Source organism: Rattus norvegicus, chromosome 3 (genome assembly GCF_021556685.1).
Source record: "Rattus norvegicus strain SHRSP/BbbUtx chromosome 3, alternate assembly SHRSP_T2T, whole genome shotgun sequence".
NCBI classification, from domain to species: Eukaryota; Metazoa; Chordata; class Mammalia; order Rodentia; family Muridae; genus Rattus; species Rattus norvegicus.
The window spans coordinates 12,271,657-12,342,224 of record NC_141536.1 but is presented as its reverse complement, the minus strand read 5'-3'; the positions used below and the strand labels follow the sequence as shown (position 1 = coordinate 12,342,224).

The 70,568-nt window shown below is 49.1% G+C and overlaps 2 protein-coding genes across 21 annotated transcripts; one reads left to right on the top strand and one right to left on the bottom strand.

The window, feature by feature from the left end:
- Positions 1 to 16,543: 16,543 nt before the first annotated feature.
- Positions 16,544 to 33,056, bottom strand: Tbc1d13 (TBC1 domain family, member 13). 2 transcript variants are annotated; one of them, NM_001399454.1, is given in 12 exon segments: positions 16,544 to 18,823; positions 19,537 to 19,594; positions 19,760 to 19,920; positions 21,116 to 21,279; positions 21,740 to 21,950; positions 25,649 to 25,808; positions 27,524 to 27,606; positions 29,613 to 29,712; positions 29,827 to 29,888; positions 30,298 to 30,338; positions 31,981 to 32,054; positions 32,908 to 33,056. In NM_001399454.1, coding segments are annotated over 12 exon segments (1,203 nt in total). In that variant the 5' UTR covers positions 32,931 to 33,056; the 3' UTR covers positions 16,544 to 18,757.
- Positions 33,057 to 33,140: 84 nt separating this feature from the next.
- Positions 33,141 to 69,681, top strand: Zer1 (zyg-11 related, cell cycle regulator). Of its 19 annotated transcripts, none has more exons than XM_087652647.1 (16): positions 33,141 to 33,172; positions 53,682 to 53,916; positions 55,863 to 56,013; positions 56,095 to 56,531; positions 56,838 to 57,014; positions 58,398 to 58,512; positions 58,621 to 58,767; positions 59,051 to 59,218; positions 62,234 to 62,449; positions 63,488 to 63,529; positions 63,630 to 63,749; positions 64,232 to 64,347; positions 64,990 to 65,178; positions 65,910 to 66,007; positions 66,661 to 66,763; positions 68,163 to 69,681. In XM_087652647.1, the coding sequence occupies exons 1-16, from the start codon at positions 33,151 to 33,153 to the stop codon at positions 68,218 to 68,220; spliced, it is 2,394 nt and encodes a 797-aa protein (XP_087508773.1). In that variant the 5' UTR covers positions 33,141 to 33,150; the 3' UTR covers positions 68,221 to 69,681.
- The last annotated feature ends 887 nt before the right edge of the window (positions 69,682 to 70,568 follow it).

Sequence of the window (70,568 nt, the reverse complement as noted above, 5' to 3'; positions counted from 1 at the left end):
TCTTAGAATTTAATGAAAATGAAGGTACAACATACCCAAACTTATGGGACACAATGAAAGCTGTGCTAAGAGGAAAACTCATAGCTCTGAGTGCCTGCAGGAAAAAAACAGGAGAGAGCATATATCAGTAGTTTGACAGCACATCTAAAAGCTCTGGAACAAAAAGAAGCAAACAGACCCAGGAGGATTAGAAGGCAGGAAATAATCAAACTCAGAGCTGAAATCAACCAAGTAGAAACAAAAAGGACTATACAAAGAATCAACAGAACCAAAAGCTGGTTCTTTGAGAAAATCAACAAGAAAGATAAACCCTTAGCCAGACTAACCAGAGGACACAGAGAGTGTGTCCAAATTAACAAAATCAGAAATGAAAAGGGAGACATAACAACAGAGTCAGAGGAAATTCAAAAAAATCATCAGATCCTACTACAAAAGCCTATATTCAACTAACTTGAAAATCTGGACAATTTCCTAACAGATACCAGGTACTGAAGTTAAATCAGGAACAAATAAGCCATTTAAACAACCCCATAACTCCTAAAGAAATAGAAGGAGTCATTAAAAGTCTCCCAACCAAAAAGAGCCCAAGTACAGATGGATTCAGTACAGAATTCTATCAGACCTTCATAGAAGACCTCATACCAATACTATCCAAACTATTCCACAAAATTGAAACAGATGGAGCACTACCGAATTCCTTCTATGAAGCCACAATTACTCTTATACCTAAACCACACAAAGACCCAACAAAGAAAGAGAACTTCAGACCAATTTCCCTTATGAATATCGATGCAAAGACACTCAATAAAATTCTTGCAAACCGAATCCAAGAGCACATCAAAACAATCATCCATCATGATTAAGTAGGCTTCATTCCAGGGATGCAGGGATGGTTTAATATACAGAAAACCATCAACGTAACCCACTATGTAAACAAACTGAAAGATAAAAACCACATGATCATTTCATTAGATGCTGAGAAAGCATTTGACAAAATCCAACACCCCTTTATGATTAAAAGTCCTGGAGAACAAGAATTCAAGGCCCATACCTAAACATAGTAAAAGCCATATACAGCAAACCAGTAGCTAATATTAAACAAAATGGAGAGAAATTTGAAGCAATCCACTAAAATCAGGGACTAGACAAGGCTGCCCACTCTCTCCCTACCTATTCAATATAGTCCTAGAAGTCCTAGCCAGAGCAATCAGACAACAAAAGGAGATCAAAAGGATACAGATTGGAAAGGAAGAAGTCAAAATATAACTATTTGCAGATGATATGACTGTATATTTAAGTCATCCAAAAAGTTCCACCAGAGAATTATTAAACCTGATAAACACCTTCAGCAAAATGGCTGGGTATAAAATTAACTCAAATAAATCAGTAGCCTTCTTCTACACAAAAGAGAAACAAAAAAAATTAGGGAAATGACACCCTTCATAATAGTCCCAAATAATATAAAATACCTCGGTGTGACTTTAACCAAGCAAGTGAAAGATATGTACAATAAGAACTTCAAGACTCTGATTGCCTAGGGAGCGCAAGGCCCTGGGTTCGGTCCCCAGCTCAAAAAAAAAAAAAAAACAAAAACAAAAACAAAACAAAACAAAAAAAAAAAAAAACTCTGGTTCTTTTTTTTTTTTTTTTTTTTTCCGGAGCTGGGGACCGAACCCAGGGCCTTGTGCTTCCTAGGTAAGCGCTCTACCACTGAGCTAAATCCCCAGCCCCCGAACTTCAAGACTCTGAAGAAAGAAATTGAAGATCTCAGAAGATGGAAAGATCTCCCATGCTCATGGATTGGCAGGATTAATATAGTAAAAATGGCCATTTTACCAAAAGCGATCTACAGATTCAATACAATATCCATCAAAATTCCAACTCAATTCTTCATAGAGTTAGACAAAACAATTTGAAAATTCTTCTGGAATAACAAAAAACCCAGGATAGCTAAAACTATCCTCAAAATAAAAGGACTTCTGGGGGAATGACTATCCCTGAACTCAAGAAGTATTACAGAGCAATAGTGATAAAAACTGCATGGTATTGGTACAGAGACAGACAGATAGACCAGTGGAATAGAATTGAAGACCCAGAAATGAACCCACACACATATGGTCACTTGATTTTTGACAAAGGAGCCAAAAACATCCAATGGGAAAAAGATAGCATTTTCAGCAAATGGTTCTAGTTCAACTGGAGGTCAGCATGTAGAAGAATGCAGATCGATCCATGTTTATCACCCTGTACAAAGCTTAAGTCCAAGTGGATCAAGGACCTCCACATCAAACCAGATACACTCAAACTAATAGAAGAAAAAGTGGGGAAGCATCTTGAACACATGGGCACTGGAGAAAATTTCCTGAACAAAACATCAATGGCTTATGCTCTAAGATCAAGAATCGACAAATGGGATCTCATAAAACTGCAAAGCTTTTGTAAGGCAAAGGACACTGTTGTTAGGACAAAACAGCAACTAACAGATTGGGGAAAGATCTTTACCAATCCTGTAACTGATAGAGGGCTTATATCCAAAATATACAAAGAACTCTCGAAGTTAGACTGCAGGGAGACAAATAACCCTATTAAAAAATGGGGTTCAGAGCTAAACAAAAATTCACATCTGAGGAATGCCGAATGGCTGAGAAGCATCTAAAGAAATGTTCAACATCTTTAGTCATAAGGGAAATGCAAATCAAAACAACCCTGAGATTCCACCTCATACTAGTCAGTATGGCTAAGATCAAAAACTCTGGCGACAACAGATGCTGGCGAGGATGCGGAGAAAGAGGAACACTCCTCCATTGTTGGTGGGATTGCAGACTGGTACAACCATTCTGGAAATCAGTCTGGAGGATCCTCAGAAAATTGGACATTGAACTGCCTGAGGATCCAGCTATACCTCTCTTGGGCATATACCCAAAAGATGCCCCAACATATAACAAAGACACGTGCTCAACTATGTTCATAACAGCCTTATTTACAATAGCCAGAAGCTGGAAAGAGCCCAGAGACCCTTCAACAAAGGAATGGATACAGAAAATGTGGTACATCTACACAATGGAATACTATTCAGCTATCAAAAACAATGACTTTATGAAATTCATAGGCAAATGGATGGAACTGGAAAATATCATCCCAAGTGAGGTAACCCAATCACAGAAAAACACACATGGTATGCATTCATTGATAAGTGGCTATTAGCCCAAATGCTCGAATTACCCTAAATGCACAGAAAACATGAAACTCAAGAAGGATGACCAAAATGCGAATGCTTCATTCCTTCTTTAAAAGGGGAACAAGAATACCCTTGGGAGGGAATAGGGAGGCAAAGGTTAGAACAGAGGTTGAAGGAACACCCATTCAGAGCCTGCCCCACATGTGGCCCATACATATACAGCCACCAAACTAGACAAAATGGATGAAGCAAAGAAGTGAAGGCTGACAGGAACTGGATGTAGATCTCTCCTGAGAGACACAGCCAGAATACAGCAAATACATAGGTGAATGCCAGCAGCAAACCACTGAACTGAGAACGGGACCCCCGTTGAAGGATTCAGAGAAAAGGCTGAAAGAGCTTGAAGGGGCTTGAGACCCCATTTGAACAACAGTGCCAACCAACCAGAGCTTCCAGGGACTAAGCCACTACCCAAAGACTATACATGGACTGACGCTGGGCTCCAACTGCATAGGTAGCAATGAATAGCCTAGTAAGAGCACCAGTGGAAGGGGAAGCCCTTGGTCCTGCCAAGACTGAACCCCCAGTGAACGTGATTGTTAGGGAGAGGACGGTAATGGGGGGAGGATGGGGAGGGGAATGCCCATATAGAAGGGGAGAGGGAGGGGTTAGGGGGATGTTGGCCTGGAAACCGGGAAAGGGAATAACAATTGAAATGTAAATAAGAAACACCCAATTTAATAAAGATGGAGGAAAAAATTTAAGTACCTCAAAAAGAAAGAAAGAAAGAAAGAAGGAAAGAAAGAAAAGAAAAGAGCACCAAATGCTCTTCCAGAGGTCCTAAGTTCAATTCCCAGCAACCACATGGTGGCTCACAACTGTCTATAATGGGATCCAATGCCCTCTTCTGGTGCATCTGAAGACTTGAGACACTTGAGATCCCAGATCTTTTAAATTCAGACCTCATTTTAGAGATCCTAAGTTGAGCTCAGGTAAACTAACAGGCTGGTACCTAGCCTTAGTTTCCAAGTTGCCCCAACAAAACCTGAGCCTAGCTCCAGTCTCTAGACTAACCCACAACATGAACAGCATCCCCAGGTTGTTGCCCCAAGAACCTGAACCCCCAGGTTTTACAAGCCCACCCCTGCCTAACGACCACCACTTCAGAGGGGAGCAGAAATTAAGTTTATCGTATGACTCCCAGCACCAGCTGGTTATGTTAAAGGCCACAGTAGCTTTCCAATGAGATGCTTGCACACGTATTCCCTGATTGTTGCTTACTATTAAGCCTTGCGCTGATAGACGTTCGGGGCTCCCCCAGCACCCAAACCATCCCTCCGTCCTGCATGGCAACAGTGCAATGGGGGTGGGTTGGGGAGGGAGGCTATTTGGAATAGAATAAAGACCCTGCTGTAAGTTGCATCAGATCAGCTCCTGTCTGGCTTTTTTGGGGGGTGGGGGAGTGGGGGATCACTAACATTTCCCTGGCACTACATACTCACATACATGAAATAAATATATCTAGAGAGATACAGAGAGAGAGAATATAGCAGTGGCCCAAAGAATAGAAGCTGCATTTTTGTTTTTTTTGTTTTTTGTTGTTGCTGTTGTTGTTTTGTTTTGTTTTGTTTTTTCTACAATCAACCTCTCCCTGTGACTGGAAGAACCAGAAACTACTGCAATGTCCTGAGGCAAACACCAGAGGGAGGCAAAGAACACACCAAAGAAATTGGAGCCTAGAGAACTTCTGACCATGTAAGAGGGGTTTTTAAGTGAAATTGATAATTTTAAAGAAAAATCGGCACATAAGGATGAAAAACTCAAATGGCTTTGGACTTTATGTAATATTATTTTAAAAAGTTCAAAGAGGATGGAAGAGCCGGAACTAGCAAGACAGAAACCTCCAGGGTAAACGCCGGGGTACCTGTGGGAACCGGTCACTACACCATTTGTTTTTGTTTGTTTGTTTGTTTTGTTTTTGTTTTGTTTTTACTGCAACAGAGGATGTTGGCAGACCTGAGAGCAATAAAGTTATTCAGCCAATGGGTTCTTGACAGCCTGGTAGCCATTCTTGCTACCTAAAGAATAGCCTAGCATAGGGATTGATCTAAAAGGATTGATTTCACAATTCCTTTCCAAGAACAAGATAGAGAAAAATGCCTTCTCCCCCACACTTAACAACTCAATGCCAACCAAAAGGTATGTTGAATAATCCTACCTTGTGTCAATATTCTGTACAACACCATTGAAAATAATTCATAAGCAATTTCTCCAACCCATAATTTACCATTATATGAGTGCTATTTTGCTGGCTAATTCAAATGGAGGTACCTTAGAAAGAATTTTTTTTAAAGATTTATTTATTATTATACGAATACACTGTAGCTGTCTTCAGACACACCACAAGAGGGACCCCATCAGAAATGGTTGTGAGCCACCGTGTGGTTGCTGGGATTTGAACTCAGGACTTCTGGAGAGCAGTCAGTGCTCTTAACCACTGAGCCATCTCTCCAGCCCTAGAAAGAATGTTTAATGAAGCAAAAAGAATTTTACCTTTCCAGGGGTTGGGGATTTAGCTCAGCGGTAGAGCGCTTGCCTAGGAAGCGCAAGGCCCTGGGTTCGGTCCCCAGCTCTGAAAAAAAAACCAAAAAAAAAAAAAATTTTACCTTTCTGAAGTTTACAAATTGCTCCTGAAATAGAAATACAAGGGGGAGATTCTCTTAGTTATCTAGGATATAAGCGTACAGGAAATTGGACCACAAAAGGGACAAATCGGGAGAGATCAATTAAGAACTCTTAATGAGGGGTTGGGGATTTAGCTCAGTGGTAGAGCACTTGCCTAGCAAGCGCAAGGCCCTGGGTTCTGTCCCCAGCTCTGAAAAAAAGAAAAAAGAAAAGAAAAAAAAAGAACTCAATGATTTTCAAAAATTGCTGGGAGATATTAACTGGCTATAGTCTACAGTGGATTTGACTACTCCAGGGCTAACTAGTTTGTTTCAAATCTTTCAAGGCGAGAAAGACTTAAATAGTCTGAGAAGATTATGAGCAGAAGCTGAAAAGGAATTGGCTCTGGTAGAAAAGAAAACTATGAGATTTATATATAGATTGTAAAGATCCAAAGGTGGTCTGGAGTTTAGTTATTTTGACTCGAATTTTTGGGGACACGGTTTGCTGCTGCAACGGGGAACACAGATTAATGTTCCTCCAACCTCAGAAACAAACTATAAAGTAAAGAATGCTTCCGAAAAAAAATAGTAAAAGGTATTATGAAGACTTCTAGCCTCGATAATTCCTTAGAATAGCCTTGAGAATTCCAAGGGCTGGTGGACTTGCTTATGGGTTGAGCCTAGTCACAGACCGTCCAGGTTCTCCATAAGCCGGCACAACAGGCGTTGGTCTTTCAAAGGTACCAACTGCCCCACTTTTAAAATGGTTAACTGACAAACCTGTTGGACATTAGCTTTTGAGTTTTCTTCTTAAATAAAAAAGGATATTTTTTGTTGAGTATTTCAAATACGAGTAATGGATTTACAATGTTTTAAGTAAATTCAAAGGGTTGCTACAGTTCAACGTGTTTTCTAAATCTTTAAAGAGTTGGAGTGATTTGGAGCTAAGACAAACATAAAGAAAAAGGGGAAAATAGGTAGATTTATCCACTAAGGAGATCAGTTTCCTTTTTTAATCCACTAAGGATATTCGTTTCAAATTGAATTTTTAAAATTTCAAAAGAAAGATACTACTTTTTCTATTGCCAAAAAAACATTTTGCCCTAGGAAAGATATAACCTGCCAAAAAGGGGGAAGCTATTTAAGAGAGAACACTGCAGAGAAAGAGGCAGTTTTGTGAGGAGAATTTTACAGACACAGGTTGAAGAGAGAACAAGCTACATAGAATGAGCCAGAGAATGAGAAGGAGCCAGAGGACTAGGACAGATTGCCAAGTTAGTATGAGGTCAAGCAGAGCAACTCAGAAGAAGCCAAGAGAAGCCAGACTGAATCAGTCAGCTTGGGGAGGAGTTTGAGCCAGATCAGCTGAATTGACCCAGCCAGCCAGAGGATATTCAGGATTTCAACGTGCAGGTGCTTTAGCTCCCTAAAAGGCTGATTCTGTAATTACACACTTATCAGAAGCGATGGCCATTATGGGACACCTGTATGAACAAAGACTGACATTACTCCAGCATATGTCTCTGGTAAAATGAAGCAACTTTTTATGTATTATAATATAAAGCACGTTATAGGTGCAACACATAATCCTGCAGGCCAAGCAGCTGTGAAGAGATCGAATCACACTTTAAAAGAGTGCTTAACAAACAAAAGGGGGGTAGCAAAGACCCACCCACAGATAGATTACTTAATACTTCATGAACTTTAAATTTTTAAATGCTAATGAGCAAAAAAACTACAGCTGTTTTGAGACGTTGGATTATGGGGAAGGCTGTTTATTTTAAAAATGTCTGGGGCTGGAGAGATGGCTCAGTGGTTAAGAGCACTGACTGCTCTTCCAGAGATCCTGGGTTCAATTCCCAGCAACCCCATGGTGACTCACAACCATCTGTAATGGGATCTGATGCCCTCTTCTGGTGTGTCTGAAGACAGCGACAGTGTACTCATATAAATAAAATGAATCTTTTAAAAAAGTCTTGACCTCTGACTAGAAAGCAGGAAATGTGTTCTGCTGGGGAGGGAGGGTTACATATGTTTATACAGGAAAAGAAAAACTATGGATCCCATCCAAACTGATAAAAATCATATTTGACCCTCTTCAGGGAAAGACCACCCCCCACCCGAAGATTTTGTATACAGACAGGAAGGGAGTGATCACCAAAGTCAACAAGGCGGGTGTCTTACTGCCGTGAACAGATACCATGACCAATGTAAGTTTTATAAAAGACAACATTAAATCGGGGCTGGCTTACAGGTTCAGAGGTTCAGTCCATTATCATCAAGGCAGGAGCATGGCAGCATCCAGGCAGGCATGGTGCAGGAGGAGCTGAGAGTTCTACATCATCACCCAAAGGAAGCCAGGAACAAACTGACATCCTCAGGCAGCTAGGAGGAGGGTCTCTGAGCCCACCCCACAGTGACACACTTCCTCCAACAAGACCACACCTTCTAATAGTGCCACTCCCTGGGCCAAGCACATGCAAACCATCAGCAGGTAATGTATGTGCTGGTTCCTCTCTGTAGGAACAGCTCTGGGACTGACTGAGACATAAATGTCCATTCATAGGCAATGGATCTTGTTGGACACAGTCTTCACGGCTCATTAATATAGGCCATCTTCCTATGTGACATAGATAAAAACTTTCATTACAGTTCGGTTACAGTTCAGACTAGCTTATAAGTGAGATTTCACCCGCTCACACGAAGACCAAAGACTGATTAACTGACCTGTACACCTCGTACATTCTGTACATGCTAATACAGAACTGTGTATCCTTGTGAGAGTTTATGTTTCCAGATCAATGCAGACACTACGGCCCTGACGAGAGCCACCCTCGTGGATGCCGAGATACTGAGGCACATTGTTCTAACATCCTGCCTGATCCTACCTCAGACTGCCTCGATGCCGTTTCCTCAAAAGGCTTGCTTCCAGGACAACTTCAGAACAACTAGCTTCCAGCCTTTCAGGCTGTTCTAATTAGGACTTCATTGAAGCCTGCATTTCACAGCATCTGGAGACTGGACAACAAGTGTGATGACCATTTTCTAATCATCTTGCCTTCCCACCCCCCAAGGTGCCCCAAATCAGCAGGAAGCTATTTTTTAAGATTTATTTATTTATTATATATAAGTACACTGGAGTCTTCATGCACACCAGAAGGGGGGATCAGATCCCGTTACAGATGGTTGTGAGCCATCATGTAGTTGCTGGGATTTGAACTCAGGACCTCTGGAAGAGCAGTCAGTGCTGCAGTCAGTGCTCTTAACCACCGAACCATCTCCCCAGCCCAACAGGAAGCTATTTTAAGACAGTGGAATGTTATTCACTTAAGGTGCGGTGGCTAAGTTTTGGTTGTTTTATCAGGTGGCGGACACTTTTATAAAGGGGTTGGCTGCAAGTTATTAACTGGTCTTGATCAGGGCGAAAATAATGCATAGGAATTTAAACAAGGATTTCTCTCTTTTCCCTATCCTTTTTTCTTCCTTAGATAATGGGAAAGGGGTTGGGGAAAAGAGGGGATATAGGAATATTAGAGAAATAATAGGAAAGGGGGGTAGGTTATTGAATCTACTCTTTTTTGTTCAAATGAGTGGCTTTTATTCCTTTGCTCTGAAAAGCTGTGTGTGGGGGGAACTTAACCAGGGAAAGTGACTAGACCAACAGGACTTTGAGACCTTAAATTTTAAAAGCAGAAACAAACCAGGTGCCCACCAGTTTGCTCAGACACAGGAGACTTGGTGGTTCTATATTCAAAGACAGTTAAACAGGGAGATGGCACTCATCTACCACCCTTGGTTAACATGGTTAGGACTTAAGTCTAACACACTAAAATCGTGATTACATGAAGAAAGTGCACACAAGCCGAACGGCGACTTTTGCTCTTTTCCATTCGAGGGTAACTTTAATGCTGCTAAATTCACAAATGCCATTTTTATTACTCAATCCTAATTATCTAAAACACACATTGCAAGCATACGAGTATCTGATCTCTCCATGTGTCAGCGTCATCATGGTTTTAGAACTGGAAGAATAGATTCCCCTTAAATTTCAAGTCAGTAGGTGTTTCTTTACAGTTAACAAAATAGTGATTAACAATGATCTTCCTCACCTGTTAATGCACAAGTAAACACCCTCAAAACTGCATTTTGTTAACGTTTCTGTACTAAAATGTAGAAAAACTGAACTACACAAATGTTGAAAAGTTAGACATTCCTTAATTTTTCATTCCTGGTACCAACAATTTACAGGACAATATGTGAGGTGATGAGAAGGAAAAGACAAAGCTCCAACAGGTAGAAGGCTCAGGACTGGCATGGAGTCTCCACCACACTGATTCTTCACTGGCTGCACTTTCTGCAAACTGTGGCTGTGAGCGTCCTGAACAAGTGGCTTCCTGTTTAAGCTGCGGTGACTTTTCTGACCATGGGTCATCGTTCCTTCTGTGGCAGATTTTACAGTTCCTCCAATGCATTCGGGACGCTTGTCTCACAGTGACCTGCCGCTTTCCTGACGACCCCTCGCTCTCTCTCCTGCTAAGAACTGTAGCCATTTGTCTCTGTTTTATTTTAAAACCTTCTGCTAGGGGTTGGGGATTTAGCTCAGTGGTAGAGCGCTTGCCCAGGAAGCACAAGGCCCTGGGTTCGGTCCCCAGCTCCGAAAAAAAGAACCCAAAAAATAAAATAAAATAAAATAAAATAAAATAAAATAAAAAAATAAAACCTTCTGCTATCCACACTTCCACCACCACAGGGGCTGCCCGAGCTTCTTTCACCAAAACTGTCCCCTTCATGGGTCCATAATCTGATTGTTGCAGTCAACCATAATTTCCAAAGTCATTATAGTTCCCACCACCACCACAGTTACCTCCACTAAAATTTCCTCCTTCACTGTGACCATCATATCCTCCTCCACCACCATAGCCACCATCTTGGTTTCCATATCCCTATCTACCACCTCCATAACCTCCTCCACTACTACAACCAGGGCCACCTCCATAGCTGCCAGCGTCACCTCCAAACCCATGATATCCACCATCACCACCTCCATAACCTCCAAACCCATGATAACCACCATCATTACCTCCATAACTGCCTCTGCTGCCCCCACCACCACAGCCTCCGCTTCCACCAAAGTTTCCTCCATGCCCTCTCTGTGATCCAGCAGCCTGCATCTGGTTTCGAAAGGGCCCTTTTCACTTCACAATTAACAGTGTGGTATTTCTGAACAACAATTTTATCAACTGTGCCATGGCCATCAAAGGTGACACAAGCAAATCCTCTCTTTTCCCCACTCTGCCTGTCTTCCATAACGTCCATGTTTCAGTCTTGCCATGCTTGTCAAAGTGGTCTCTCAGATTGCATGCTTCCCTATCCTCGCTAATACCATCAACAGAACTTCTCTTCACCGTTAAATGGGCCCCAGGCTTCACAGAATCCTCTCTAGACACAGCTCTCTCTGGTTCCGCCACGCGCCCACCAACATTGCGTGGCCGAGCACACATTGCAGCGTCCGCCTCTTCCACACAAGAGAAGTCACAAAACCAAAGCCTCGGGAACGTTCTGTTTGAGGATCTCTCATACCACAGAGTCTGTAAGTGTGCCCCATTTCTCACAATGTTCTCTTAAGTTATCATCTGTGGGTTCAAAGCTCAGACCAATAAACAGCTTCCTCAGCTGCTCTGGTTCATTTGGATCATGGCCCTCAATTTTGAGACCGGACTCACCTCTTCAAATTCGAGTTCAATATGGGACCGAGAACTTGAATCTACTCTTAAATTTTATAGCCAATAATCTTATATTAGTGTAGATCCTTTGTATATTGATATATATTGAGGTTATATTTTGTTACATTGGTATAGATCCTTGAATTTTGATGCAAAAGTTAAGGTTATTTTTGTTACAACATACTACATGTACATGTTTTCAACACTTATTTGAGGTATTATATCTAGAGGTTATTAATAATGTATTGTGAAGTTCTTAGCCCTTATGAAAGCTGCCATTATGAATTGCTCAGGATAAATAAGAAATTTGAGTTAATAATCAGACAATCAAACTCATGGTCATGTTAGGTACTAGTCCAGTTATTTTCTTTGTTTTGTTTTTTTTTTTTTTTTTTGGTTCTTTTTTTCGGAGCTGGGGACCGAACCCAGGGCCTTGCGCTTCCTAGGTAAGCGCTCTATCACTGAGCTAAATCCCCAGCCCCTAGTCCAGTTATTTTCAATGAAATGTTTTACAATTTAATCAGAGAGTAAATTGCCTATTTGTGTATGGTACAAATAAATGGTCTCCAGAAACCTGAGAGGCTTGCATAATACTGCTTTTAAAGATGTTTTATGAATGTAAGACTGATTTGACAATGAGACAGGTCTGCTCGTGGCGGCATCTGCATTCTGCTTCAAAGAAGATGAGGAGCACCAGAGAACCTCCTTACGGAGTTTGTGTCGACTGCGGCAAACAGTCACAGGGAAAAACTTGCCCTTGCTTCAACTACAGACAGGATGCTGTCCAAAACAGACAAACATGCACACAGGGAAGTTGACTGCCACGCTTTGCAAGGACAAGATAAGTTAGCTCTTCATAACTCCTGCTCCACAAAAATGTCTGTCAGATACACTGGACCAGAGGCTGAAGATGGATGCTGCAGTGTTACAGAGACAATGTGGGGGGACTGTGGGGGCAGCCAGCTCCTCTGTCATGTCTAGTTCTGGAAGCAGCTTGCCTGCACTCCCTGCACACACGGGGATAGTTACTCCTTCTCAGGTCTCTGATAGGGTTGAAGACTAGATAGTTATAGTCTCACAAATAAGTTTAAGTTGTTTAGGATTTAAGACGTTTTTAGGTTAGCAATACAAATTATGATAGAAAACTAGTTAGGTACAGAACTCTGAACTCACCCAGAGAGGATAGATAGAGCACTTTTTCCAAGGTTGCCAAATACAGATGGAGGAACATTGTAAACGTAATTCTTTTTTCTTTTTAAAGATTTATTTATTATATATGAGTACACTGTAGTTGCCTTCAGACACACCGGAAGAGGGCATCAGATCTTATTACAGATGGTTGTGAGCCACCATGTGGTTGCTGGGATTTGAACTCAGGACCTCTGGAAGAGCAGTTGGTGCTCTTAACCACTGAGCCATCTCTCCAGCCCCCGTAAACGTAACTCTTACTAGTTTTCATAATTGTTTCATATTTGTTCTTACTGTATGTTGCTTATTATTGTATGGAAAGAGCCTTTCTATCTAAAAAAAAAAAAAAAAAAAAAAAGAGGGAAATGCTGGGGTTGGTCTGGTGCTGCTATCAAGCAGAAGGTCTCCATTAGATGGGATGGACGTGCACCCTGAAGACAGACTGACGGAACAGAAAGAGCCCAGGCAAGACTCAAAGAGCTGGTAACTTGAGGAGCACAGCTGGGGAATAGCCAGTGTAGTATAGAAAAATTTGGGGTAATCGCCCAGTAATTGTGCTGAAACTAATTAATTGGTAAAACTCTGCTTCAGTTACTGGGGTGAGCAGTGTGTTGGCCAGGTCATAATAATAAGTAATACAGATATTGAATACTATACAGTAGCACATTCATTTCCTGCTCTAATCTTCTTTCTCTCCTAGTTAGGGCCCAGGGCTTAGAAGTGATCAGCGTCAAATAAAGGTTGGGAGGGTAAATAATCGAGCTCAGTAAACAGCAATAGTACGCCGAGCACTTGCCTAGCACGCATGACATCCGGGCGGTCTGCAGCCTCACGTAAACCAGTCGTGATGGTGCAAGCAGCACTGGGAGATAGAGGAAGGAAGACTGACAGTTTAAGGTCACTGAGGAGTGGTGATGCGTGCTTTTAGTCCTGGCACTCAGGAGGCAGGGGCAGGCGGATCTCTGAGTTCAAGGCAGCCTGGTCTAAGAGCAAGTTTTTAGGACGGTCAGAGCTACACAGAGAATCCCTGTCTCAAATAACGAATGAACGAAAGAAAGAAAGAAGTTGCCCTGGAGGAAAGAACCTAACAGCAATGTCTCTCGATTGTGGGGTACGAGAGACATGTTTTACCAGACCGTGTAAGGGGTGGAGGCAGAAAGATGCCTCAGCAAGTAAGAATGTGTGGCACTAAGTGTGATGGCCTGAGTTCAACGCCTTGCCCCGCTTTCTTCTGACGACCACACAGGTACCATGGCCCACATATGAATGGGAGTCAAAGGAAGGAAAACTCAAATAGAGGCAAAGGAGCGTGTCCAGTGAGTAGAAAACAAGCCTGATACATGATTTCCATGCCTGGACATGCATAAAAGCCAGATGCTGCAGCTCACATCTGTAATTCTAGCATTCCTAAACTGAGATCTGAGACAAGACAGAGGCCGACAATCCATGGCATTAGTGGATGAAACAAGAGACTCTGCCTTAAAACAAAACAAAGGAGGTGACTGGCTCCTGAGCTCCTACTTCAACATACATGCATACCCGTGCATGGGCTGGCACAAGAGCGTGCGTGTGCATATGTGTGCACACTTAAACACTAATGAACATTAATTGGGCATAGTCATTCTCACCTGTACTCTCAGCAAAGAGGCTAGGGCAGCGCAGCCATGAGTTTGAGGCCATTCTGGGGTAACAGCGCCTCAAACACACGAAGAAGCAGAGGTATTCCGTGGAGATCTACACCAGCTTCTCTTTATTCATCCACTAATGGTCATTTGAAATTTCTGGCTCCTGAGAATGTTACTAGTATGTATGAGAGGACTTTGGGGGCCATACGGGAAAACCACCCGTTTCCCGATGGCCGCAGTTGCAGGCTTTAGGACAAGCCTGCAGCTCACTTGGAGTTGATTTCTCTGCATGGTGTGAAGCACCAGTTCACTGTTCTGTGTGGAAATCTCATCTATTGAAGACTGGCCTTTATCCATCGTGTGCGTTCTGGCTCCTTTGTCAAAATCAACTGACTCCAGGGGCTGGAGAGATGGCCCAGCAGTTAAAGGCACTGGCTGCTCTTGCAGACCTAGGTTCAGTCCCCAGCAGCCACATGGCAGCTCACAAGTGTCTGTAACTCCAGTCCCTGTGGACCTGGTGCCTTCTTCTAGCCTCCACGGACACCAAGCACACATATAGCAGGCAAACACTCGTACACATAAAAGGTTTTTTTTTAATCTTTTTTTGCTGGGCAGTGATGGTGCACACCTTTAATCCTAGCACTTGGGAGGCAGGTGGATCTCTGTGAATCCAAGGCCAGCCTGGTCCTCAGAACAAGTACCAGGATACCCAAGGCTACACAAAGAAACCCTGTCTTAAAAAAATAAATAAAACCTAAACAAAGAAATATTTAAACAAAATGAATTGCAAGATTTATACCTGTTTCTGGGCTTTATGTTCTGTTGGCCGACATCAAGCATCCTGTTGTAATTACCATAAGCTAGAATTTTAAAGTCAGGTGGCGTCCAGCTTCGACCTTTTCGCTCAGGATTATGTTGGGTACCTGGGATCTTTTATGGTTCCCTAACATAATTTCAGGCTTTTTTGCTTCTTCTGTGAAAAATTACATTGGAATTGTGTGTGTGCGCTTGTGTTAGGAACCTGGCCCATAGTCTCAGGCAGGCTTAAAACAAAGGCTTTGCCGCTGAGCTACTCCCCCATGCCATAGAAATTTGTTTCAGGCGAGGTCTCATTACGCAGTCCCAGGAAGACCTGCTCACCACACAGACCCGACTGGTCTCCAATCTACCAGGATCCGTGCTCGTTGTGGAGAGCCGGATCACAGCATGTGCCAGCACTTGGCCACACTGGCATTTTGATAGGGGATTCCATTCACTCCTGGAAGTCTCTACCTGGGATCGCAGATCGCAGAGCATCCTTGTTTCTTTGTGCCTCCTTCGGTTCCTTTCATGCATTTACCATGTGCAGTATTCTTGGGACTGTGGCTCTGGCTCAGTGACACAGTGCTTGCCTCGTGTGTGTGTGTGTGTGTGTGTGTGTGTGTGTGTGTGTGTGTGTGTGTGTGTGCGCGCGCACGCGCGCACATGCATGCCTAGGCTCTGACCAGCACAAGATCCCTAAACACTTTAATTTCTTGTGGGTATTGCAAGTGGCATTTATTTTCCGAGTTTACAGTTAGCAAATAGAAATACTCGGGGTTGGGGATTTAGCTCAGTGGTAGAGCGCTTGCCTAGGAAGCACAAGGCCCTGGGTTCGGTCCCCAGTTCCAAAAAAAAGAAGCAAAAAAAAAAAAGAAAAGAAATACTCGTGACTTTTAGTCAGGTGTGCGGGTACACACCTTTAACCCCAACACTCCCGAGGCAGAGAGCCCAGAGGCTAAACCGGTGAACACGATTTGAGACATAGCGAGACTAAATAAAACTTAATGTTAAATCTAAAGAACAATGCTCTGCCAGAGCACGCCAGACGCTCAGCAGGTAAGGTGCTCACAGCAGCAGAGTCTGCGGGACCCACATGATAGGAAGAGGGAAGGGACTCCAGCAAGACTCCCTCACCCACAGGCTGCACACAAATAAACGTACAAAAAACCCTTGTAATGTGGTGTGCACAGGCCCAGCACCTCCTTCCTAAGCCTGTCTCCGGCTGGCTGGCAGCTGAACTGGATCAGTCTCTTGGCAAGCATTTCCTGGTCTTTGTCTTAGAACACCATAAGGGACTCTGACGCTGTCTTGCTCCAACTTTTCTCTTTCCCCCAGTCTCAAGTCCAGCCACCACAGCACCAATGGTAGAGAGCACACAGTTTATTAAAGAGAACTCATCAACAGCACTGGCCTGCTGAGCTCCTGGGAGCTGCTCCCAACTGAGCCGCAGGCACTCAGGCTCTGACTCCTCCTTCAGAATCAAGGGCAGATCCTTTCCTCAGACAGCACCCATCTGTGGAGCCACCCTACCCAAGACAGTCTCCATGTCCTTGGCCTTCATCTCAAGGACAAGTGGTGGGCACAGGATGTAGGTCTCCCACAGAAACAAACCAGACGCAGCGATTCCAGTAGCATGGTCCCAGGAAGGGGGCAGGTAAGGTTGTGGTGGGAGACAGGCAAGAGGGAATGCGCCTGTGTCCTGGGGAGCCTCTGCTGCGTCCCAGGACAAAGGGGTCTGGGACTGAGTTAACAAGTGCTAGGTTTGAGGGCCATCAGGACGGTGGGGGTGTATATGGCGTGCATCTTTGCAAATGCAAAGCCATCAGCTCTGGCCTCCCTTATACTGGGTTCTAGTGTAGAGCTGGCAGCCCTCCCAGCCAGGAACGGGGAGAGGATGTCAGGGGTAACTTTGGGAAATGAGAGAATCCACACCTCCAACTCCTTTACCATCTCAGCCACTCCTACCCACCCAGAGTCCCAGGTCCTTGCTAATCTGCAATAAATAGCTAGCCTATGTCTAAATAAATAGTAAAACATCTCCCAGGCATTGTGTGGGGAGAGAGGGTAGCAAAACAGCAAGCAGATCCCAGCAGAGCCCAGGCAGCTAAAGCAACGGCCTCCCTGGCCGGAAGCCCTGCCTGCCTGACACTGCTCTCCAGAAGGCTTCAGATGGCCGCTGCTGGAGCCTCAGGTGAGAACCCTTGCTGCCAGCCTGCCTTCAGGACTCAGGCCGCCTTCCCTCCCTCCCTCCACATGAGAGCCAGAAGGGACATGGTCAGGACAGTCTACTTGCTGAACAGGGTGCAGGGAACCCAGCCCCAGCGCCAGAAGACACATCACGCACATGACCAGGAAGGCCAGCACCTCTGCAGCCTCCCCAGCCCCGCCCCGAGGGAACAGAGGCCAGATGTAGCCCTCTGGCACTGTGAGGCTCCAGGCTTTCCAGTCAAGCCAACCCTGGACCCAGAGAAGCATTCTTTGGTCCCCTTGCCTTTGACAAGACCTGCACACCCTGGGTGGGGACATGGAAGTCAAGGGGTGGCAGCTCCCAGGCAGAGGTGCCATGGTGTCTTCATCTCTGACTGAAGACTCTCCCGTCCTTCCTTTCTCCATTCTTGGGCAGAAAATGGGAGCCAGGCTCAGAGCTTCACAGGCTGCCGTTGTCAGCAGCACTTGGCTTCCTCAAGTCTGCTGACCAAATACTAGGGACTCCTGCTCTGATGAGGGGACCTGGAGGCCTCAGGCTGGGGATGGGAACAGGAGGCCAACAAAGCTGGCCTCCAGGGCTTTCACTAAGCTACACTCCTTCTGAATGCTGACTTCAGGGAGCAGAGGGCAGGAGCAAGGGAAGAGGGTCAGGGTAAGGCGCCCCAAGAGAAGGGTGAAGAGGAAAAGACAGAGGAAGATAGCAGGAATCACACATGCCTCTGGCAAAGGAAGAAAGGGACAGGCAGAGGTAGACACAGAAGGGGAAGCAGGGCCTTAGAGGGTTCCCACACACCCTCACCCCACTGCCAGGGCATGTGTGAACACACATGTACACACACACACAAAAGCAGAGACCCGGGAGACAGCCCTAACGGCCACGAGCAAACACCTGATGGAGACAAACGGTGCCCCTAGAACTGGCAGTCACTCAGCTCTTCTGGAGGTGCTTCCCCAGGTAGCTTGAGCACCAACACGCAGAAGTGGTTTCCGGCCCATTCGCCGATTCCCTCCCTGATCAGGGCCCAGGGAAGGTGAAAGCACAAAGGGTGAGGAGCCCCTGGGCAGAGGCCTGACAGGACCTGTAAGCCTCCTAGGCCCCCAGTGACAGCCCCAGGAAGCCAGCTGAGGAGCTCCAGCCCTTCTGAGCAGTCTGGTGAGGGTCCCAGGCTGAAGTGCAGGGTGTGGCAGGCTGAGCACTGGGAAGGAGCGCAGCACGGTGTGCTCCAGGAGCAGCCTGGACCCTGGACGCAGACTGGGCAGACCCGGAGCTGGCCCTCAGGCTGGCTCTCTCACAGGCTCCTTTGTGTCCCAAAATGAAGGGTGCAGAGCGCAGGTGAATGTTCTAGTCCTGGGCCTCCTGCTGCCGGGTTACTTCGAGTCTTGGAGTTCCTTGGCTTTCTGTAAGATCTTGCAGACATCTGAGATGGGGTAATCCTGAATACGGGGAAAGCCACAACATGCTCCTGGAGCGGCCCCCACTTTGTTCCAATTGCCACACCCACCACCTTCCCAGAGACGCGTTACCATGGTATGGCGCCAGGGGCAGGGACCATGGTGTACCAGACACCCAGAGTATCCCGCCCCAAACACTGCATGTCATTAAGGTCACACCTCCCAAGGTCCAAAAAGTCTCAGTGTGTGTTAGAACCAGGGTATCCAGAGGCGTTAGCCGTCATGTCTCCTGACACAGAACACAGAACCACACCGATGAGAAGAGCATGGTGCTAGCTCAGGCAACATGGCTCTTAGCCTTCCAGTCACCTCAGGAGGCCCTAGGAGGGGTGCTGTGACTGTACCCATCTTACAGACCTAGCCAGTGAGGTTCTTCAACACCAACCCTATGCCAGGTGTTGGGAGAGACACAGAGACAAAGTCAAGTCACATGACAGGGCAGAGAAGAATAGGACATGAGCCTCAGGCTAGCTGTCAGACCCCCTGACACACAGCTCCCTGGCCTGGGGCCAATCAGCAACTTCCACATACTACACTCTAACTACACTCAAGGTCTGTGATGACCAGGATTCGACTCAGGTCCATGCTGGCTGTGCTTTAGGAGCCTGGACCCTGAACGAATGCACACTACGTGCTCCTTGCTCTGGCCCCAGCCTGCCAGTGTCTGAGACTGCTCTCGCCCCGCCAACCATTACCTGCAGAAGCCGCATGTTGACAGTGAAGTCCCCCTTCAGCAACTGCTCCCGGATCAGTCTGCAGGGAAAGGAGAGCCCCAGTGCTGGGCCCTGGCTGCCGCAGGGGCTGCCCACAGGCCCAGGCTTTCTCTGGCTGTGGAGGCTGGCCCCTGCTCACCACTCAGGACTGGGCACCCCTCCCCCCAGCTTCCCTTCAGGATAGGCTGAGCATGGCCCCACTCACATGAGCATAGCACAGCAGACCAGGAGGAGGAAATCGAAGCGGTTGCCATCAGCAAAGAGGGAGTCCCATATCCGGATGACATCAGGTAACAAGAACTCCTGGGACAGCAGCAGTGTCAGCCATCGGAAGGCAAAGAACTGAGGCTTGATACTCTGTTCTTGCTGGGGGACAAAGGGTGCATGTCAGGGAGTGCACATCAGCTACTTAAAGAAGACACAGTCGGGCTGGAGTGATGACTCAGTGTTAAGAGCACTGACTGCTCTTCCAGAGGTCATGAGTTCAATTCCCAGCAACCACATAGTGGCTCGCAACCATCTGTAATGAGATCTGGTGCCCTCTTCTGGCCTGTAGTCACATACGCAGGCAGAATGCTGTACATAAAATAAATAAATCTAAAAAAAAAAAGAAGACACAGTCTAGGAGCAAACCCTGTTCAGGGCCCTCAAAGGGGCTAGACAGAACCTGGGTCCACCTACAGGGTGGCTGCTTCTAGTTCCAGCCAATCTTGCTATTCAAGGCACACTAGAAACCTTGAATTTTACACTAGCCTTTAGATTTGGAAATGATATCAATTCATGTGTCTCCTCCTCTTAGATCTGTGGACCACAGGAGGACCAGTACCAGGCACTGTAGCTGTGCTCAGCTCACATAACCACAGAACAACCCTAAGGAGGAGGGATTCCCCAAGAGAGCAGCACCCTGGTGAGCCTCAGAGGGTGGTAACAAAGCATACACCACACATACAATTCTGTATTTGTTTAAAAATTTAAGCTTTAGAAGAGGGTGGGGGATGGGAGTGGCGCACAACTCAGTCCCAGCCCTCGGAAGCAGAGGCCACCAGTTCTCTGACATCTCTGAACGTGCTGGGCTTAGCCTTCTGCACCTTCACCTGCTCGGCCATCTTGCCTGCCAGCAAACATTCTTCTCTTCCTTTTTGTTTTTTTTCATGGCAGGGTTTCTCTATGTAACCCTGGCTGTCCTGGAACTTGCTCTGTAGACCAGGCTGGCCTGGAACTCAGAGATCCACCTGACTCTGCCTCCCAAGGCTGGATTTGTTTTTTAAGACAAGGTCTCTATGTACTCCTGGCTGATTGGGCTAAAAGCACGTACCATCTCATCCTGCCTCTAAGTACCACTCTTAACTTTACACTCCCAGCCTACTGTCTCCTGTGCTCAGCTGCCAGGCCTCCCAGGCCTGTCTCAGCACATAGGTCAGTGCTCCCTGGAGCTGGGGCAGTATCCCATGTACTGCCCAACACTGCTCAACTGCAGCCATTTCCAGCCCCACACTGAAGGCAGAAGCACTGTGTCCCCGGCCTGTGTGTCCTGCCCATGTGCCCGTGTGCCTGTCCTCACCAGCTTCAGGTAGAGCTCCACGTCCTTCTCCTTCAAGGTGGAGTACACCTTTTCCATCTTGTAGGTGATGCCGCACTGGGAGTCATCCAGGCTCTTGATGAAGTTGTCCCGTATCTCGGCCATGAGGTTGGTGAAGCAGAAAAAGGTATCTGCTTCAGCGTGCTCTGCAATAGACAGTGGCATGTGAGTGGACAAAGGGATGTGAAGTGCTCGTGAGTCCCACCTCGCCTCTCACCCACAAGAGTTTGGCCCACTTCTGAGTGTCACTAAACTGCCCCTGAAGGCTGGACTGGGCTCTAACACCATCAGCACTTAGCCCTCACCTAGGACGTGGTCAGCCCAGTCAGCAGCCTATCATGCACTGTGCTAACGGATCACCTCTTAGCTTCTCGTGACCATCTAGTTATTCTACCGCAAGTCACGAGCATCCACAGATCAGTAAGAAGCAGGACTCAGGGAGGCAGAGCAGGAAAGGTTCTCGGATCCAAGGTAGCTAGCCCTGCTCTGACACGGGCATAGATATATAAAAGCAGATGAGGCTTCCAAGCCCCATATAGCCTATCAGTCAGTCCAGCCCATTCTCTTTCTCTAGGGAGCCAGCAATGGGAGATTCTATGTGTCTACCTTTCCACTCGCTGTTAGGGTCAGTGGCAAAAGTGTAGTAGAGGGGGCCCACGATCTCATTCATGCCCTGCACATAAGCGATGCCAGGGTTGAGCTTGGCATAGATGAACAGGATCCGCTCCACCACCTCCCAGTGGGCTTCGCAGCCATTGGGTAGAACCTCATACTCGTTCAGGGCTGATGGTGCATTGTTCTTGTGCGGGGAGCTCATCTGGAGAGAAGGGAGAGCCTGTTAGCAGGATAAGTGTTTCCATTAAGCCCAGCTTGACAACATCCTAGTTTATGGGCAAGACAGGGCAGGAAGAACACGTCAGACCCGAGGCGCCGATAGAGCAGGAGACTTCCAGTTACAAGTAGGCTAAACACAGCGCTCACAACAGGTGTGACGGAACCGGTATGTCCCAGTACTGGAGAGGCAGAGGCAAGCAGACCTTTGAGAGTTTAAGGCTAGCCAAGGTTATATTAAAACAAAACAAAACAAAACATAAACAACCACAAAATAGAGGTTATGCCGGGTGGTGGTGCATGTCTTTAACCCTAGCACTCAGGAGGCTGCGGCAGGTGGATCTCTGAGTTCAAGACCAGCCTGGTCTACAGAGTGAGTTCCAGGACAACCAGAAGTTGCACAGAAAAACCGTCTGGAAAACAAAAACAAAATAAGCAGAGGTTTCTTCTGAGAAAAGGAAGTGAGTGGCAGGGAAAGGGAGGGAAAGAACTGAACAGTGAGAAATCCTAATCTAGACCCCTCGTGACACCCGTGTAACCATAAGAAAAAATATATATATATTTCCCAGTGGCTGCAGAGCTGGGAGACTTGCAGGTGAGACCCTGGCAGAGACTGTATGAGGCTTAAAACAGAGCATAGGGAGTCTGAGCTCTCTCCACACCACTTGTCATACGGATGTCAGAAACACATGCACTCAGGAGCAGACCACACTCCTCCAACTGATCCTACACTCTTCTCAAAGCCATTTTCTTTCTCTTTTCTTTTTTTTTTTTTTTTCAAAGAGCTGGGCACAGCCCAAGCTGGACTGCAAACTTGTCATATTGCTGAGGGTGACCCTGAGATGATCCTCCTGCCTCAGATTACGGGATTCGAGCCATGACACCACCTTGGAACATTTCAAGAGGAAGAAACTGGGGCTCACACAGACCTGAACCTGGACTGACTAGCTCAGAGCCTCTGGCCAAGCCTCTGGCAGGATGTCTCCCAAGAAGGCCCAGTACTCCCGGCTTTCCAAGAACCTGCCTTCCATGACCTCATTTCCTCCTGTAGCTCCACAGAAGTGATCAGATCCAGATTATGGAGGAGGGAAAAGCCCAGAGTCACACAGAAGGCTAACTTAAGCCACCCTACCATGGGTCTAGAGTCCCACGGATGAAGTTTCGGGAGGATCCTGGACTGTGAGGACCAGCTCCAAAGATAAAATGGGAGAAGCCTGACCCTCATATACAAAACCGCAGCAAAAGGATCAATAGGGCTGGGCCTTCACCAGCTTCCATGCAAGACGGATGCACAAGTGAGCCACAGTTCCTTTACCAAGCCTGGGCTCTGCATAGCTCCAGTGAATCCTAACTCTGCAGCAGGTACATGGGGCCAGGAGTGACTGCCCCTGTCCTGACTGCCCCATCAACACCCTCACTAGTTAGCAACTCAGAGAGAAATCTGTGCAGTCCACTATTCCCTGCTGGAGAGGCTTCAGAGCGAGGCCTGCACACTGAAGAAAGCCACTGACATGTGGGGACAAGTCACTGCTACAGGTGTCTACATGCAGCAGCGGGTCTACATGGAGAAATACAGACATACACCTCATTTTGGGGAATAGAGATGGGGAGCCATATCAGCTGCCACAAGTGGCAGGGTCTGCTAGATCTTGAGCTCAACAACCCTCAGGGCTGACCCAGAGCAGCCCCCTTCTATGTTCCAGATCTGTCCCTGCCGGAACCCAACTGTGGCCTGGACAAACGCAGCCGTCTGCTTTGATATGCTTTCCATGCATGAGGTCACCCGGACCAAAGGTTGCTGCTGTTCAGAATACTCCAAGGGCCGGCCCACCAGCCATCTGGACAAGGCTATCTGACCTCCCGGACACCGACTCTTCCGGGACCTTCCAGCACCTTCCTTCATGCCTCACTGCTTCTAGCCACTGGGGCCCTCATTGTTTTTTGCATGATAGAAATGATAAATTACGTTTTTGGTGTGAGGCATAGAGCCGACTGACCATGGCAGTGAAGGAGATGCCAGTGACTATAGATCCTACAGGCAGTCCCACGTGGCTGCTTCGACCATGTGAGGGTGGGCTTTGTTGTGAGTTTTGCTGTGGGAATGGTGGCCAGGGCACTGTTTGGTACCTTCTCCTGTCTCAGGATTAAACTCCGGGGTTGGGAGCTGTCAGACAGCATTGGAGAAACCCCGGTGCAGAGTGATGATGGCCCCTTCGGCACACTCATAGCCACTGGAATGGGCACATGACTAATCAGGTCAGTGAATGCTTGCTACATCCTATCCCATCCAGATCCCTTGTATAATAATAAAGGGATTTTGTTGTTTGTTTTCTTTTTCGAGACAAGGTTTCTCTGTGTAGCCCTGGCTGTCCTGGGACTCATTCTATAGACCTGGCTGGCCTGAAACTCAGAGATCTGCCTGTCTCTGCCTTCCAAATGTTGGGACTAAAGGTGTGATCTACCACAGTCTGGCATTTTATTTATTTTTGGTTTAAAGTTTTTTCTTCTCAAAAAAAGTGACAAATTATATTTATACAGTAAATAACTTACAACAGTCAACACAAATCTAAAACCAGCCACCAGTCCTAGGCCTGAGAAACAGCTGGGTAACCTCCTCCAGGGTGTTCAGGAAGGGTATGGTGACACGTGTTCAATACTCATGGCCATGGGCAGTCAGTTCATGATTGGATTGGCACAGTGGGTAACGGGACATACACTGGATAGCCTGTGTGAGGAGGAGGCCCACTGGCCACTGGGGCTCAGTCAGAAGGGCTTTTTTCTTCTGCAGCAGAATTACCGTTGAGGCCCCCTCTGGAACATTTGGCACTCTCATCTGAGGACTTGGCACATGCCTTCCATAATACTCAGAAACCTATTTCTCCCCTGTCCTTCTTGTCCTGCTGTCTAGGTCAGTTGCAGCTTCTGAGGCCCATTCCTGGATGGACTGCTAGCTACCCCACTACTGCTCACACCACACTGGGATGTCCCTCAGAACCAGCTTCACTTTACCTCTAGCAGCAGAGTCTAAGATGAGGACAGTACCTCAGCCTGCAGCTAGCATTCCCAGCTGGAACAACAACAAAAAGGCCTCTGACAGCAACCTTCAGAAAGCGCCCTGTGGCCAGTGCACCAAAGGAGACAGGAAGGGACAGCCTATCAGGAGAAACCCTAGAGGCTGGAGAGATGGATGGCTCAGCGGTTAAGAGCACTGGCTGCTCTTTCAGAGGTCCTGAGTTCAATTCCCAGCAGCCACATGGTGACTCACAACCATGTGTAATAAAATCTGATGCCCTCTTTTGTCAGACAGGCAAACTAGCAGACAGAGTACTCATAATTGAATAAATCTTGAAAAAAAACAAAAAATGAAAAGAGAAGAAAGAAAAGACCGCAGGGAGCTGGAAAGATGGCTCAGCAGTTAAGAGCACTTGTTCTTGTAGAGGACCAGAGTTCGATTCCCAGCACGCATAGCCATCCACGACTCCAGTTCCAGGGCATCTGATGCCTTTTTTTGATCTCCACAGGTACCAGACTTGTACATAGTGCATATGTACGTGTACACACACACACACACACACACACACACACACACACACACACACACACACACACACACAGAGGCAAACACTCAAATGGAATAAATAAATATTTAAAAGAAAACTATTCCAGTCCCCGAATGGCTCTTACATTTGTGACCCCGCTTCGGTTCCGGGCCACCGTCTGAGACTTCAGTGTCGTCTGCTCCACACGCTTACGAAGGGTCTCAAACTCATTCTGCGGGTCCAGGATGAGGAGGCAGGGGTACTCAGTGGCTCTTTGGAAGAAGGATATATCTGGGCACAGCCTCCTATTGGAATAGAAATCTGCTATCATTCAGGGTGGAGGTTCCAGCCCGGCAGCCGCAGGTATCCTCAGGAATGGGTGATTTTACTTATTTTACAGTGCTGGGGGACTAACCTAGGCCATGTCAGACAAGTGCTCTACCACTGAGCCGCCCCTTCGACTCTTTGCTTGTTTGTAATTGTAACGTCACAGCCAGGTATGGCGGCTCACACATATAATCAAGTACTTGGGAGGCCTAGGGTAGGAGGATTGCTCTGAGTTCAAGGCCAGCTTCAGCTACAAAGTGAGCTCCAGACCAGCCCTGACATAGTGTGAGACTTTATCTCAAAAAACTAAAATAATGGTATTTTATCCCAAGAGACGCAGTTTTTAAAAAGGCAGTAGAAATGGCATATGTACGGTCAGTTCATATGTGTCTGTGGAGAGGAACACGTGTGTAAATACTCTTAAGTGTTTTTATGGCACACAGCCTGATTCCCATAAACCACAAATACCTTTCCATGACAAAGGCACCTGTCTAGGAGCTAAGGATATAGCTGGCTGGTAGAACGCTTGCCCGGCATGCACTGTATATAAGGAGTCAAGTCCTGGGTTCAATACCCACCCCCCTAAATCATGTATTTCCATGCACCTGTCTCTAGATGCATGTTTACACAGAAGGATGGACCATGGTCATTTATCACAGAGCACCCTCCGCTGACAGGGAGAGATGTGCACGGAACATCAGGGGCCAGCTGGGATCTGGAGCACAACAGAGCACGGCACTCAGACATCCAGGGCCCAGCACTGCATACTGGCCTCGGGAAACACTGACGACCTACTGCCGTCACCAGTGAGACAGAACCTGAGCCCCTAATCCTCCACAGAACTATTTCAGGATGGAACTCTTGACCTACACCTGCCCTACAGCATATCACAGGTAGGTCTACTCCAACACCAGTCTGAGCAGAAAAGTGGTAAGAGCCTGATAACGGCCCCTACTGGCATCCAGAGGGTATCTGGAGGGGATCCGGACAGAGAAGCAGCACTCAGGAGACTAAGGGGAGGATCGTCCTGTAGATGGTGTCCCACTCATTTGGGTACTCCTGCATGGTTCCTTAGGCTAGAAAGTTCTTCCACAAAGCTGTGCCTCCCATTCTCCTCACGACTGCCATCTCCTGCTGAGTCACCTCCTCAAAAGCCCTGTTTTCTCAGACCACTGGCTTTTCTTCCCCCACAGCACTTGGAACCTTCGCAGCCCTCTGTGTTGCCAGGTTGAGTATCTGACTCCTCTCGTACGCCTCCAGGCCTCCTCACATAGTGCAGCTGGCCTGTGCTGGTGCAGGCAGAGCTGGGCCCGGGAGAGATTCCTTGAAACACCGCTGAGTGAGCTCTGCATGACTTTCCTGTCTAAACAAGGAGCGGGTGCCAGAGAGGACTCAGGCAGGCGGCTCAGTGAGGAGAGGGATTGGCTCCTAGGGACCTTCTTCAAGGGCCACTGTCGCACAGCTTGCATAGTATTCCCATATGGGACATGTCCTTAACCTCAGCCATCTCGCCTCTACTCCCCGGTAAGGTATGTATGAGAGCCTGGTCACCTGCACAAGGTCAAATAGTCAACTGGAGGCTGCGACTAAACCAGACCAGTGGTGCACTCCTTTGCACCACTCCACATCGGTACAGTGGCCCCCTCCCCCCAAGCAGGTCTCCAGCAGCAGAAGGCCCCTGGGAGCCTCTTACCGGACATCTTTGTCAATCTGCAATAGCACCTCGTTGTCCTTAAAATACGTGTTCCACCTGCTGTCAGGGTTTGGGTTCAGGGGCTGTGAAGAGAGGGACAAGCAGATGCTGTGTCCAAGAACCAGGCAGGGCTGCAGCTCAGGGCCCTCAGACTAAATGCCCTCAGACCTGGCTCAGTCCACCCAGAGAACACAGCAAGCACAGGCTTCCCAGTGCCTCTCAGGTACCGTGAAGACAACACTGCACAGGCAGCGGTGAGCCTTGCGGCCTGCTCTGAGCACATGCTGGGTGGCAGACAGTGTACTCGGCAGTGCCCCAGCTAGAAGTGTGCCTGTAGCAATCCCTCGCTGAGTGCTGTTGAAAGGTTGAGTGAATGAATGAATGCCATCTCATTTTCTACCAGAGCTTTGAGTGGTCAACTCCAATTTGGGAGGATGGCTCTGAGGCCAGCCCAGCTCTACATCCTGCCCTGGGAAGTCTCCATGAAGGAGCTGATATAGGAAGAGGAGACAGGGTTTTCTCCAGGCCTCAAACAGCACTTCATCCTCATTTCTGTCCAGCTTTCTTCAACTGTACAATCGTAGGATCTTCAAGGACTGCAGATGAGAGCTGTGGAGCTTGGGCGGAATGAGTGCCCACAACCCTGAGGTCCTTTGCTCAGTCTCCAAGGTGAACAAGCACTTACAGGGGGAGACCCTGGACCTTTGCAAGGGACTGAAGCAGGAAGATGCCACACAGCAAGACCCTGTCTGTGAACAAACACACCACTTCGGGCCTGCGAGATGGCTTAGTGGTTAGAGGTGCTTGCTGCACGAGCGTGAAGACCCAGGGTCAGTCCCCAGGCCCATGGGGAGGACAGGACGCAACTCAACGCTGTCCTCTCCCCTCTACACATGCACCATGAAGCACACCCTCCCTGGCATCTGTACACACACGAGCAGTGAATTGTTTAAAAACGTTTTCAAGTTCAGGGTTACTCTTGGCTATAAACTGAATGCCACAGCCAGGTGACAGTGTCACACACCATTAACCCCAGCACTTGGAGAGGCAGAGGCAGGTGGACCTCTGTGGCCATGTCTCCAAGGCCAGTCTGGTCTACAGAGTGAGTTCTAGGACAGCCAGGGCTGTACGGAGAAACCCCATCTCAAAAAACTAAAAAGCAAAACAAACAAAAACCTCCAAGTATCAGGCCAGCACAGAGTACACAGTAGTCTGTCTTAAAAAGCTGAGAGACTGGTGAGTCTTTAGGAGCATGCACTGCTTATGTAGGTATTTGGTTTGGTTTGGTTTGGTTTTTGACACAGGGTGTCCTGGAACTCACTCTGTAGACCACCGGCCTCTGTCCTGAGTGCTAGAACTAAAGTCTGCACCGCACATGTAGTGTGGAGCACACACTACTCTTCACAAAGGATCTCAGTTCCAAGCACCACACGGTGGCTCACAACCATCTGTTACTCTAGTTCCAGGGGATCTGACTCCGTCTCCTGATCAGGCATGCACGTAGTGCACTTATATACACGGAAGCAAAATGCTCATATACATAAAACAAATGAGGCTAAAATAATTTTTTAATTAATCTTTTATTTAAAAACCAAAAACAAAAGTGAGAAGAGTGGTCGTGCATGCCTTAAATCCCAGAGCTCAGGAGGCTGAGGCAAATGTCTAAAGGTGAATTCCAGGATAGCCAGGGCTACGCACAGTACCCTGTCTCATAAAAACCAACACACACACACACACACACACACACACACACGCACACACGCACATGCACGCATACATTTGAACTGGTCAGGTTTCCAGAGAACATACGCTAAGAGCTCCTTTGCAGAGTGACCCCCTCACAACACACTCAGGACATTAGTTATTGCCATGTCACTAAGTAGGCCTAAGGCTCCCGTGGCTCCCCTGTGCCTAGAGTGAGCAGGGAGACACCACTGTTTCCAAGAGGGGGCAAGCCAGTCAGAAGGTAGGTCCATGAAGACAGGAATGCAGGCCAGGCTGCGCCTGTCCACCATGGGGTCCTGGCTGATCCAAGCCTCTGCCCCCCCTTCCCCCCCCCCCCTCAGCCCATACTGCCAACCCTACTTACATGGTCCTCAAAGGTCACGTCCTCTCTGGACACACCCATGTTGGCCTTCGCAATGCCAGGCTGAATAATCATCTCTCTCAGGAACTGTGAATAAAGCCCCCTGCAAGAGAGACGAGCAGAGAAAAGATGATGATTGGAGATCCCACCAGAAAGGCACTCACAGGAGGCTCCACGTAGGAGAAACCCCTCAGTCACCCTTGATCACAGGTCTCACCTCTGCTTGGCCAGGATGGAATCCCACGAGTCTCTCTCCAAAGGGAGGTAGTTCAGGAGGATCTGCACAGAGAACAGCACAGCTCTGATGACATCCCTGTCCCTATCCTGGACAGTGGCCTCCCTCCTCCCAGCCCAGCTCAGTCCCTTCCTCTGCTTTCCTCAGACTGTTCTAGACAAGAAGCGAACTTGATACTGAAGGGCTGGCAGCCCGGAACAGAGGCTGCCACTACCTAGGCTTTGGAGGTGGCTTCCCTAGCACCAATAAGTAGAAATCTTTCTTGGCATAATGAAGTATTCCATCCCCAAAGGAGTCCTGGAAGGGAAGCCAAAAGAACACAAACCCCACAAACTCTCAGAAAGACTTCCTCAGACAAGCCAGGAAAATAGCGGAGAGAAGAGTCCAGGAGGAGGTCCATGCAAGACCCAAGGACTCAGAACCAAGAAGCCCCACAGAACCAGGCACACCCACCTTCCAGCAGAGGCACCGCAGTCCGCCCTCACAGGGGATGCCTGTGGACACAGCAGGCAAAGGTCACCCCAAGCCAGAGTTCCAGAACCCCCCCAGACCTATGCCTTGGAGTCAGCCGGCAGGGAGTGAACTGGGCAAGAAGCACTCCAGGAACCATTCTCCACCAAAGAAATATCTAAGAAGATAGTAACTCTAATTTCTGCCTACAGCCCTGTCCCCCAGCCCAGAACCTCATTTGTACTTCGAACCTTCTCATCTTTGATATTCCCTCTTCAAAGGGGCCCTTTATCAACTAACAACTCTATTCAAAGTCAGGCTCTTCTTTTAGGGGAGGGGGCAAAGTCTCATATATAGCCCAAGCTGGTCTCAAAGTTACTCTGGAACCAAGGAGGAACTTCAATCCTCCTGCCTCAACCTCCTCGGTGGCAGGATTACAAGTGTGTTTGGCCACCATGTCTAGTATATGGGGTGCTGAGAATCAAATGTGGGGCTCTGCTCATGCTAGGCAAATGCTTTATGAACTGAACTAGATACCCAGTCTCGGGCTCTTTTTATTTTTTGAGACAGGGTTTCTCTGTGTAGCCCTGCCTGAGCTAGAACTCACGCTTTAGACCAAGCTGACCTTGAACTCACAGAGATTCACCTACCTTTGCCTTCTCTTCTGGGATTAAAGGTGTGAATCACTATGCCGGGCATTATCATCTCTGCTTATAAACAATAGCTCTGTGGCTTCTCCATAGAGCCTATCAAAACTGGAATTACATAAACTTGAGTAGGAACTTAATGGGTGGGTTTCAGGCAGGCAAGAGCATCTGCTTGATGATGGCCCTATGGCTAGCACAGGACACAGACCACCAATGGCAGTCCACATTTGTGATACTCAAAGCAAACGTTCAGGTTAAGAGCTCTGTGCCAGACCACCACTTCACTTAGTTCCCAGTTTAGCCCCAGTAAGTATGGAAGATTAGCTCCGCCACTCTCGCTTACAGATACAGAAACCTATCTGTAGACAGAGCCGCCAGGATTAAGACAGGTGTGATGTGCAGGGCAAGCTCTGCACGATCATGACAGACAGCCCCCCGTCTGGGGCCTCCACTTCACTCCAGAATGGGAAGGCCAACTTCTGCAGGAGTTCACAAGAATAGCTCTCACGGTGGTTTCCCTGACACTGGGACCATGAGCCAACACCCCCCACCCCACCCCACCCCCGCCCAGAATTTGCATGACATCAGCAACTTAAATTCTTTTCTTGCAAAGTTACTAGGCGGAGCGGTACCATAGGAGCTATACAAACATCTTGGGATGTTTTTACAGACAGGGTAAAAATCCAGCTATCTCCGTGCTGGATCATTAACCATGGGGAAGGGCAAAGTCAAACGTGGTCGGATGTTCAATTCCTTAAAATTGGTGTTCTAAGGCTTGAGTTTTAACATTAACCAAAGGTCACTCTTAGCTCTGAGCCAAAGCCAAGTAGAGAACCTGGGAACCACCCTGCCACTTCCTTAACACAAGAAACTAGCTGAGAAATGGTGAAAGGCCTTGCCTAGGCTGAAAGGGTTACTACTGGTTCAATCTTCAGGCCACTTCAAGGAATTTGGGGAATCATGTGCCTCTCAAGCTAAGGCCTAGCTCTACACAATCAGGCAGGTTTCCAGGGAAACCCTGAGTAAAATTGCATCTTACCACTAAAACTGAGTTCTCGAAGCTTTTCCAACACAATGGAGGGCTCCTTCAGGACATCCTGGAAATCTGCAATCCTTCAAGGGCAGAAAAGGAAACTCCAAAGTAAGACTTAATGATCAGTCTTGCAGCCCAAAGATCCTTTACCCTCAACTGTCTCCAACTACCAGCTTAGGGAAGTGGGCAATACAAGTTTCCTCCTCTAAAACTGCCATGCCAACGAAGAACCAGTATTCTAATCAAAAGGGTTTGAAGTGAGAATTTAACATTAAGCACCTTCCACTGCTAGTGAGCTGGCATTTCTTGGGCACTTGCTGTGGCCAAGCCCAGCCCACAGCACACCACTACCAGAATTCATATAACAAGCTTCGAGCAACCAGGAGTAATTTGATCCACAGACTTGTACAACCTCCCCACTGCTCCCACAGCTCTTGGCTGGGTAAGGGGGAGGGGGCGCAGACTGCTGGGGCCTGCCCTCAGGCAAAGACAAAAGACGAAAAATTAGTCCTGGAGTGACCAAAATTTAGCGGACGCTGCAAGATGTAGCCAGGGGTGGGGGTAGGAGGTGGATTTAAGAAGCCAGACTGGAGAATCTGAGTTCTCTGGTGTTTCTGACAGGCAAGGGGCACAGGGACAGGGGCATTTTGGGGGAAAGAAAGGGGGTGCGGATCATGGAGCGAAGAAGCGGAGAGAGCAATAGAGGGGTGGACGAGTCCGGAGTAAGAAAGAAAGGGGACACTAAGGTAAGAGAAGCACCTCTGCTTCTCGCCTCTGCCACACAGGCAATGAGACCGTAAGGTGGGCTCTGGGGGCCCGCCGCCAGAGGAGGGGGCTATTCTTGGCCGCACATGCGCTGAGCAGCTCTGTCGGTGAGAAGGCCCGGCTTGGCCGGAGCGGTCTGGGTGCAGTCTTGACCTCGGGTCTCCTTACCGGCTCTTGTGCAGACTCGACATGGTGTTGACTTCCGGACCCCTGGGCTGCAACTGCAGCCCCAGCTGCCACCACCGCCCCCCTCCCTCGGGGAACACCGGGACGCTGGGCAAAAGCCTCCGGCGGGAAGCAAAACCGTGAGCGTGCGCGTTCCGCTGGAGCCTGGTGGCGCTGGCTCCGCCCAAGGTTCACGTGATGCGGGGTTTCTTTAAGGCCAGGCAAACCCCTCCGCTGAGCTTCCGGATGGCCCGTGATCCCGCTGGCTGTGAGTCTTCCGCCCTCAGTTTCTGTCTACGGAATACACTTGTCAATCTCTCACTCCCTGTCATTAACTGCGGCGCAGTTCTTTGGTGAACTAGACTCAGTCCCCGGGTGTGGTCTAGTGCAATACCGTGTTCTTATGGAAATGACCCCGTTGCTCAGTATGTACCTCTGGAATAATCCGGAGTACAGCTCAGGGTTTTCTTGACTTTGGGCAAGCCGGACGGTGGTAGCTCACGTCTTTAATTTCAGGACTCGGGAGCTAGAGGCAGGAAGATCTCTGAGTTCGAGGCCAGACTGACCTACCGAGTTCCAGGAGAGCAAGAGCCACACAGAGAAACCCTGTGCCACCTTCCCCCACCCCCAAAGTAGAATCTCTGTAATTGCACAATTCCAAAGCAATAGAAAAGGAAAAATAGGAACTGAGGGCATAACTCAGTTGGTAAAGTGCTTGCCTAGCATCCACGAAGCCAGGTTTCATGTTCAGCACTCCTTGTAGTTGAACTTGGGGATGCATGCCAGTAATCCCAGCATTTGAGAGGTGGAGACAGGAAGATCAGAAGTTCAAGGTCATCTACTAGAAGTAAGTTCACTGTTGATGCTCGGGGGAATAAAGCGCTTGCATGGGGTCATGAGCACTGGGGTTTGGAACCACAAAATTCATGAAAGAGCTGTCAAGAGGGGTGGGAATGTGCAAGGTGGAGACGGTAAAATGACTCGCTGAACTAGCTTCAGCGAGAAAAGGGGAGAGCCACCAAGGAAGGCAACTGACCTTTAAGTCAGGGCCCCCTACACACACATTACTCTTACACATATTTGCACATACTTGAACACAGTTTCTTTTTTAAATTATGTGTATGGGTGCTTTGCCTGCATGTATGTCTGTGCACCACTTACCTGCCTATAGGTTGGAAGAGGATGCTGGATCCTCTGGAACTGATGTTGTAGATGGTGGTGAGCCATCATTTGGGTGCTGGGGATTGAACTAGACGCTCTGTAATAGCAACCAGAGCTCTTAACTGCTAAACTATTTCTTCAGCACCTGCCCCACACACAATATTTTTTTATTTAAAAAACACAACTGGTCATAACGGTGCACGCCTTCAGTCCCAGCACTCGAGAGGCAAAGGCAAGTGGATATCTGTGAGTTCAAGGCCAGCCTGGTTACAAATCGATTTCAGGAACCCAGTGAGTTCCAGAATAGCCCGAGCTATTGTTACATAAACCCTGCCTGAATAAATAAATAAATATTAAAATTAAATTAAAAAGTAAAGAGGAGGGGTTGGGGATTTAGCTCAGTGGTAGAGCGCTTGCCTAGCAAGCGCAAGGCCCTGGGTTCGGTCCCCAGCTCCAAAAAAAAGAAAAGAAAAAAAAAAGTAAAGAGGAGGGAGGAAAGGGTAAGATGTCAGAAATTCTCAATCTTCCCTACACACACACAAACACATACATTCATAACTGTACTTAGTTCTTAATTTTTTCCCAAGAACCAATGAAGACTTTCATGTTGGACAGCATGATTTTTCAACTCCTCTTGTTCTCATGTCCCTGTCCACTAACACTTCACTGGCCAGTAGAGCAGGTGTATGCTTTTCTAGTCCAAAGCTCCAAAGTCTCTCATATTCCTCAATCTGGCCCCTTAGAGTTTTTTGCTCTAATTTATTAGATAAGCAGAGTTACTCACCATATCACTACTGTCTTAGGATTTCTATCGCTGTGAAGAGAGGCACCATGACCAAGGCTGGTTTGCAGGTTCAGAGGTTTAAGTCCCTTATCTTCATGGTAGCACGCAGCATGCAGCAGACATGGTGCTGGAGAAAGTGAGAGTTCTGCATTTTGATCAGCATGCAGCAAAGGGGGACTGAAACACAATGGTCCTAGCTTGAGCATATATGAGGCCTCAAAGCCCTGCCTCCACAGTGACACACTTCCTCCAACATGGCCACACCTCCTAACAGTGTCACCCCCTATGGCCATGCATTCAAACATGTGAATCTGGGGGCCATTCCTGTTCAAACACCACACCCACCCTTTGTTAGTTGGGCACCCAAACTTACTACTTTTATTGTTTTATAATTTTATTTATTTGTATGTGTATAGGTGTTTGCCTGCATGTATGTCTGTGCACATGCATGCCGGTGCCTGGTGAAGGCAGACGAGGGCAGGGGGTCCCCTGCAGCTGGAGTTACAGGTGGTCATGAGCCACGTGGGTCTGGAAAGCAGCCTCGAATTCTCACTAGGACAGCAGTGCTCTTATCTGCTGACCACCTCTGCTCTCCCCGCTCGCTCTACCTGCTCTCACTGGTCTGAATCCACCACTAACTCTGTTCACTTTTTCAAGTCAGCTCTTCTCTGTGAACCTTGATCTTCCGAATGAATATCCAGGCAAGTCTTTCAAGCTTCCTTTTTCTTTTCTTTTCTTTTTTTTTTTTAACATTTATTTATTATGTATACATCATACAGCTTTCTGCCTGCATGTATGCACCTACAGGCCAGAAGAGGACATCAGATCTCATTACAGATGGTTGTGAGCCACCATGTGGTTGCTGGGAATTGAACTCAGGACCTCTGGAAGAGCAGTCAGTGCTCTAACCACTGAGTCACCTCTCCTGCCCCTCAAGCTTCCTTTTTCTTTTCTTTTGTTTTATTTTGGTTTTGAGACTGGGTTTCACTGTGTGGCTTAGCTGTCCTGGAACTCACTCTGTAGAACAGGCTGGCCTTGAACCCACAGATCGGACTCCTGCCTCTGTGTTCCGAGCTCTGGGAGTAAAAGCGTGTGCCACCACTCACCACTGCCTGGCTTGAGGCGAATCTTTCCTTCTTCCTTCCCTTCTTCCATTTTTTCCTTGGTTATTTTGAGACAGGTTCTCCTGTAGCTCAAACTCACTATATAGCAAAAGTTAGCTCGAATTCCTGATACTCAGGTCTCTGCCTCCGTGTGCTGGTATTACAAACACACCTCACAAGGCCTGATGAGTTTCACTGTTTTTAAAAAAGAATTAATTAATTAATGTATGTATGTATGTATGTATGTGAGTACACTGTCGCTGTCCTCAGACACACCAGAAGAGGGCATCAGATCCCATTACAGATGGTTGTGAGCCACCATGTGGTCACTGAGAATTGAACTCAGGACCTCTGGAAGAGCAGCCAGTGCTCTTCGCTGCTCAGCCATCTCTCCAGCTTCAGGTTTTGCTCTTTTTTCTTTTAAACTGCTATTAAGAGTTTTGAAAGAGTGTACTTGCTTGTAGATCAGTTTGGGTAACACTGTCACCCTGACAGTCCTGAGCTTTCCAACCAGTAAGCATGGGATGTCTTTCCATCAGTGTGTCTTTAATTTCCTTTAGCAGTTGTTTGTACTTTTTGTTTCACTTCTTTGGCTAACTTTTACATAGTTTTATTTTATTTATATGAGTGTTTTGCCTTCCTGTATGTATGTGCACCACATGCATGCCTGGTGCCCAAGGAAGTCAGACGAGGGCATGGGATCCCTTGGAACTGAAGTCAGAGCTGCTGTGTGGGTGTTGGGAACTGAACCAACCCTGGCCCTCAGTGAGAACAACAGGCACTTTTAACTGTCGCACTGTTGTGGGGAGCTGAAGAGGCCCAGAGACACGTGTACTGTGAACACGGGCATGAACGATGTCAAGGACCCGATGCCTCAGACACGTGGGGACAGGGAACCTTTCCAGTACAGGTCAGGCTCATAACTGGACTCCTTTCCTTGGGTGACACATACTAGAATGGCCAAGATGCCAGGCTATTAGGCATAGTTGCTGCTCTAGTCTCCCAGTTCTAGCTTTTCCGAATGTATGTCTGTCCTTTCGGCAATCCCTCTCCACCCAGTTAGGTTTCCATAACCAAGCTCTGCTGATGTGGCAGGATGGAGAGGTAGCTCCCTGAGTAAAGTGCCTGCCTTCTAAGTAAACCCCAACCACTGAGTTAAGACCCCCAGCACCTGTGCAGAGTCTGGAGTTGTGGCAAATTCAGATTCACGAACTTCCAGGTTCAGTGAGAAACCTGTCTCCAAAAACAGTGATGGAGGAGAATACCCAACATTAACCTCTGGCATCTGAACGGACAGTTACCATCCCCCTCCATGGCACTTCTAGAAATTGTTATGTAGACCAGGCTGGCCTTGAACCTACAGAGATATGCCTGCTTTTGCTTCAGGAGTGAGTGCTAGGATAAAAAGGTATATGGCACAATGCCTGGCCCACAAAAATTCATTTAATAAGATTTATTTATGTATTTATTTATTTATCATTTATTTACGCAATATATGGCCAGACTGGTCTCAAACACACAGAGATCCTCTTAACCTCTGCCTCCTGGATCAAAATCATGTGCTGACAAATCCATTAGGCTTTTAAATATTTTCAGATCGTACAAAGCAATCAACAGGTTTTATGTTCTATATCGTAGCTTACAATTTCACTGGATTTATTAGCTCTCACATGTTGTGAAATAAGGTTTACCAAATCACATTTCTTTTTTCTTTCTTCCCCTCCTCCCCTTTTTTTTAAATCTATGCTGTTGAGGATGTATAGTGGCAATTTTGGCTTTTTTAAGAAACACAGAAATACGGGTTGGTGAGATGGCTCAGCGGTTAAGAGCACTGGCCCCTCCTCTTCCAGAGGTCCTGAGTTCAATTCCCAGCAAACACATGGTGGCTCACAACCATCTGTAATGGGATCTGGTGCCCTCTTCTGGCCTGCAGCATACATGCAGGTAGAGTGCTGTATACATAATAAATCAGTAAGTCTTAAAAAGATATCTACAGAAATATTGTAAGAATGTGTTTTTGTTTTAATCCCAGGTGTGGGCTATGGCTCTGCTTGGGATGACCACAGCAGCTGACAATGATTTGCCTCATGCTCTAGCATGGGTGGCGCTGATCTCCAGCTGCAGATAATTTCCATGACGGTGCGAAGATTGGAATTCTGGGGACTTTTCAGAGGATATATTATCGCTCAGGCCCGGAGAGGCGGGGTGGGTTGTGGTTTGTTACTTAGTCACGCACGAATAAGCAAGAAGAAATTAGATATCCTGACAGCAAAGATCAAACTTGCCCCCGGGAACGCGGCACCCCTAGTCAGCGGGCAGGAATTTTATGATCATGTTGCTCCCTTGACTTTATTCAGGGATCTCTTTCCTTCTCCTCTCATCCTTTTTCTCTTATCTAGTGTTGAGGGGGGGATGGAGAGGGGGTACGCAAGAACACACAAAATAGCCCAACAGCAGCTACACAAATGCGTAACTCTGTGTGCAGTAGACGGAAGGGGGTGTCTTTTCCCTGACCTTTAGAGGAGAAACTCCATTTTTCACAGAACGATGTCAACCCTGATTTTTTTTTTTTTTTTTTTTGGTTCTTTTTTTCGGAGCTGGGGACCGAACCGAGGGCCTTGCGCTTCCTAGGCAAGCGCTCTACCACTGAGCTAAATCCCCAACCCCCAACCCTGATTTTTTATTTAGCCTTCATGATATTATGAATTTTTTTTTCTGTCTCTACTTAACTATAAGGAGTTTTTGTTTGACTTGTTTTTTTGAGACAGTGTCTTACCATATAACCATGACTGGCCAGAAACTCTATATAGACCAGGCTAGCCTCAAAGTCAGAAGGTCAAGATCTCAGGTAGCCTGCAGTGACCTCTGTGTAGCCAAGTATGACCTGGAACACCATTAGGTGATCTTCCTGCCTCTACCCAAGTACTAGGAACACAGCCAGGTGGGGTGAGAACCTCCAACCTGAATTTTTTTTTAAAGATTTTATTTATTTTATATATGTTGAGTACACCAGAAGAGGGCATCAGTTCTCATTACAGATGGTTGTGAGTCACCATGTCGGTGCTGGGAATTGAACTCAGGACCTCTCGAAGAGCAGTCAGTGCTCTTAACCGCTGAGCCACCTCTCCAACCCCCTAAATCTCCTTTTAATCATGAAATGGTATTAATTACTCCACTGTGTTTTTACTTTAATTTGGATGCTCCTCAGTTGAAGAAGGTAGCTTTTCTCCTTCGTATGCCAATGCCCCGTGTTAGAATGACTGACCCCGTCTTTGAACTCCAGGAGTAAATCTCACTTGTCACCGTCCTGGCTAGTTTAATGTCAACTAGACACAAGAGAGAGCCATCTGAAAGGAGGGAGCCTCCATTGAGAAAATGCCTCCATAAAAATTTAGACACAGGCTGGAGAGATGGCTCAGTGGTTAAGAGCACTGACTGTTCTTCCAGAGGAACTGAATTCAATTCCCAGCAACCACATGGTGGCTCACAACCATCTGTAATGGGATCTGACACCCTCTTCTGGTGTGTCTGGAGACAGCTTCAGTGTACATATATAATAAAATCTTTAAAAAAAAATTTAGACACATAGCCCACTGTAGTGGCTCATGTCTTCAATCCCGCACCTGGGAGGCAGGGGCAGGGGCAGGGGCAGGGGATCTCTGAGTTCAAGGCCAGCCTGATATACAGAGTGAGACAGAGCTACATAGAGAAACCTTGTCCAAAATAAAACAACCAACAAAGTTGAGCAAGCAAGTGACCTCTGACCTCTGCATCATCTCTGGCCTCCTCCATGACCTCTGACCTCTGATCAACTCCAGCCTCCTCCATGACCTCTGCATCGACTCCAGTCTCCAGGCTTCTGGCATTTGAGTTCCTGCTCTGACTTCTTTCAAGGACTGTGATGTGGAAGAGTGAGCCCCATAAACCTTTTCCTCCCCAGCTCGCTTTTGGTTATGGTGTTTCATCACAGCAGTAGTGACCCTAAACTAAGACAGTCATGCATGTAGAATTGTCTCAATATACTGCTGAGTTAGGGTTGCCATACACAAGGTGTTGTGTGACGAAACTTCTCCTAGAAAGTAAACATATTACCCCAGATAGGGAACTCGGGACAGAACAAAGTATACCACCACAGTGCAGGTTGGTGAGCTATTGGGTTTTATCACAGGGACAGAAATGACTCAGAGGCAGTGGCATGACTAAGGCACATCTATCTCAGCATAAGTGACAGCTCACAAAAGCTGGGAACCGATAGCACACTGCACAGCCTGCAGGCAGTTCAGCAGGTTGGAGAGATCCTTTCCACCTGACTCTGGTGTAAATCTCTTGTAGCAGCTCAGCTGGTTTCCTCTTCTTCCATGTGGCTGGTCTGGTCTCAGTATCTTCTTTGCAGCTCAGCTGGTCTAAGAACTCTGTTTTTTATTCTTTACTCTGGCAGAGAGGGACTTAGTGAATCTGGTTAGTTTCAGGGACTTCCTGAAGCTATTTTGACTTGCTTACCTTCTTGCTAAAGGCATCTACTTTCTTTTTTTTTTTTCCTCCTTTTTTGTTTGTTTTTTGTTTTAGAGATGTGTGTAGCCTTGGCTGTCCAGGAACTACCTTTGTAGTTGGCCTACCAGGTTGGCCTTAAACTAACAGAAATCTGCTGTCTCCTAAGTGCGAGGTTAAGGTGTATGGATCCTTTTTTATATTTTGAAAAGAAAATAGCTCAGTGGTAGAATTCTTGTATGCCACAGGACCTCCCTAACTCCACTCCAGGGAGCTCCTCAAGCAAAAAGTGTTGTTAGTTTACCAGATGTGGATGGCAGTAAGAAAAGTGTTTAAGCTCACCACCTGATTGTTTGAGCCTAGCTAGAAACAGAGATGAAAAGAGCCCAAACTGATTTAAACTGTGGACTGTTTGTACAGGAGACCAGAAGGAAGCAGTTTCCTGAGGGGCTGGGTAAGAAGAGAGGGTAGATGAAGAAAGTCTGGATGCCCTAATGAGATTTATGTTTTAGAAAATGCATTCTGGGATTGTGGGACTGCAGAAGGAATGAAGGGATTTGTGTTCGGAGGCTAAAGTAGAAATCAGGAGAAGAAACAGTGATAGGGGCCAGTGAGGATCGAGTTCGATCCCTGGAACCAACATGGTGGTTGTAGAGAAAACAGCAAACAGTTCTCTGATCTCCTACACATGTACATATGCATGCACACATGTAAATAAATGGGAAAAAATTGTCTTAAAATGAAAAGTAAGGAAATATAGGCTAGAGAGATTGTTCGGTTCCTAGCACCTACTTTGTCGGGCTTACGACTACCTGTAACTCATGGGCTCCGGGATTTTTGTCCTCAGCAGGCAGCTGCCTTCACGTGCATAAACCTCCACTCACACATATACACATAATTAAAAATATTTTTTGAAAGATAAAATGATGGACAGTAGGGCACTATTGGAGGAAGAGAGAAACAACTGTCAAGAGATCCTTGGTGACTGGAAGAAAGTGCAGTGGCTAAGAACAGCCTCAATCTTGCTATCTGACAGCTCCCCGGTGAATGGCCCTTTTCGTGAAGGAAAGGAGGAGGAGCACACTGAGGGGCAATGTGGTGGCTACGTAGAGACCGCCCAAAAGACGTCGGGTTGGGCGCTGGGTGAGTCAGCACTAACTAGGTAAGATGGAGTTAATCCTGTCCTGAACCAGTTCCTGCGAGCTAGCCCCTCGCTAGAAAGAACCCTGAAGGCAAACGTGGGGACTCAGGCAGGCCTCAGCTTGGGCAGGAGCAGCCCAGAAGGCCCGGAACCTTCAGCAGCACCGCCCACGTTCGCGGCGGGACAAGACGGGGGAACCCCTCCTCTGTTGCTAAGGGGCGGCCCGGAAGTGACGCTTTGTTGACAGCACACCCGCAGCCACAGGCTCTCCAAGCCGTCGGAGCAGGATCGGGGGGAGGGGCTGGGCCCGGAGCCAGCAGCCGGCGGCCCTCAGCCCAGCCGGCGGCCCTCAGCCCAGCCGGCGGCCCGAGGGCAAGGGAACGGCCTCCGTTCCGGGCTCTAGTCGCAGCTTTCCTGCCCTGCCCCGCCCCGCTGACCCGGACCGAGATCGGATCCGACCTCCTGCGGCGCATTGGCCGCGGATTCCCCCGGGCCGCAGCCTCCGCTTGTAAGCCTGCGAAGCATCCTGTCTCCCCGTTGAGGGCCGCCCCCTCCTAGGGTATGTCCTAAACGCGGAGCCAAGAGACGTACCTGCATCCTTCTCTACCTCCTGCCTCAGGGTCTAAGCATTGTCGCTGCGACTCCTTGCAGAGGTCCACCACAGGCCAGAGGTGGGATGGCGCTCGTCGCCTGCCGCCCAGGTCGGAGGATCTTGCCTTGAAAATTGAGCTCTCTCGTTGAGAACGACGCTCGCCCTTGCAAGATGGGGGCTCAACGTAGGGCTTAGAAGGCCGGCCTCTGCCCCTCCTACCTGTTGGATGAGTTTAGGTCTCCTCCCAACCCCCAAGCCGTGCTGCTTAAAGCTTAGGGATGGCTTGGCTCCTGGATCAGCTCCCAAAATGGGATGCCAAGGAACAAGATAGTGCAACAGGGTCGGAAAAGAGCAGGTGGGCTTGCAGGCTGAAGACCAATGGCTCCCATAGGTGAGGTGAAACTGAAACTGACCTGCCTGGCTAGCTCTGGGTTGAACTTAATTCAGCTGCGCTTTAACCAGTCAAAGATCTCCCGTGCTTGCTCGTGCCTTGTGTGTGTGACAGGGGCAAGGGTGGGTTGGGGGTGGCGTTGGGGGAGGGGGCGCCTAATGCCTGGGAAAAGCTGGCTCAATGATGTTTCTGACAGAACAGTTCTCTTCGGGCTTCGAGTTAGTTAGAGTGACCATAGCATTGAAGGGGTCACAGGAAGCTATGCTCAGACCAGTTGGTGCTTGTTAGATGTGAATCAGGGTCGCTGTGCTTTGGCTTACTCGACAAATGAACGTACATGTTAGCTAGTAATAGGTGTCACGAAGACACGTAAACAGACAGACACTGGGACCTTTGTATCCAATGTGGTCAGGGAAGGTCTCAGATAAGGTTGCTGTCTGACCAGAGATAAGTGAGGTAGAAAATCATTACAGCTTTCCGGGGGCGCAGCATTCAGCAGCAGGTGCAAAGGTCCCGTGGTGGCAAGAGAACCCACTTGGGTCAGAATGGAGGAGGCAGAGTGGGTGGCAAGGAAATCAGTTGAGAACAAATAACAGCCGGGAACATATTAGGGGCTGGCTTGTGATGCAGGGCTGTAATTTTTGAAATGTTGGAGAAGAATCAAAATTGTCTGAGGTGATAAATGGCCATTGTACTTCAGCTTTGTGTTCTAAGAGCTCTCTTGCTGTCTGTACTGACCATCCATGACAGAAATCTTAAGGAAAAAAAAATTGCACTGTGGGAAAGTCGTGTCACACTGCTGTTTCCTTGTTGTTAGAATGTGAGCGAGTGACCTTCTGCCTCAGTCTTTCCATTTGTAGAATAGGACTGCTAAGCTACAGGTGCATGTGTGGCAGTGTGGTATATGACAGTAAGGATCTTCCCATCATACAGCCCTGCAACCCTTGTTTCTAGCTTTGGCTTGTGGCATCACCAGTTCTGTCTGACCCCGCTGGCTCAGGATTTGTAACAGTACTGGAGGAAGCTAGAATTCTGTGACACCTATCACATGGTCTATTCTTCAGGGTATCTGCAAACTTGGCCTTGATTTTCGTTTTGTTTTGTTTGTTAGATAAGTTTTCATTCTGTAGTGAGACTGACAACTCCCTGTGTAGCCCAGACTGACCTTGAACTCAGCAGTTCTCCTCAGCATCCCAAAGGCTAGGACTTCAAACATGAGCCACCAACTCCAGCTGGTGGCCCGTGTGTGTGTGTGTGTGTGTGTGTGTGTGTGTGTGTGTGTGTGCGCGCGCATGTTTGTGTGTATTTTGAAGCAGTCTCATGTAGATAAGGTTGGCTTCAGTCTTACTGTGTAAAACAGTGTGGTCTTGAATTCATAGGGATTGACCTGCCCCCTGATATAATTCCGGCAGATTATATGTGTGTACCACCATGCCTGACCTAAAGATGATTTTTTTAGATGTATTTATTATTTTATTTATATGAGTACACTGTAGCTGTCTTCAGACACACCAGAAGAGGGCATCAGATCCCATTACAGATGGCTGTGAGCCACCATGTGGTTGCTGGGAATTGAACTCAGGACCTCTGGAAGAGCAGTCAGTGCTCTTAACCACTGAGCCGTCTCTCTAGCCCGCCCAAAGAGGACTTTTGAAATCCAAGCCCTGAAAATCCCCATTCTGTAACATAATGTAAGCAAAATGATGTCTTCCAGACAGATTGGAAAGGACCATTGTTGGGCCTATCTGTGGCACTGAGTGTGTGGTCAGATTTCAGGTAGAGGCTGTGGGTCCTGAAAATTTGCAGCCTTTGAGAAGACTAACTCCAGATCTTCCTCCTCACCCCTTGAGCCTGTCTGTCATCAGGCCTGTGCTGTCAGCTGAGCAGGACCAGAGGATTTGAGAATGCAAGGCCTGGGGCAAAGGATATGGCTGAGTAACAGAACGCTTGCCTGGCATGCATCCCATGTACCACAAAAACTAAGTAACGTATAAATATGTAAAGTTAGCGCTTAGAAGACAGGAGCCTCAATGGCAGAGCAAGCTTCTCTGACCAGAACCCCAAACTAGCCATGTGGTGAACCAGAGTCTCGCACAGTTCTGCTGCCAGCTTACTGTATATATTTATGTGAATCTGTCCCTCCCTTCGGACCTCGGTTTTCCCTGCGTTACACTGAGAATGGTGTCCTCCTGCCCCTGCTGACTCTGGAGAGACACTGGTCAGAGAAGAGTTTGTCCTTCACTCATGCTTGCCATGGTGAAGAATACTTCTCGTTACAGTTCGTGCCACTGGGTTCATGCAGGAGCAGCGAGGGCCCACCATGCACAGGGCTACTCTTTGCCTCTGGGTGTTTGTTTGCTTTTAACAGTTACTGAGGTACCACAGCACATTCGCGGAAGTCTGAGGACAATTTATGAGAGTGGGTTCTCATTCGACCATGAGGGACCCGGGGCTCAAACTCAGGTTTTCAGTCTTGGCAGGTGGCACCGTTAACCACTGAGCATCTTGCAGACCTCTGCCTTTGGTGGGTGGGTTTTGTTTAGTCTCAGTGCTTCAGCTCTTGATTCCAGAAATGTTAGCTCAGAGACCCCTGTGGAGTCATCTCTTTGCGGACCAGCATCAAACCCGGTTCATTCCCTGGAGCTGGGTTTCTGGCTTCAGAAGTGGGCAAAGAGCTGGGGATGTGGCTCAGAGAGTAAGCATGCTTGCAAACATGAGGACCTGCATCCAATCCCCAGCACCCATATACAAAAGCCATCTGGTGACCTGCACTTGTAATCCCAGAGATGGAGAGACAGATGGGAGGATCCCAGCTAGCCTGACACTCACTCATTAATATATAATGGAGGTCCTGTGACTCGGGCAGGGTTTCTACTTTTAGGAAGCTTCTAGCCCTGGTCCGTGATCCCCATAGAATTATTACCACAAAACCAGATCATCTATGGTCAGTGCACAAGGATGCTTGGAGTTGTAAGGAGGTAGTGATGGCAGAGAAGAGGAAGTGAGGCTTGCCTAAGTCCCCATAGGTGGCACCACAGGGAACAAACCTGGAAAGCCAGAAACCCCAGGTCTGACCTACTGAGCAGAGAGCATGCATCTACATACAGACTGCAGAGGCTCGGCTTGCAGCCTCAGCGCCACACCTGCAGGCTGTAGATAGACCCCTGCCTCCTGGGCAGATGGAGGGAGCTGGTGTATAGCCAGGGTAAGCAGGTGGGCATTAGGAAGTTTGCACAACCAACCTGCCCCAGGTCCGTCCTTCCTCAGTGTGTGTTCACTGCTTCTTTATCAGGAGAAATACCAACAGCCTGCTGGGTCTGTGCAGTCCTCCACCATTCTGTGTCTTCCCAGCACCATGACCTGTAGGCATAGCCTCTGTAGACGTCTATCTCTACTCCTCACCTGCACTTCTCTCTCTAATCTCCAGCCCAGGACTCATTCCTTCCTCGAAAGCATTCAGCCTCTATAAAGAGCGTTCCAGAGCTCATGGGCTAACATTTCACAGGGTAGGCACCGCTCCAAGGTTTAGAGCCTCTGGTTCCCCAGATTCTCTGTCCCTAGGTGTTGAGATGTTGCTATGGCCCCTTGCTTCCTCCTCTGAGCTTTGGTTACTCTCTTTCTCTTTTATTTCTTTATTATTTTATTTTATTTTTTTATTTTTGAGACAGGGTTTCTTTTGTGTAACAGCCCTGAATGCCCTAGAACTTTCTGTAGACCAGGTTGGCCTCCAACTCAGAGGGACCCCCCTGCCTCTGCCTCCCAAGCACTTGGACTAAAGGTGTGCACCACCATGCCCAACTAACTCTCTCTCTTAGCTGGTTTGCCGGGTAAACGGAACAGTGTGATTGGTGAGCGGTTTAGATTTACAGTGTTGCTGCCCCAGGCTCCTCTATGATAGTCGTGGTTCTGGTGTCTTCTTCAGCAAATGACAAGTGGTCTCTACCTCAGAGTGCCATCGTGAGGTAATACTGTCAACAGCAAACCTTTGTTCCGCCTAAATGCCAGGCACTAGTAGGCACTGAGGATGTGGGTGTGGGTGTAAGTCGCCAGTCGGTCCTCTGGAGCTGGCAGCTGGGGGGAGGGTCACAGACAAATTGTTATGCAAATGAATAGGTCTCTATTGGTACAGAATACTGGGCTTTGCCGTCTGGCTGGTTAAATAAGAAACTGTAGGAAGTAAATTCTGGAAGGGGCTGGGCATGTATCTGGAAGCACAGAGGACGGAGGTGGTACCGCGGGGGTGGCTGCCTGGGCTGCTGTTGTTTCTCTCAATCTTTTCTCCCCCTGCCCTTCCCCCAGCATGTCTTAAAGAGCCTGTGAGAAGAAAAGAGACATGGGGTTCTCCTCCTCTGGTAGTCTATCAATATCAGAGTCCAAACTGTCCCCAATTGCCAGAATTCCAGATGGCTGGAACCTGCCTTGAGAGTGAAAATCGGTAAGGGCTCCAAGGGGTGGAATGATAGGGTGTCGTGAGCCTCTAGACTCTGGTCCCAGATGAGGGCAGCTCCCCTTCCTCCCCAGCTCACCCAGGACACCCTACACCCACACCTTCAAGCTACAGGGTTGGCTCCTGGAGGAGATGAACACAGGTGACCACTCACCAGTCTGTTTTCTAGAGGCCTCTGGGAAGCTGATTTGGTGTCCCTTCCGTGGGCACAGCCCAGCTAAAGTAGGGTAGCTCCCTAGGGCCAGGGCTCAGCCCTGCAGAAAAGGTGGTTCTTTCCCAGCCATTCACGAGGTTCTGCTGTGGCCCACAAGAATTCAGTGTTCTGGGGGCAGTGAATTTATGCCCAGCCTCACGAGACTCACATCCTGCGAGTCCCCGTGGCTCCAGCCATGGCCTTTGTTATTTTTTTTTTCTTCTTTTTTTCTTTTTTCTTTTTTTTCGGAGCTGGGGACCGAACCCAGGGCCTTGCGCTTTCTAGGCAAGTGCTCTACCACTGAGCTAAATCCCCAACCCCATGGCCTTTGTTATTGAAACTTCCCTGCCCCAAGTCCCACGCTTAGTACTTAGTACCACCTGTGTTCATTTCCCAGGAGCCAGAGCCTGGCTCTTGGTGTCGCTATCCTTTGTACCTCAGCTCTCAGCCATTGCACTTGGGTTCCTACCTTGAACCTTCAGAGGTTAGCTAGGGCTCATCTCTGCCATCTTAACTAAAATATCAAACCTTCCCTGATGATCTAGCTCAGAGTGACACCGGCCCTTCCCCTGTCCTTCAGAGCACTGTTCCTGAGATGTGACTGTATCTGTGTTCTTTTTAGGTAGCTGATTGTCTCCTTCTAGTGCCAGAATGTTTCATAAAGGCAGGACTTTGTCTGGTTTGCTCAATATAGGACCTGTGTCTTCAGTAGTTCATGGTGAGGTCCATGATTACTGCAGGAGCAGTCAGCCTGCAGGGCTAGCCTGGTCTACAGATCTAGTTCCAAGACAACCAGGGCTACACAGAGAAACTCTGTCTTAAAAAAAACAAAAGCAAAAGAAAAGAAAGAAAAGAAGCCAGCAGCATGACATCTGTCCTGGGTTTATCAAGGAAACCAGAAATAAACTGGCACCTGGAGTGGGCCCATGGAAGCAGCAAGAGCCTCCTAACAGGGCAGGGGTACCTCCCAGGACATCAGAGTGGTAGAATGGGCTCTGTAAGGGAACTCAGACAGTGCTGTAGAGCAGGACACTCAACTGGTTGAAGCTGTACAGTCCTAGCAGACGGAGGAGGTAAGAGTGTGGGGCTGCAGGTGACCAGGCCTGGGGCTCTTGCCATCCTGTGGAGGAAGCAGGCTAGAGATAGTCAAGGAACTAAGGAAGCCAGAAAGCTGTCCCAAGCAGGGCTGGCCTCAATATACTGCTTCCTCTGGTACCAGCAGGCCGAAGGGCCTGCAAGTGAGGAAGGTCATAGGAATGTCCAGGCAGCCCATCATTTGTGCCATGCCCAGAGAGTGTTCCACTGGGCCAGCTGAAGCATGGGGCTTCTGGGAGGCATGTGTCAGGGAGAACAGACCCTACGTGACAGCAGTGAGGGCAGCCTGGCTGAAGGGGGCTATAACAATCCTAATAGCTTTTAAAGGAAAAAAGTCAAAATTACAGTGCATGGCGCTGCAGGTAAGAGTGTGTGCTCTTCCCGGGCCGAGAGATGGCGCTGCAGGTAAGAGCACTTGTTTGGGGCCCAGCGCCACACAGTGGCTCAAGAATGTCCATAGCTGAACTCATTTCCCAGCACCTGCATCAGGCAGCTGGCAGTGACCTAAAACCCTAGCTTTTGGGGTTTGTCATTCTCTCTGACCTCCATGTACTTGTGAGCATATCCCCCCACCCCCTGCCACCCGTTCCCCATGAAACAGAAGCTAATTGTAGGGCATAATGGCACATGCCTTTAATTCTAACAGCTCTGTGAGCTCAAGGCCATCTGGTTTATCTAGAGAATTCCATGCCATCAACTCTTCATAGTGAGATCTTGTTTATAAAATAAATGAAATAAATCCTAAAACAAAACGACAGGAAAAGAATAGCTGATGCTTTCTTTTTAAAGATTAGTTTATTTATGTATGTGAGTACACTGTCACTGTCTTCAGACACACCGGAAGAGGGCATCGGATCCCATTACAGATGGTTGTGAGCCACTGTGTGGGTGCTGGGAATTGAACTCAGAACTTCTGGAAGAGCAGTCTGTGCTCTTAACTGCTGAGCCACCTCTCCAACCCAAATGGCTGATTCTTAGTTTTTCCCACCAAATAATGGAACCCAGTGCCTTACACATTCTAGGCAAGTGCTCTACCACTAAGCTACCCCACCTTTTTTTAAATAATTAATTTTATTTTATATATATTCATATGAAGATGTCAGATCACTGGGAACTGGAGTTACAGACAATTGTGAGCTGCTGTGTAGATGCTAGGAATTGAACCCAAGGCCTCTGGAAGAACAGCAAGTGCTCTTAACCACTGAGCTGCCTCTCCAGCCCCCATTTTTATTTTATTAATACGGGGCTTTGCTAGTTGTTCAGGTTGGTCCTGAACTAGTGATCCTCCTATCCCAGCCTCCCTGGTGCAGGCAGTGTTGTCTCTTGCCTCGTGTCCCGAGTAGCTAAAACAGCTCAGGGGTGGATATGGTACCCAAAAGCCAAGCCCATACCCCTTTGGAACTAAGATAATAGTAGTTCTTGACCTTCTTAATACTGTGACCCTCAAATATAATTCCTCATGTTGTGGTAACCCCCAATCTTAAAATTCTTTTCATTGCAACTTTACTTCTTATGACTCACAATGTAAACATCTGTGCTTTCCAATGGTCCTAGATGACCCTGGGAAAGGATCATTCCACCCACCCAGAGGGGTTGAGATACCCAGGTTGAGAACTCTAAGGAATGATTCTCTGGAACCATAGAGACCAGTTTGTACAGAGTGGCCTTGAGTCTCTGAGCTTGCACGTCCTATCTGTCAAACATGACCAGACCTCACTGACTGCCGTGGGAAGCATTTTCCCAGCACTGTCCCCCAGCTCCTCCAGCCCTTGCAGAAGAATTATCATCTTCATTTCTTCCAGATGAGGACACTGTGCTCTGGAGAAGTAACACTGTTTGTGAGTAAATGACAAAATGGAGTCAGGAGAGAGATCTGTCTGTCTGACCATAGAGACTGTACTTTTGGGGGCATGTTGGGAATTAATCCCAAAATCTCTCACATGGTAAGTATGGGCTGTACCAATGCACTACATCTCCATAACACTAAAACTTGTCTGAAGTTCAGCATCCACAAGGGATTGAATTCAAGACTGGATTGGGTACCAAAATCCACAGATGTTCAAGGAGTTTATATATAGTATAGTACTCAGGCATACCCAAGCTTCACTTCTCTGCAAGAGCAGTACACACTCTGAACTACTGTACCATCTCTCCGGCCTCTAGGAATTGTTTGTTGCTCACTTGAATGTAATATGCAGGTTCAGTTTGCAGTGTGTGCAGTCAGTGTTGGTACTGTACTAACCGACTTACCACTGGAATGCATCCAGATCTCTTTCATGTGTGGGGCCCTTTGGTTGGTACCAATGTTTTGGTTTGTTGTTTGAGACAGGTTCTCTCTGTGTAATCCTGGCTGACCTGGAGCTTTTTGTATAGACCAAGCTGGCCTTGAACTCATAGTTAACCACCTGCCTCTGCCTCCCAAGTTCTAGGAGTAAAGGAATGCACCACCATGCCTGGCTGGTGTCAACCATTTTTAATCTCTTTATAGAACTCTAGTATGCTTGTGAGTGTTCACAGTGGAGACACCTGTGAGTCCACTGAGAGGAAAGACCCGGAGCCCTTCTGTACCCAGAAACTTCCTTCAAGTGCGCACGCATATGCACACACACACACACACACACACACACACACACACACACACACACACACACCCTTGCCAAAGAGGCAGGCCCATCCCAACATAGAGCTCCTACGTATTAGCAGAAGGGAGTGCACCCAGAACAAACGCAGTGTCCTCTTGCTTCTGACTCCTTCCTGTCACACTGTGAGGTCATCCAAGTAGCTGGCTGTGTTCTCAGTGCTCTGTGGCAGTCAATGTACTGTAATCGTCCCCTGCAATGTCAGTGGACGTCCAAGGGTCTCTTCTGGGGACCATCACATAGTATACTGCTTAAAACAGTTAGTGCATGGGCTGGAGCGATGGCTCAGCGGTTAAGAGCACTGACTGCTCTTCCAGAGGTCCTGAGTTCAATTTCCAGCAACCACATGGTGGCTCACAACCATCTGTAATGGGATCTGATGCCCTCTTCTGGTGTATGTGAAGACAGCTACAGTGTAACTCATACATAGAATAAAATAAATTTAAAAAAATCTATAAAAAAAAAAAAACAGTACATTTTTAAATTTCATTACGAGGTATGTGTGAGAATGTATGTACCTGCCGCGGTCCCCGCATGAGGATCGGAAGGCAGCTTCTGGGTGTTTGTTGTCTTCCACAGTGTGTTCTGGGGCTTGGACTTTAGGCTTACATGGCAGGTACCGTCACCCATATGAAAGCACATTCCCGGGGCTGGGAATTTAGCTCAGTGGTAGAGCCCTTGCCTAGGAAGCGCAAGGCCCTGGGTTCGGTCCCCAGCTCCGAAAAAAAGAACCAAAAAAAAAAAAAAAAAAAAAAAAAAGAAAGCACATTCCCACCCAGCATCAGTCAGTATTGTCGAGCCATCTCCAGTTACTGCCCGCTTTACACTGTTCGACCATCCATCAGCATCCGTATCTTCATCAGGGCTTGGTGTCTGCAGGAGAGCTGGCTGGCTGTGGGGAACGGCATCTCATTGTGGGTTGGTGCATTCTGCTGATGCCGACGGAACAAGATGAGTGTCCTTGAGGAGGCTGTCATCCACCACCACGTCTGGCTGGTGCCAGGCATTTTTTTTTTTTTTTTTGGTTCTTTTTTTCAGAGCTGGGGACCGAACCCAGGGCCTTGCGCTTCCTAGGTAGGTGCTCTACCACTGAGCTAAATCCCCAGCCCCGGTGCCAGGCATTTTAAAATCTCACTGTGAATGTTCACAGTGACGACACCATGGCACACTCAAAGGAAGGCCCAGATACGAATTTGTAGTCTATGGCTCTCTTCTCTTCCTCCTCCTTTCTCCCCTCCTTCCTCCTCCTCCTCCTCCCCATCCCACCCCGAATCCCCATTATGCTGCCTTAGGCTTGAATTGATCCTCTGTCTTAAGGTAGGGTGGAGAGCCCCTCAGAGGCTGGGCTTGCAGGCACATTACCAAGCTCAGGCCATCGGTATCTTTCTGTGAAATCACTGCCTACTCTTACGTCATAATGCACCTTTACTTTAGGCCTGTAGCATATTTGGAATTAACTTTTGTGTATGTATGAACAGAAATTTCTTCACGCCAGTGTATACCAATTTAACCTTTTCTCCCATGTGATTGGCTCTTTTGAGGTCTGTTAAGAAATCTTAGGGGATGGAGTTGGGGATTTAGCTCAGTGGTAGAGCGCTTGCCTAGCAAGTGCAAGGCCCTGGGTTCGGTCCCCAGCTCCGAAAAAAAGGAAAAAAAAAAAAAAAGAAATCTTAGGGGAGTTTCTAGGGACTGGCTCAGTTATTAACTCACTTGCTCTTGCAGAGGACCTGGGTTTGGTTCTCAGCACCCACATGGTGGCTTACAACCCAGTTCTAGGAGATCTGATTTCTTCCCTGAGCTGTGTGGGCACTGCATGCCCCTAGAATTGGAATTCTAGTACCACATAGGTTCCGGGATTTGAACCCAGGATCTATGCAAGAGCAGTAGATGATGCTCTTAACCACCAAGCTCCCTGTCCAGCCAGGAAGACTTGACATTATAAAGTAACAATTTGAGTGTAATTCTCAGGTGGCACATTCCAGCCATTTAAAGGATCCAGTTCTGGGGGCTGGAGAGATGGCTCAGCGGTTAAGAGCACTGACTGTGGGGCTGGGGATTTAGCTCAGTGGTAGAGCGCTTGCCTAGCAAGCGCAAGGCCCTGGGTTCGGTCCCCAGCTCCGAAAAAAAGAAAAAACAAAACAAAACAAAACAAAACAAAAAAACAAAGAGCACTGACTACTCTTCCAGAGGTCCTGAGTTCAATTCCCAGCAACCACATGGTGGCTCACAACCATCTGTAATGGGATCTGATGCCCTCTTCTTTCTGGTGTGTTTGATGACAGTGTACTCATATATATAAAGTAAATAAAGTATCGAACTCCTTGGTTTTCAGTGGATACGGTATGTCAACACTCCCAAAGGAAAGCCCACCCAGGAGTGGCCACTCCCATTTCCCCCAAGGCTGGTCTCCCTCCGTCTGTAGATTTGTTCTTTGTGGCTGCAGGCCAAGGACCATGGTGCAACCTTCAGAATTGGTTTCTTCAGTTAGCATGACCCAGTGTCCCATGAGAACTTTTTGTGAGTGGAGGATGCTCAGCTTTTTGTTTCGTCAGGGACTCACTGTATAGCCCAGGCTGGTCTGGAACTCCTGGTCGTCTTGCCTCTGCTCCCAGGTGCTAGGCTTACAGGTTTGCACAGCCTGTGCTGGGCTGAATGTGATGGATGGACGGGGCTTCCTTTTCCCCGGTCAGGAAATGGACACCGGCTCTTACCTGCCTCTCACAGGCTGCTTTCTCCTTCTCAGGCTGCGGCTCTGCCAATGATCTTGTGACTATTGGAGTCCATAGTTGCCCTTGTGGGCCCTTGCTGCCTTCTCCCGACATGGCGTCTGACACACCCGAGTCCCTCATGGCCCTCTGTACTGACTTCTGTCTCCGGAATCTCGATGGCACCCTGGGCTACCTGCTGGACAAGGAGACCCTGCGGCTGCATCCAGACATCTTCTTGCCTAGTGAAATCTGTGACCAGCTGGTCAATGAGTGAGCAAGGGTCTCCCCCGGACTGGGGCAGGGTTGGAGCCCAATGTGAGGGGTGAAGTGTGAGCTGGAGATCAAGACTGTGTGTTCAGACCAGGGCAAGGGGGAAGTGGCTGTGACGGTGAGGGATAACAATGGCGTGTATGCATTAGCAGGGATATGGTTACATATGCATTGGTGTGTGTACACAGGCGGCACACGTGAAGGAATGGGTACACGTGTAGCACAAAACATGTATGTGAAGCAGCATGTGTGTGTTTAAGGATAAGTTAGTATAAAATCCTGCATGTAATAGGGCACTAAATGCTCACAGCTGTGCCTGCACCTCTGAACACAAGCACGTGTGTCAAGGTTGGAACAGTAGCCCTTCCATCAGAGACCGGATCACGCATATGAACTTTTATCCATACTCCTGGTAGATCCCCTGCTCTGGGAGCCCACAGCACAGTGTGCCTATCCTTCCTGAAAGCTTAATTTTATACCAGTTACCCCAATGGGAAACCATAGGATCAAAGAGTTTCACAGCCAAATGGGAGCCAAGGACTGAACTCATGATGTGTTCTCAGCATTCAGTGTGTGCCAGGCATGAGGTGAGCCTTTCATTAGCCTAGCACCAGAGGCAAGTGCATCTCGCAGGTGGACAGTGCAGGGGGGTTCAGTCAGGTACGAAAGGTTCCCAGGTGGAAGCAGCCTGGCATCTGACATGCTGTGACTTCCACAGTGCCAAGAGCTTCCAGGGCTTGCTTTTTCCTCCTTCCTCCTTTTTTGGTTTGTTTCTGGGTTGTATTTTTGTTTCTGGTTTTTTTTTTTTTTTAAACAAAGGTTGCACTGTTCCTAAATGGCCTGAAACTTACTATATAGACCAATCTAGCCTCAAACTCAGTGACCCACCTAGCTGTGCTACCCAAATGCTACAGTTAAACGTGTACAATACCACGCCTGCCTCGTATTGTTTTTGTTTTTTGAGACAGGGTTTCTCTGTGTAGCCCTAGCTGACCTGAAACTCACTCTGTAGACCAGGCTGGCCTCCAACCCAGAGTTCCACCTGCCTCTGCCTCCTGAGAGCTGGGATTAAAGGTGTGCGCAACCCTCCTACCTCTCCAACCCCCTCCCCAACCCCACAACTGGCTCTTTTCTTTTGAGATGACTGATTTATTTATTTATTTAATGTCATGAATACACTGTCTTCAGACAGACTAGAAGAGGGCATCGGATCCCATTACAGATGGTTGTGAGCCACCATGTGGTTGCTGGGAATTGAAATCTGGACCTCTGGAAGACCAGCCAGTGCTCTTAACCAATGAGCCATCTCTCCAGCCCTCTTTTCTTTTTTAAAAGAGCCACTATGTGTAGGTGCTAGGAACTAAACACTAGTACTCTGCAAGAACAAGTATCTTAACAGCTGGACCAGCTCTCTAAGCTCCTAGCCTGGGATTCATGCACAAACGAGCATCTTGGCTAGATAGGGTTCCACCGACAGCTCAAACTCTGCCCAGCAGGCAGCTGTAAGCTTAAACTGATTCCCCCTGATTCCCCCATGCCCTGGAAGGGGATGATGATGAGGCACCAGAAGGCTAGTGAGGAAAGATGACTCTAGACTGTGGTGTGGTGCGACTGAGGTCAGTGCATACCTGGGGTGATGGCGTGGGCCTGGGAGAGGGGCACATGCTGTGGGTGACAGGCGTGTGTTTAGGCAGACTGCTAGAAGGGAGTGCTTGGGCTTTGCTGTTGGTGAAAGGCCCTTGCATCCCTGTATCACTGGTGCTCACCCTGATGACCATCTTCAGATTCCTAGACCCTGGGGTATAGGGATAGTCAGAAGCTAAGCAGATGTGTGAAGAGAGGTGGCTGTCGCCTGGGTGATGTCATAAGCCCGCAATCCTGATGTGGGTTCCAAAGGCAGCCCAGGCTCCTAGGTACCTCCTGAGCTAGGCTCGCTTCTCTTGCAGGTATGTGGAGCTGGTCAGTGCGGCCTGCACTTTCGAACCACATGAGACCTTCTTCAGCCTCTTCTCAGACCCCCGCAGCACGCGGCTCACTCGCATCCACCTCCGTGAGGACCTGGTGCAAGACCAGGACCTGGAAGCGATTCGAAAGCAGGTGAGACCCCACCCACCCCAGAAGCCAGGCCTGGGGTGGCTCAGGGTGGGCAGAGGAGCTGAGGCTGCTATGCTACTCCAGGACCTGGTGGAGCTGTACCTGACCAACTGCGAGAAGCTGTCCGCCAAGAGCCTGCAGACGCTGCGGAGCTTCAGCCACAGTCTGGTGTCCTTGAGCCTCTTCGGATGTGCCAACATCTTCTACGAGGAGGACAACCCGGGCGGCTGTGAGGATGAGTGCCTGGTCAACCCCACCTGCCAGGTGCTGGTCAAGGACTTCACCTTTGAGGGCTTCAGCCGCCTGCGCTTCCTCAACCTGGGCCGCATGATCGACGGCATCCCCGTGGAGTCACTGCTTCGGCCACTCAACTCCCTGACTGCCTTGGACCTCTCAGGCATCCAGACAAGCGACGCCACTTTCCTAACACAGTGGAAGGACAGTCTGATGTCCCTTGTGCTCTACAACATGGACCTTTCAGACGACCACATCCGTGTCATTGTCCAGCTGCACAAGCTGCGGTGAGCTGCCCACTTAGCAGCCAGGGCAGGAGTTGGGGCGGGAGTTGGGGAGTGAAGCAGACGATAGAAGAGAGGAAGGTGTCAGTCCTGGGTCCATCATCCACAGCAGGGGAACCCTTGCATGGAACAGGGAGAGAGCCCACTCCTTAGACCACACACTAGCTAGTTGAGGGCAATTTAGGGTACCCAAGTCCCAGCAGGCTATCTCTCCAGAGTTCCCTAGAGAAGCTGTGGCAGGCATGGGCCCTTCCTTGCTGTGGCCTAAAGGAGTAAGATCCTGACCTGTGGCCACCACCTGACCTCCAGCCACCTGGACATCTCCCGAGACCGCCTCTCCAGCTACTACAAGTTCAAGCTGACTCGGAAGGTGCTCAGCCTCCTGGTGCAGAAGCTGGGGAATCTGATGTCACTAGACATCTCTGGTCACATGATCCTGGAGAACTGCAGCATCTCCAAGACAGATGAGGAGGCAGGGCAGACCAGGTGGGTACCTAGCTCTGCCACTGGGACGATGCCACTCACCAAGCCCTGACCAAGTGCCCTCATGCCAAGTACTGTGCAAGCCAGTGAGGCTGGCGTGGTAAGCACACCTTTAATCACAGTACACCAGAGACAGGGATGCTCATCTCTGTGGTTTGAAGCCAGCCAGGGCTGCATAGCCTCCAAGGGGGGTTGGAAAGTGGGGGGAGTGGCTAAGACAGAAGGCTCAGCAGTTTAGGACTCCTGTTGTTCTATAGGGCCCGGGTGCCCTATAGAGGCTCACAACCTGTCTGTAAGTCTTGTTCTGAGAGACCTGACATCCTCTTTGGGCCTCTGCAGGCACCAGGCACACACAGGGAATACAACATATATCTAGGCAAAGCACACAAACCCCAGAGTTCAATAATTATTTTTTTTAAAAAAGTCAAGGGCCAGTGAGATGCCTTAGCATGTTAAGGTGCTTGTCACCAAATCTGACAACTTGCCTTCTGTCCCTGGAACCCACTCCTACAAACCATTTGCTGGTTTCCTCATGAGTGTGAGCACTCAAGCGTGCACAAGCACGTAATACACACATATTCAGTAAATTAACAGGAGGGAAGGAAGGAGGGAAGGAGGGAAGGAAGGAAGGAAAGAAAGAAGGAGGGAAGGGGAAAACAGAGAAGCCAGACAGAGCCTGTGTGAGCTGATGGGGAAAGGACAGACATTCTGGACACTGGGGGGGAAGTGCACACTCAGGGCTGCCTGAAGCCTTCCGAGTTTGTTGAAGAGATCACATTGCAGCATGGGATCAATCTGGATCAATCTGCACCAAGGCCTAAGAAACAAACAGCATCGGGCATGATGGAATGGTGGGGACAGCAGGCAGGGGTACTGTTGTCCTTTCGGTAATACTGTAGCTGACCCGTGCCTCTGAACCAGTGCTGAGCTCTCACTCCAGCCCAGTCACTGTCGCTGCCTCCAGCCTGCCCTTAGCCATGCTTTGTTCTGTACGGCAGAGGGGCTTTTCCTTGCTTGTTGGTGAAATGTGTCCCTGTGAGAATGGCAGGTGACACCTTTCGCAGCTGCTGATCCGTGTTCACACTCCGCCCTCCCACCCTTCTATCAAGAGGTGGGAGCTGGGGATGTGGCTCAGGTGGTGCAGAGCTCTGACTTTGATCCCAACACAGCCTTAAGCAGGCTTGGAAGCGTGCGCCTGCATCACAGCACTTGAGAGGTTGGGTGGGAGGACCAGGGGTTGAAGGCCAGGCCTAGCTGCACAGTGGGTTGGGCAGGGACACGATGGGATTAGAGGCCCTTGTTTCTCCATGGGTGGAGTACCCAGTCCATGGGGGAGCCCAGGCTAGGTCTGATCAAATTGTCAACTCTGGTGTGCTCTTTCCCCAGCACCGAGCCATCCAAGAGCAGCATCATGCCTTTTCGGGCTCTGAAGAGGCCACTGCAGTTCCTTGGGCTCTTTGAGACCTCCTTGTGTCGTCTCACACACATTCCAGCCTACAAAGTAAGAGGCGGAGTGGGGAGGAGGAAGTGGCCAAGTACTGCACAACACTGAGTCTGGGGTCCCATTACCTGGCCTCTCCTGGGTTGTCCTGACATGTTCCATCACTAGGTAAGTGGTGACAAAAATGAAGAGCAGGTGCTGAACGCCATCGAGGCCTACACAGAGCACCGGCCTGAGATCACTTCCAGGGCCATCAACCTGCTGTTTGACATTGCACGCATTGAACGCTGCAACCAGCTTCTGCGCGCCCTGAAGGTCAGCTCAGAACCCCAGGCCCTCAGGCTCCCAGATATTGCTGCCCTCCTTCTCTGTCCTTCTGCACCCAGCCCTTATCCCAGGGGAACAGGCAGCCTTGCCTTGCAAACCTGCCAGCTTGTTCAGGCCCTGCCCTAGTTCCTACCCTGCTCACATCTCCCCAGGACAGCAGGTCTAAGGTCAGCCTTTCCCCAGAGAAGCCACAGTGACTCATAGAGCCCAAGCTGTCCTTGCCTGCCTCTGGCAGCACCCCAGCCCCACCCCATACCCTGTGTTCACACAGCTGGTCATCACAGCCCTCAAGTGTCACAAGTATGACAAGAACATTCAAGTGACTGGCAGTGCCGCTCTCTTCTACCTGACCAACTCTGAGTACCGCTCAGAGCAGAGCGTCAAGCTGCGCCGGCAGGTCATCCAGGTGGTGCTGAATGGCATGGAGTCCTACCAGGAGGTGACGGTGAGCCCCTGCCTACTGCGGCCTGCATGCTTTGGCCCAGTACCCCTTCCCGCTTCCCAGGGCCCAGACACACAGGTCCCCCAGGCTTAGGTGACCTTTGCCAGTTCTTGTATAGCTGTTGTCCCAGAAACCTGCCCCTGGCACACAGTGACCCCAGAAGCTGGCTTCAACTATGGGCCCTGCCCATGGCCACCCCACCTCTGCCCTCTGTGCTCCGTCTTTTCTGCCTCCCTCCCTACCACTGTCGGGGGGGCTGGTCTCCTCTCTCCCTACCACTGTCGGGGGGCTGGATTCTAGTACCTGTTCTTAATTATAAAATTATAAAAGAACATTTGCCATAGAACAGTTACAAAGACATGAAAACCACTAAAAGTCCACCACACGCGTAGCCTCCCACTGACATCCCTTGCTCTGACATGTCGTGTGTGCATGAGAATGTAGTAAATGGGTCATTTGCACTGCTCTGCATGTTGCTTGTGTAGTGTGGATGCTGTTGTTTTCTCCTTTGAGACAGTCTCGCTCTGTAGCCCTCTCCTGGAAGTCCTTACATGAACCAGGCTGGCCTCGAACTCACAGAGCTCTGCCTGCCTCTGCCTCCAGAACTGACTAACAGTGTGCACCAGATCTTTTCTTCCAGCACTCGCCAGTGCTGGGACTAAGGCGTGGTGCACATCAGTGTGTCTGAGCTCTGCTTTGAAGAGAAAAGAATCGGGATCGGGCTGGCTCTTGCCAGTAGCCCGGCCTCAGGAGACTGAGGTGGGATTGAGGCCTGGGCTTCAGAGTCAAACCCTGTCTCAAAAAGAAAATCAAGAAAATGGGGCAAGGAGAGATGGTTCAGCAGTTAAGAGCACTGGCTACTGTTGCAGAGGACCCAGGTTCAAATCCCAACCATCTGTAACTCCAGTTACATGTGGTACACAGACATTTTCTAGCAAAACACCAACATACATAAAATAAAAAATCAAGAAAGCAAAGGAGATGCTGGGTGGTGGGTGCAGGCCTTTAGTCTCAGCACCCAGGAGGCAGAGGCTGCTGGATCTTTGGAGTTCCAGGTTAGCCTGCTCTACATAGTGAGTCCAGGCTACACAGAGGAACCTCTCAAAAAAAAGTTGAAGGGGGGGGGTGCAGAGGAGAGATGGCTCAGTGGTTAAGAGCACTGACTGCTCTTCCAGAGGTCCTGAGTTCAATTCCCAGCAACCACATGGTGGCTCACAACCATCTGTAATGGGGTCTGATGCCCTTTTCTGGTGTGTCTGAAGACAGCTACAGGGTACTCATATATAATAAATAAATCTTTAAAAAACAACAACAACAAAGGAGCTAGGGCAGTAGTTTTCTGCAGAAATGGTAGCATATAAATACTGTAAAGGGTTACCTTTAAACTTTAAGGCCAAGGCAATGCAGAAGGCAGAAGGACTCCCTGAGTTTGAGGCCAGTTTCATCTACAGAGGAAGATTAAAACTGTTCCAAGATAGCCAGGCCTACACAGAGAAACCCTGTTTCAAACAAGAAAAAAATTAGAATAGGCTTTCTCAGACTATAGTATTGGCATCGGGGGTAGCTCAGTGACGGAGCACTGGATAAAGCATGTGGCCCGGGGCTCGGTGCCCAGCATTGTAAAATGTGTGTGCATGCATAGTGTCTGATACCCTAAGGGGCCGTACCCTCTAAACATTGTGATTCATAAAGCCTGGTGAATGCCAGTATTTAATAAAGAAGCATGTAGGGGTGGGTAGATGGCTCAGTGATTAAAAGCACTTGTTACAAGCAGGTTGTTGCTCTAGTCCCATCACACAGTAGGCAAATCTCTAAGCTGAAGGCCAGCCTGGTCTATAGCGCAAGTTCCAGGACAGCCAAGGGTACACAGAGAAACCCTGCCTTGAAATTCAAAAACTTTTACTGTTACCCCTGCAGAGAACGAGGGCTTAGTTCCTAACACCCATTTGGTTGGCTGCTCACAATTGGCTGTAACTCCAGATCCAAGGAATTCAGCACTTTCTGACTCCCATTACAATGCATGGTGCATATATGTGTGTATGTGTATGTATGTAGAACATGGTATACATATATATGCACACATAAAATAAATTTTAAAACACAAAATATATGTTTAATAAGGAAGGGAAGGAGAGTAATGATGACCCGTGGAGTACATACATCATGAATGTACAGGCTGGGAAAGAAGGGATGGCCACATGCCTGTACACTGCTGGTAGCAGTACAGCCACCTGGTTAACAGCCAACTGCTGTCTCAACATGAATCGTGTCCACTTCTGATCCAGAAAGCCCTGAGCAAGCCAGGCTTGGAAGCAAGAGGACCAGGAGTTCAGTGTCATCTTCAGCTGTGTTCGAAGCCAGTCTGGAGTGCATAAGACCCTCTCAAGAAAACAAACCCCCAAATCCCTCAACTCTGTGTACCTTAGTGCAGCTGTGTGACAGACACCAGGCAGCATGTGCAAGGCATTATGGACAGTGGCCAAAAGTCCGTTAGTGGGAGAACTGATGGGTAAACTGAGGTGTCATGACAGAATGTTAGACTTCAATGAAAGCGAGTGCATTTCAGCTACAGGTGACAATACTTGTCCTTGGAGCAGTGCTGAACAAGGGCTCGTGGCTCCCTGGGGGGAAGACAGGGTCTTATGATCAGGAAGGGACTTGGGTGTAGGCAGTGTTTGTTTCCTGGCAGAGGTCGTGGTTGCATGGATTTTAAAATACAAAAACTTCATGTTTTTAAAAACTTTTAGAATAACCTTACTGAGAATGAAAAGCAAGGGGGCAAGCCTTAGTTGAACATGGCGGTATACTGAGGCAGCAGGGTTGGGAGTTGAAAGCCAGCCCTGGCTACATGGTGAGCCTGAGCTCAGTGTGGACTGTGTTGAAAACTCCAACCAAAAGGCCCGGAAGCTTTCTCTTCCAGAGAATCTCCCCAGCCCTTGGTGACATCTGATCTGGAGCCCTGTCCCAGGTCTGTCCCTGAACGTGCCCTGCTTGTCTCCCACCCTGGCCCAGGTGCAGCGGAACTGCTGTCTGACCCTCTGCAACTTCAGCATCCCCGAGGAGCTGGAGTTCCAGTACCGCCGCGTGAACGAGCTCCTGCTTGGCATCCTCAGCCCCACCCGCCAGGACGAGTCGATCCAGCGTATCGCTGTGCACTTGTGCAATGCCCTCGTCTGCCAGGTGGACAATGATCACAAGGAGGCTGTGGGCAAGATGGGCTTCGTCGTGGTACGTGAGCTTGGCTGCCTTTATCCTCCTGTGCTCTGAGGCCTCCAGAGGACCCGGGTGACGGGGGAGGAGGGGGTAGGAGATGGCAGAGAGGGGGGGGGGGAGAATGAGTGTCGGACAGTGTTGTTTGATCCACCTGTTGGAGTTAACAGGCGACCATGAGCCTTCTCACATGGGTGCTGGGAATTGAACTTGGATCCTCAGCAAGAGTAGGACATACTCCTAACCACAGAGCCATCTCTCCACTCCCCAGAAGAGTTGCTTGCTTGCCTGCTTACTTGTATATGACAAGGCCTTTCTATGTAGCCCTGGCTGGCCTAGAACTTGCTAGGTACCGCAGGCTGGTCTCTAAGTCAGAACGATAACTTCACGTCTACTTCCTCCCGAGTGCTCGTAATAAAGGTGCACTACCATGCCCGCCTCAGAAGGATTTCTTTTGTTTTGTTTTTCAGACAGGGTTTCTCTGGGTAGCCCTGGCTGTCCTGGAACTCAATATGTAGACCAGGCTGCCCTTGAACTCAGAGATCCACCTGCCTCTGCTTTCCCCAGTGCTGGGATTAAAGATTGTACCACCGCGCCTGGCTTTCAGAAGGATTTCTTAATGTTGCTTATGACTGTGTGGTCTTCTCTGTCTTTTAACTAGTTCCACTCAGCTCCATGCAGTAAGCCCTATGACAAAAGACCCAGGGCTGGCCCTTCTTGTCACTATGCCTTTCTGGCCTGGTATGAATAAGTTCTTAGCCCAGTACATGAACAGGATAAATATGGAAGGAAAGAAGGATCTGAGGGTAGTCGGTCCACTGACCCCCCCTCTATCCCTCCACTGACCCCCCCTATCCCCGAGGAGTGCCGCCCCTAGCAGAGAAGCACTTGACAAGTACCCACGTGTCCTTGACCACCTTCGAGCCACTTCCAAAAGACCTGTAGAGTTGGACGCTGCCAGGCTGTGTCACCCGGGACAGGCAGTGCCTCCCTGTCTGCTGAGCTCCTAAGCTGGTGGGGCCCTGGCCTCAGGCAGCCTCTCTCCTCTGCCCACAGACCATGTTGAAGCTGATCCAGAAGAAGCTGCTGGACAAGACGGTAAGCGAGCCCAGCCCACTCTGCCCTCTCCCTAGAGGCTTCTGCCAGAGTTGGCCATGTGTCCTCCGGAGGACAGAACTGAGCTGTGCCTCCCCAACAGTGTGACCAGGTCATGGAGTTCTCCTGGAGCGCTCTGTGGAACATCACGGATGAGACTCCAGACAACTGTGAGATGTTCCTTAACTTCAACGGCATGAAGCTCTTTCTCGACTGCCTGAAGGTAGGCAGTGCCCGCACGGGCTGCCACACACCTAGCATGCCATCCCGCACAAGCTTCCCATGGCCACACAGGCCAGCCACACACCCCATGTCTGCTGCTGGAAGAAGTGTCAGGAAGCTTTTCTCAGCTTCACCTCCTGAGAGTCCTTCTGCCAGGGAACCCCAACCTGTTCTGCCTGCCCAGAGACCGTCCTCTGCTAACAAGATACAGTTCTGCCCAGAATATAGGACTCGGCTTGTTTCTGTAGCTTCTTAGGGGCTCCCCAGAAAGGACTCCTCTGAGCTGTGGCAAATGGAGCTGTAATCATCCCCAAAGTCAGCTCTCTTCCCGGCCTCTGTCCTGGGAGCACTAGAAAGTCGAGGCCGGCCTACTGTGTCTCTCCCTTGTCTAGAAGGGCCCTCCACACAGGCGCCCACAAATCCGCAGGATAACAGTATCACGTGAAGTGATGAGTGTGAAGGCCTTGCCTGCTCTTGTCCCAGGAGTTCCCAGAGAAGCAGGAGCTACACCGGAACATGCTCGGGCTCTTGGGGAATGTGGCAGAGGTGAAGGGGCTGCGGCCTCAGCTGATGACCTCTCAGTTCATCAGCGTCTTCAGGTTGGTACTTCCTGGGCCTCCAGAAAACTCAGAACAGTCGGGTGTACTGTGAGCACACTGTGCTCTGTCTAGGCTTCTGTTACTGGTACTCCTTCTATCTATAATGTACGTTTTGTTTTCCTTGATCTTGTTAGTAATTCTGTGTATGTGAGGGACGGGTGTTTGCCCATGAGTGCAGTTGCCCAGAAAGGCCAAGGTTTGGGTCTCCTAGAGTTGCAAGCCGCCATGGGTCCTGGGACTCAGCTCCAGTCTGACAGAGCAGTGTGTGCTGTACAGTGAGCTGTGCTGTACACTGAGCCGTTTCCCCAGCCCCTGTGGGCTTTAGTCTTTCAGCCTGCCACAGACGGCCGCACTGTCACATCCTTTTCTTTGAAGGACTCTGAATAAATACCAAGTGGCGAGATGTGGCCTGAGCTTGTAATCCTAGCACTTGGGAGATGAAGCAGGCCAGTCTGAACTTCATGAGATCCTGACTCAAAAACAAACAAAACAGGGCCAAGTCATTTACACCTGAGCCCGGCGGTACAGGCCTGAAGTCCTGTGCTCAAGGGGCTGAAGCGGGAGGAGGCGGTAGTGGCTGCAGGGCTGGGTGGCTGCCCACTAATGCATGGTGGATCTTCTTCTTCTTCTTCTTCCCGGTAGCAACCTGCTGGAAAGCAAGGCCGATGGCATTGAGGTTTCTTACAATGCCTGTGGTGTCCTATCCCACATCATGTTTGATGGGCCTGAAGCCTGGGGTGTCTGTGAACCCCAGCGGGCAGAGGTGGAGGAGCGTATGTGGGCGGCCATCCAGAGCTGGGATATCAACTCCCGAAGGAATATCAACTACAGGTCAGAGATGGGAAGGTACACAGCATGGAGAGTCAGAAGCTGCTTGTCCCAACATGATGTGCCAGAGCTTTCCACCCTGGTCCTGTTCTCTAAAGGCGATTGCTCTCACTCACTGTAAGGTCCAGTGTGTGAGGGGCACATTCCCACTCGTTAACATGTGTGTTATATCCAAGGCCTGTCTCTTACGCATGTTTGATACAGAACTAAACACACCGCAAAACACAGGTCACCTGTAACCCCACCCCTGTCAGGCTGGCCTCAGTCCTCACTGTACTGGGAGGGTGACTTTGTAGTCACCCGGTCAGTCCTTCTCCCTGCCACACTAGGGACAGCTGGTCATTTATGTCAAACACTCAGTTGAAAGGATAGGCCATGGTGTGTGGCTTTGCTCAAGCCCCAGTCCCTGGGAGGCAGGAAGCTAAATCCCAGGGCCCTTCTGAAGCTTTGCAGATGAGATTTCCTGGCTTGGGGGCTGGAACTGCAGCCTGGCTTAGAGTTACTGTAGGTTTCTCCCAAGGTGTCCCCCTTCCTTACCAGTTCACTCTCTTGGTTGCCAAGACCCTCTTCTCTGACTTTGGTCTTCCCCAGGGTGAACTCCTGGGTAGAGCCAGCCGCAGGGCCCTGAAATCCTACAGGCTTGCCCATACTGCCCTTAGGACCCTGCATGGAGGAGCTCATAGGAGCAAGCCTCACTTCTCCAGCCTCTGGATGACGGCGCCTCTCTCCTGCAGGTCCTTTGAGCCGATCCTCCGCCTCCTTCCCCAGGGCATCTCTCCAGTCAGCCAGCACTGGGCCACCTGGGCCCTGTACAACCTCGTGTCTGTCTACCGTGAGTGCCTCCTCCCTTGGCTCAGACAGTCCCTCAGCCGAACACAGCATGTCCACAGGGAGCTGGCACTCAGGAAAGAACACAAAGAGTTACCATTGGCCATGTCCTTCAGAGCTAAGTTGGCATTGGTAGGATGCCAGTGTGATGGTTAGCCTAGTCACCATCAGAGGTGACCCAGCCCATACCGGTGTGCCTTTCTCCACACTCTTGCCCTACCTGTGAGTGAACTTTCCAGTCTTTTTGCTACCTGCAAGGCAGAGAGATAGCCATCTCCTTGGTTGGTCACCATAGTTACCTGGGGGTGTCTTACTAGCAACATCATAAATACAAACTTCTGCCTGGGGAACCTGTGTCATGATACAAACTCTCAGAGAAATATCATGCTTTGGGCCTATGGTGGAGATATTTCCCATAGGACTAACTCCAGGGAAATTGTAACCACAATTTCTGGGGAACAGTGGGGAGTGTCTTTTTCAAGGACTTGCCCATTCCCTGCCATGTGGCCCCAGGAGGCTTGGCACCCTTGGCCTGTCCCTGCTCCCTCCTGGCAGGTCTTTCCTCAGGCAGCAACTGTAGAACGGTTCTGGAAACTGTGGGTGTCTGGGGACAGGCTGTAGCTGAACATGGTCCTCACTATTGCTCCTACCTTGTAGCTGACAAGTACTGCCCCCTGCTGATTAAGGAAGGCGGGATGCCCCTGCTGAGGGACTTGATCAAGATGGTTACTGCCCGGCAGGAAACCAAGGAGATGGCCCGGTAAGAAACAAACTGCATCCTGGGTAGGAACCTTGGTATGGAGGGCAAAGGGCTCAGTGGGAGTTACTCAGGGTTAGTATGGAGCAAACAGTGGATGGGTGTCCAGCAGGGGCCTCTGTCACCTGCCCATGGATGACAGACAGGGTCTCAACTGTCAGGGGAGCTGGTCTGCTTTCAAGTGCTCAGTAGGCTTCCCCAGTCCCACTGAGAGCCCTCCTTGTCACCAGCATTAGCAAGAACTCTGCATTATTTTTGACCTACGTTATTCCAATAAAAACGGACTCGCTGTGGTGAGGTGTATGCTAGAGGCCACGTGCACACGGTGCTGGGTTATTTAAACGCAGGGGTAAGGGTAAGGCCGCCAGGGAAACGCGCCCTTCGACGGCTGGGGTGAAGCTCAGCAGTACAGCCCTTGCCCAGCATGTGCCAGGCCCCAGTTATGATTGTCCTTCGTACGCCTTCAAGTACACATACTACATGATAGGATCAGTTGGATCCGCCTTCCTCTTTTCTGGATCCATTCTCACTCAGAGAATACTCCTTTGTCATAAATCTGAGCACAGGGTGGCCTGAGGCTCAGACTCCACCCTCCTCCCGCCCCATACGCAGAATATGCCTTTCTGGCTTGGAGACATCAGCCAGCTCTGCCATTTGTTATTTTTGGGTTCAGTTTTAACTGACTGGTCCTTGGACTTAGTCTCCCTTGGGAGTCCCCTGGAAAGTGTTAGAACTCAACAGCCACCTGCAGACTTTTTTACCAGTGGGCTTGGGGATATCTGTGTTAAACAAGATCCCAGGACTTTTAAGTCATTGGGTGGGGCCTGTCAGCGAGCCCTCTTGGTGCCCTTTGACCTGAGACCTGAGTTGTGTCTGAGCCAGTGGGTTCTCTGGGTCAAGAATGAACTATACTAGGAAGTTCCTTCTCTAAAGCCCTCCATACAGCCTTTCAGCAAATGGAGGCTGCGGTGAACCCCAGAACCCAGAGTCTCCCTTTTGAACAGACAAGGGGTGTAAGGTCAAACTGCCGTGGGTGGCAGTAATCTCAGGGAGCAGACTGAGTTGGGACACTTAAGGCCTGGAGCCGGTATAGCCACCTGTGCAGACCCCTGTCCATTTGGGGCCCTGTGGACTTCTGCACAGAGAATGAGCATGGGCAGGGCAAGCACTGAAGAGGGCAGTGGTGGGTTGAGGAGGTCAGGTCTGACTGCTTATAGGACTTCCTCCTTTCCTAGTTGGGGGCAGGGGCAGCATTCATGGCCACAGGTCCTACTTCCCAGTCACCGGTACACTGTTCAAGTATGTGTCAGGGTCACTCTTAAGGCTTGTTAAGTAGCTGTGGGGCCCAAGCAGGAGCGGCCCTTCTTAGCCATCCTCCAATGCTCTCCCCGGTTTCATCCAGCAAGGTGATTGAGCACTGCAGTAACTTTAGAGAGGAGAACATGGACACGTCCAGATAGAGGCCACACAGCTCGGACCACAGGCCGGGAGGAAGCGCTGGAGGTCTAGTGGGCAGGTCCCTTGCGGAGCCTCCCACAGGGTGAAGAGACAGCGAGGACTTTTGCACAGCCGACGCGGTTCCTTAATGTTAGTGAGATATATATATTATATATATATTATTATTTTTTTTTTGGTTAGGAAGTGTGAAGTTTTGTGTGTATGACTTCTCCCGAGTCTTTGCAGCTCCTTGCCACTCTCATCCACCTCCAAGCTTTCGTTGCTGCCATGTTCCCTCCTGCCCCAGCTGGGCTTGCCTCTAATGCTGTGAGTGCCTGGTCCCTTCCCAGTGAGCTCAGACCCTGGCCTGCCTTCTGTCTGTTGTGGGCGGAGCTGGCCCTTACCAGGCTGCTCGACATCCTTGATCCCCGCCTGAGTGCCCTGTGCAGGCTCCCAGGTGAGTGAGGCTGCTGAGGTCTGGGATTAAGTCCAGCCCTACTGGGTTTCCCAGCTTTGGTGCTCCAGGCTGTGAGCCATCTGGGGCCAAAAGAGTAAGCTGTTCCCAGCCTTAGACCAAGCGGCTCCTGTCCCGAGGACCCTGGAGAAGCATGGCTCTGTTGGCCACTGCTCTCTGGCCAGGCCTGTCTGTGGCCATGCTGCTATGGAGGCTGCCTCAAGTCTCCCTCAGGCCCCAGGCTTTTGAAGGTTCCAGCCCAGAGATGGCCAGAACTCAGGGGCAATTCCACTGCCCCTTCTGCCAAACATGCCCCAGGCCACCTCAACTCTGGCAGCTGGCACCTTCCGGGACCAGGGTCTTGCTCCTTGTTCTGTAGCCCTCATCTACCCACAGCACCCCAGTGCCCAGGCACTCCCACCAGCAGCAGAGCTGAGCCCACCCGCTGTCCAGAAGATACTACAGCTCCCTCCAAGGCAGGAGTTCCCCACTCCAGCCTCACAGTGGCAGCAGGAAACCACCTTCAGACCAGCATGTGGACAGTCCTCTGTCCCTCCAGCCCAGTCAGGCTGCCCTGAGAAGCTGCACTGTGGTGTAGGCTCTCGGGGCATCCGTGCACCCATCATTGTGTCTCTGCATTGCCTTTCATTGGTACAGGTACTCAGGAGACCTGTGCACAGCAGGCGTAGGGAGCAAAGCTGGCCCCGGAGGCAGCCTCTGGTGTGGCTTTTTCTGCCCTCTTTCTTCTCTGTGCCTGTTTGTTTCCGGGCTTACCTGCCTACAGTCAGAAGGGGCCCAGCTGTTCACAGGACTCGGGGAGAGGCAACTGACCTTCCCAGAGGAAACTTTCCCTGGCAGGTGGCTTCCCCCATGCAGCACTTGGGCAACCTCAGCCTGCCCTTTCCATCCCACGCCCTCTGGCACTGCCAGGCCCTGAGCAGAGCTGTCATCCACTGCTTTACCACCTGGGTCTGGGGAAATGTCTGTACTTCAGGATGTCACAGAAATACATTTTGTGCAAAGTGCAAAAGAGTGCTGTCTTTTCTTTCCGGAAGAGATTGGGGGATGCTGGGCTGACATGGGCAGTCAGAGGTCAGGAAAGGAGCGAGGGGTCTCCTGGAGTGTGGGTAGTCTGACTGTAGGTGTATGTGCCTGCAGGCTGGAGACAGGGGGCAGACTGAGGTGAGTATGTGTCTGTGACATTCTCTCCACATCTCTGTGCCCAGACACTGAGGTCATGGCAGAGCGCCTGCTGGGACGGCATGGTCTGCTGGGAGAGACACATAGTAAATACAAACTCACTGTTCTGCAGCAAAGACGGGAAGGATACCTCCTGCTGCTGCTGCTAGGCATGGTGGAGTGGCTCAGAAGGTCTGATAGGTGCTAGACAGGACCATACAGCTCCCTATGATGGAGAAGGTGGAGCCAGCAGGGGGTCCTCTAAGCAAGGCTGGGCTGAACCCAGTGGAAAGGTGGTGCTGCCAGGGACAGCATCTCAGACAGGGCCTTGCCATAGGGAGCTCACAGGGGACAGTCCCATTGAGCTGCAAACCAAAAGGAGCATAGGAACGTGCGGTTGGGAGGGCAGAGCTAAGCGGCTGCTCCCAAGCCTGTCACATGCTCTCCAGACCACGAAGAGGGTGTGAGCAGGAGTGCCAGAGCCAGATTAAACAGTTCCAGGAGCTGGCATGCTATCTGCACCCTTCCTGACAGAAGAGAGGTCCCTCCTCGCCCTCAACAGAGCCCTGTATCACTGGCCACCCACACAGCCTAGGCAGAAAAGGCATCATATGTGGCAGTTTGCTTGAGTGTGGGGGGAAGCCGGAGTGGCTGTCTGTGTGCATTCCACATTCTCAGCCCACAGATGGGTACATGGACTCAAGAGGTGACGTGCCTTCTCACCTCAGGTTACCATAG

What these genes read in the sequence shown, in the direction of transcription:
- Tbc1d13 (XM_087653771.1), bottom strand. Translation starts at nt 29,684, where the DNA reads ATGATTATTCAGCCTGGCATTGCGAAGGCCAACATGGGTGTGTCCAGA. An exon ending in ACCGAAGCGGGGTCACAAAT is followed by an intron (nt 21,951 to 25,648) that starts GTAAGAGCCATT and finishes CCTTCTCTCCAG; the next exon opens with ATGAGCTCCCCGCACAAGAA. An exon ending in TCAACATGCGGCTTCTGCAG is followed by an intron (nt 18,824 to 19,536) that starts GTAATGGTTGGC and finishes CCCCGTATTCAG; the next exon opens with GATTACCCCATCTCAGATGT.
- Zer1 (XM_087652644.1), top strand. Translation starts at nt 33,151, where the DNA reads ATGGCCCGTGATCCCGCTGGCT. An exon ending in GAGGAGGCAGGGCAGACCAG is followed by an intron (nt 57,015 to 58,397) that starts GTGGGTACCTAG and finishes CTCTTTCCCCAG; the next exon opens with CACCGAGCCATCCAAGAGCA. An exon ending in AGTCCTACCAGGAGGTGACG is followed by an intron (nt 59,225 to 62,233) that starts GTGAGCCCCTGC and finishes ACCCTGGCCCAG; the next exon opens with GTGCAGCGGAACTGCTGTCT.